The 72089-nt window shown below is 37.3% G+C and overlaps 1 long non-coding RNA gene across 2 annotated transcripts; it reads left to right on the top strand.

The window, feature by feature from the left end:
- Positions 1-17162: 17162 nt before the first annotated feature.
- LOC131403140 (uncharacterized) lies at positions 17163-66353 on the top strand. 2 transcript variants are annotated; one of them, XR_009219230.1, is made up of 5 exons: positions 17163-17239; positions 22110-22269; positions 32790-32871; positions 37766-37929; positions 66057-66353. It is a non-coding gene; the product is annotated as an uncharacterized LOC131403140 (long non-coding RNA). The 2 variants fall into 2 exon arrangements; XR_009219231.1 differs by lacking the exon at positions 32790-32871 and having other exon boundaries at positions 17164-17239.
- The last annotated feature ends 5736 nt before the right edge of the window (positions 66354-72089 follow it).

Here is a 72089-nt window from a genome sequence, read left to right as displayed (position 1 = left end):
CTTTGTTCCATTTCTGTGAAAAATGTTGTTGGAACTTTGATAGGGATTGCATTGAATCTATAGATGGCTTTAGGAAGTATGGACATCTTAATTATGTTAATTCTTCCAATCCAAGAGCACGGAATATCTTTCCATTTCTTTGTGTCTTCTTCAATTTCTTTCAGCAATGTTTTATAGATTTCAGTGTACAGATCTTTCACCTCTTTGGTTATTCCTGTGCTTAGAGGGATTGCTTTCAGTTTTTCACCATTGAGGATAATATTAGCTGTGGGTTTGTCATATATGGCCTTTATTATGTTGAAGTACTTTCCTTCTATACCCATTTTATTCAGAGTTTTTATCATAAATGGATGCTGTATCTTGTCAAATGCTTTCTCTGCATCTATTGAGATGATCATGTGATTTTTATTCTTCATTTTATTAATGTGGTGTATCACGTTGATTGATTTGCAAATGTTGAAGCTTCCCCGCATCCCTGGAATAAATCCCACCTGATCATGGTGTATAATCTTTTAAAAATATTGTTGTATGTGATTTGCTAGTATTTTGTTGAGGATTTTTGCATCGATGTTCATCAGTGATATTGGCCTGTAATTTTCTTTTTTTTTTGTGTTGTCCTTGTCTGGTTTTGGTATCAGGGTAATGTCAGCTTCGTAGAATGAGTTAGGGATCTTCCCTGCCTCCTCAATTTTTTGGAAGAGTTTGAGAAGGATAGGTATTAAGTCTTCTTTGTATGTTTGGTAGAATTCACTGGGAAGCCATCTGGTCCTGGACTTTTATTTTTGGGGAGGTTTTTGATTACACTCTCGATCTCCTTACTGGTGATTGGTCTATTCAAATTCTCTATTTCTTCTTGATCCAGTTTTGGAAGATTGTATGATTCTAAGAATTTATCCATTTCTTCCACATTGTCAAATCTGTTGGCGTATAGCTTTTCATAGTATTCTGTTATATTCTTTTGTATTTCTGAGGTGTCCATTGTAATTTATCTTCTTTCATGTCTGATTTTACTCATTTGTGCCTTCTCTCTTTTTTTCTTGCTGAATCTAGCTAAAGGTTTGTCAATTTTTTTGATCTTTTCAAAGAACCAGCTCTTGGTCTTATTAATTTTTTCTATTTTTTTTTGTCTCTATTTCATTTATTTCTGCTCTGATTTTTATTATTTCCCTTCTTCTACTGATTTTGGCTTTGTTTGTTCTTCTTTTTCCAGTTCCTTTAGGTGCATTGTTAAATTGTTTATTTGAGATTTTTCTTGTTTGTTGAGATAGGCCTGTATTGCTATAAACTTCCCTCTTAGAACCGCTTTTGCTGTATCCCATAAATTCTGGCATGTCGTATTTTCATTTTCGTTTGTCTCCAAGTATTTTTTGATTTATCCATTGATTTCTTCATTGACCCAATCATTTCTCAGTAGCATTTTGTTTAATCTCCACATATTTGTGGCTTTCCTGATTTTCTTCCTATAGTTGATTCTAGTTTCATACCGTTGCGGTCAGAAAAGATGCTTGGTGTTATTTCAATCTTCTTAAATTTATGGAGACTTTTTTGTGGCCTAATATGTGATCAATCCTGGAGAATGTTTCATGTGCATTTGAAAAGAATGTGTATTCTTCAGTTTTTGGATGGAATGTTCTGTATATATCTACTAGGTCCATCTCTTCTAGTGTCATTTAAGGCCAATGTTTCCTTATTGATCTTCTGTTTGGATGATCTATCCGTTGGTGTAAGTGGAGTGTTGAAGTCCCCGACTATTATTGTGTTACTGTCTATTTCTCTTTTTATGTCTGTTAATAATTGCTTTATATATTTAGGTGCTCCTGTGTTGGGTGCATAGATATTTACAAGTGTTATGTCCTCTTGTTGGTTTGTTTCCTTGATCATTATGTAGTGCGCTTCTTTGTCTCTTTTTACAGTTTTTGTTTTAAAGTCTATTTTGTCTGATATGAATATTGCTATCCCAGCTTTCTTTTTATTGCCATTAGCATGGAGTATCTTTTCCCATCCCTTCACTTTCAGTTTGTGAGTGTCTTTAGGTCTGAAGTGTGTCTCTTGTGTGCAGCATATATATGGGTCTTTTTTTTTTATCCAGTCAGCCACCCTATGCCTTTTTATTGGAACATTTAGTCCATTAACATTTAAAGTAGCTATTGATAAGTATGTACTTACTGCCATTTTTAAACTTTTTTTCTTGGTGTTTTAGTAGTTCTCTCTGTTCCTTTCTTTCTTCTTCTCTTGCTCTCTTCCCTTGTGGTTTGATGGCTTTCTTTAGTATTATGTTTGGGTTCCTTCCTCTTAGTTTTTTGTGTATTTATTATAGCCTTCTCGTTTGTGATTACCATGGGGGTCATATATAGTAACATACGTATATAGCAATCTATATTAACTTGATAGTCTCTTTAATTTGACTTCTGCTGAAAGGTCTACTCTTTAACTTCCCTCCTCCCACATTTTATGTTTTTGATATAATATCTAACCTAATTTTTGTGCATTTGTATCCATTACCCCCTCATCATGGAAATAGATAATTTTTTCTATTTGTGGTCTTCTCTTTTCTCCTTAAATAAGTCCCCTTAGCATTTCTTGTAGTACTGGTTTCTCGGTGACAAACTCCTTTAATTTTTGCTTGTCTGGGAAATTTTTTATCTCTCTTTCCATTTTGACTGATAATCTTGCTAGGTAGAGTATTCTTGGCTGTAGGTTTTTTCCTTTTAGCACTTTAAATATATCATGCAACTCTCTTCTAGCCTGTAAGGTTTCTGCTGAGAAGTCAGCTGATAGCCTTATGGAGTTTCCTTTGTATGTAACTTGTCTTTCTCTTGTGGCTTTTAAGGTTCTCTCTTTATCTTTAATTATGGACATTTTAATTATGATGTGTCTTGGTGTGGGCCTCTTTGGGTTTATCTTGTTTGGTGCTCTCTGTGCTTCCGGTACCTGGATGGCTGTTTCCTTCCTTAGGTTAGGGAAGTTTTGAGTTATTATTTCTTCAAACATATTTTCTGCCCCTTTGTCTCGCTCTTCTCTTTCTGGGACACCTATAACATGGATGTTAGTGCACTTGATGTTGTCCCGGAGGTCTCAGACTGTCTTCAGTCTTTTTAATTCTTTTTTCTTTTATCTGCTCAGTTTGGGTGATTTCTTCTAGTCTTTCATCCAGCTTGCAGATCCATTCTTCTGTATCCTCTACTCTGCTTTTGAGTTCTTCTAGTGAATTTTTCATTTCCAGTATTGTATTCTTCATTTCTGGTTGGTTCTTTTTTATATCTTCCCTTTCTTTGTTGACATTCTCACTGAGTTCATCTATTCTTCTCCCCAGATCAGTGAGCATCCTTAACACTCTTTGTTTGAACTTTCTGTCGGTAGCTTGCTCATTTCTGTTGTGCTTAGTTCCTTTTCTGGGGTTTTGTCCTGTTCCCTTGCTTGGAATGTATTACTTTCCCTCCTCATTTTGCCTCTTTTCTGTGCTTGTGTCTATGTATTAGGTAGGTTGGCCACATCTCCGCTCTCGAAGAGGTGACCCTATATAAGTGATGCCTTAGGAGGAGTGGCAGTGTGCTTCCCTCTCCTCTCCAGTTGCAAATGTTCCAGGAGTGACCCCTGTGTGGGCTACGTGTGTCCTTCTGTTGTGGCAGGGTTGTTCTTCCCATAGGTGCCCAGGGAGGCTGAGCTATGCCCCTGGCCAGCTGTTGTAATACTCAGCTGCGTGTAGTTGTTGTGGGCCCTTCTAGTCTCTTTATCGAGTGTGGGGTGTCCCAGCAGAGTTGGCTGCAAGGTCTAATAGCACAATCCTGTTGCTGTATTTCTATTAAGTGAGTAGCCCCCAGCATGGCAGGTTGTTAGGCTCACAGCTTACAATTGCTATAAGCCTCTATCCTTTAGGTCTCTTGTCAGCTCTCTGACGATTGCAGCTGGGTGGGGCTGGCCTCAGGCATGGGAGCTCCCAATTGTTTCAGCTTTGGAAGGTGGGGCCAACCTCCTACGTGGGTCTTTGAGAAGCACAAGTCTTCTGCAGCTGACAAGCCCTGCCGCCCCACAGGCCCACACATACAGTCAACACAGTCTGCCCCGTGCGTGCACCCTGACCTCTTGAGGTGGACCTTGTCTCTCCAAGACAGGAGCCCACACTCTCTACCACTGCCCCACACTCTCCACCCCCTCCTTGCACACACCCTGCCCTACAGAGGTGGACCCAGTCACCAGGCTGCAAAGAATCCAGTCACTAATCTATGCAGGCCCACAAGTTTCCCTGAGGGCTTGTTGTTGGGTGGGGCCAGTCTCTAGGGTGGGCTGCCTGCCCTGGTTGAGCTGGATTAAATCGGTGCTCTAGTGAGTGGGGCAGACCCTGGGCTAACAGGCCCCAGGGAGAACCTCAGTGGCATATGCTGGTGTCTATGTCAGCATGCCCCCACCAGATCACAATAATGACTGCCACCAATGTCCCAGTCCCTGGAGAGGTCTCACCTCTCACCCAGATGCGCTCAGGACCTATCATATGAGTCTCTTTCCCAAAGGGTTGTGCACCTTTCTTTCTAGTGATTTTAGGTGGCTCCTTTGAAATGGGTGAGTTTGTGTGTGGGCCCTTTAAGAGCCGGTTTTAATATCTTTGTGAACCAGCTTTTCTGGGGGTTCTCCGCAATGTTTTAGTAGCAGGCAAAGTCAGATATTCTGCCACTCGTCTTGATTGTGCGGGGTCGACAAAATGCCCATGGCAGGGGCGCTCCCCGGCTGGGGGCCCCACGCCTCCAGGGAGCCTGTGTACCTGTGGGCTGCTCCCCGCAGCCGTGAGGTTGCTGCGGCTTGTGAAGGCGGCGTTTTCTCTCTCCAGAAGGAGTTTCTGCCTCTTCCACCTCAATTAGGATTGTCATTTGTTGCAGGAGTTCCTCTTATCCAGTTTGCAGTTCCGTCTCAGGGGTAATTTTTCCACAGTAGTTGTAAATTGGCCGTGTCAGGGGGAGGAGGTGGGTTCAGAGTCCGCCTCGCTGCCCATAGGGTGACTTCTTCCTCCGAGATATGTTTAATGTAATCTTATTTTGATTCAAACAAAATAAAACCCTTTATTTCTAAACACATAGAAAAGTTCTGAAAGATATTTAATAAAAGTTTAACAAAGGTTGTTTTATTTTTCCTTTGATGAGTGATTATGAGAAGTATTCACTATTTGCAATTATCCATTTTACAATTTTTTTCAAAAGCATATATTATTCTTTATAATTGAAGTATAAAGATATGTATCATAGATTGATTTCCATGAGAAATGATTGAAATAAGAAAAACGACACTTAACATGATTAAAGAAGTGTAGAATCCTCGTTAATACATTAAGATTTTTATAATTCTTAACTGTCCTGACAATGGTATGAAGACGACTCTGGGTATATATTCAAACTATGGGAGAGAGCACACAAGGTGAATGATAGTAGAGAGAATTGTGGTGAGTAATTAAATCAGGATCTCTAATTTGACAGTGGTTCACATATATCTTTCTGTTTTCTATAAGGTTAAATAATTTTTAGAATTATCAATATGAAATTAGTGTGAATTCATTTAAACAGAAAAAGTTATGGGATTTGGAGGCTAAAATCAGCTGGAGACAATGAAGCTTTGGGGGACAAAGTGAAGGGATGATACAGGCAAGACCTTAGAACCAGAGGAAGCTGCAGAAGAGATTCCTATGCTGAAAGTAGATGACTCTAAACTTAAGATTATATGATTCTATACTTAGTATCTAGGCAATTTCCTCTGAATACAGTGCATTGAAATGGGAAAAATTGCCTTTGGTTGGATAGTTTAAGTCAATTGTATTTGACATACATTTATTACTTGTGTATTACCTGCTGGGGACTCGAATAGCTACTATGGCAATACAGAGGTTACCGGGTCATGATACATACCCCTTAGCAGTGCATAGTGCTTAGTCTACTATCTTCATGCAGCCTCACATGTCTCTTTTATTTTCATTAATCAACAAATCAATCAATAGCCATTTAATAAGCATCTACTCCAGAAAAGAAAAAATCCTTATCATTAACTGATAAAGTAAAACTTCGATTTAGCAAATTAGCATTTCACGTTCAGTATTGACAGTGAAAGTTTTCCTTATTGAAGTTACCCTTTATGAAAACAGAAAAATGCTAATAGCGTTCCAAATTTAACCTTGGCATTTGCAAGAGTTTTGATGTTCATTATATATGATGGCTTTGCTTCAGCCTTTCCCCTCCTCATGGGGCGAGGAATCTGCAGGGTCAAGAGACGCTCCCACGTCGAACGCTGCACTCCTCCCAGGACCCCAGAATTCTCTGAGCTAATGGACCCAGCTCACTTCTAAGGTCTTTAGGGGCTTCTTTCCCAAGTATGTTTTTTCAATGACTGGTCAAGTCACCAGTGTGTGCACCCCTCTGCCCAATAATCGGTCAAGAGGTAGCTGTTTGGAGGACAGTGGAAAAAAATTTGGACATGTAGCCTGGGCTGTCCATATATATGTGTGTGAAGCCTGCAAAGGGCATGATGGGTCCGGGGTGGAGGGAGGTGATAGTCAGGAGCCTGCACTGGTGCTCTTCCCTGGACTCTGCAGATATTAAGGGAGGCCTGGTCTTTGTATTCTCTCTCTTGTCCTTTACTTATTCCTGAAATAGGCAATGCTTCTTCACCCCTCAGAGCCTGTTCACACGCTGTTCTCTTTGTCTTGCATGCCGCCTTCTTATCCTCGGCTTCTCTACTCCTCTGGCCAGCAACCTTTCATGCAAACTCCTACTTATCTTTCATTTCTTAGCGTAAGGTTGCCTCCCCAGGGATGCTCTCCTCACCAGCACGTGCTATGTCAGCTCTCTGCAGCAGGCCCTAATGAAACCACAGTGTGGTTTTCTTCACAGCACCTACTCGCAGGACTTGAATTTATATGGTTATTTGTCTCATGCGTGTACCAACCACTAGACTTAAGTTCCAAGGCAGATGAATGATGTCTGTTTCATTTATAGGTATTTCCTTACCACCTGGTATAGTGCCTGGCACATAATAAACATTTACTAGATGGATGAATAAATGAACAAATAAACAGACAAATGAATGAATGGAAATCTCTCCATGAAAAGAGAATTTTTCCTAATTTGTTCTTTATAATCTTTGGAGGCTCAGCATTATGGGAGGCTATTTTAAGTTTTGTGTGCAATGCAGGGTGCTCTTCCTGAGTTTGGAATTTGCAGAGCAGGCCAATTACTGTTGTTTTTGAAGATGTAATTCTGTGGTGTGTGGAATAATGGCTCCTCAAACATGTCCATGCCGTAATCCCCGTAAACTCTGAATGTATTATTCTACATTGCAGATCAAGGTTATGGACCTTGAGATAGCGAGATTATCCAGGTGTGCCCAATCTTAGCATATGAGTTCTTAAAAATCAGAGAACCTTCTGTGGTTGATTAAGAAAGAGATGGCTGTGTGAGAAGGACTTGACACCCCATTGCTGGTTCTGAGATGTAGTGGCTTATATGCAAATACTGGAGAGAGGCCTCCAGGGGCTAATGATGGCCCCAGATGTCGACAGCCAGAAGGACTTGAAGTCTTCAGTCCTACAACCGCATGGAACTGAATTCTGCCAACACCAAAATGAGCAGGAAATGGATTCTCCCCTAGAGCCTACAGAAAGGAAGGCAGGCCTGTGGACACCTTGATTTTAGCACTGTGAGATCCATGTCAGTCTTTTGACTTAGAGAACTATAAGATAATAAATACATGTTGTTTTAAGCCACTAAATTTGTGGTTACCGCAATATAGAAAACTACTACAAACGCCTATCCAGTTCTGAGCTGCAATGGGGTCTTCAGAGTTAAAGTCTTTCCTTTTAATCTGGGGAGAATGCTCTTTACTGTCCTTAGATTTGTGAACATTTACTCCATGTTTGTTTCATGTCATGAATTTCAATCTTACTCTTTTACATATTCTTTTGCAGTCTCATACTACTGATGGAAGAATTTGCAAAAATTATGACATTTGTGAAATTCTCCTTATAACATACTGAAAAAATAAGAATAATAAAAAATATTTAATTTCTGATGGGGGTATACAACATATTTCCTGCTTATCACTTAAGTTTGCCTTTAGTCGAACATACATCCTGCACACTTGAATGATTTAAATCGGCATCTTTTAACAAAAGAAAAATCAACATTTTGTAGTAAAGCCATGTAAATTAGAGCAAGACCTGAAATGATAATGATAATTTCAGTATGCATGCAACTGAAGTGTACTCTCTTGAAATCACAAGATCTTAGAGCTAGAAGTGATTTTAACCTCTTATGTCTGAAAAGGAGGAAACTGATACCAGAAAATGTAATACCTAACTGACTGCACATGTTTATCTTATCTGTTGCGACAGACCCAGAACTAGAATTCTGATATTATGTTTTCCAGTTGAAGTTAGCATCCACTAGGTGTTTCTTTCTTAAGAAAGAGGGTAGAGGAGATATATATATATATATAAATTTTATATACATATAAAATTTAGATTTAAACTGGATCTTATAAACCCAATAGTTTAATGAAAGGGAAGTATATTAAACTCTTGGGTTTATGGGATCCAGTTAAACCCAAATTATAATGAATAATGTAAAATATAGTAGTAGTTTTATTGCTTTGTCGTTCAAAGTTTATTTTCTTTTATAAGAGCATATAACTTTAAAAGATGCTGAGATTGGTAAATGTTAATACTTGTTAAGATAAATAGTAGATAAAATGTGTATTCATTATACTATTTTCTCACATTTGTATATATTTGAAAATTTACATAATTAGAAAAAGAACATGCTGTAGTTCACAAGGTTAAACTCTCAGAAGCACAGCAAATTCCATGGAGTTTGAAATTTTGCAATTATCGGAAGGATATTAAGCTTTGTTTGGTTTTGTCACGTCCTGTTCTTTGACATCCATTGTGTGTGAGTGCGTGGACGTGTGCTCTGCATGTTATTCTGTCAGAGGCACAATGTCAAGAGATCTTTTCTACAAAAACGGTAAAACTCTAGACATTTGAATTAACTGCTGGGGAAGGAACATGGAATATATTCAAACAAGGAAAAGCTAGGGTGAATATCAATTCATTATATAAAATATATGCAGGTCTAGATATTTGCAGATGTAGAGAGGTATGGCTATTTAAATTCTGTTCTCTATTTTAAGTAACTTTCTCCTTTGTGTTTATTTAAAGAAAAACAAACTAGGGCAACTTTGACAAAAACGGCAAGTTTTATGTTTGCATTTTGAAAAGTCTTTAATATTTATTGAGATTGTAAGTTTAAAGATAGCTGAATTACATTCCTGCAAATTTAAGGGAAATTAATAGAATAATGAAAGAGTATGTTGCAATTTAATGGTATCTCCATTAATGACCTCCTTCTCTTCAACCAGATGTATCTGGGGTAGCAGACAGTGGTGCAGACGTGATTTTTATGTTTGCTAACAAGTCAACGGAGAGAACCAACTCCAAACGCTCCTGTCTTTCGGGGCTTCTGTCACATTGTGCTCCAGCTCATTGCACTATCAGAGTCAAGCAGTTTCTCATCTCCTCCTCTGACTTGTCAATTTATAGTCGTTTAAAATGAAGTCCCAGTGGCAACCTTGTTTTAACTAGAATGAGAGACATGCTGTTTAGGGTTACAATTTTATTTCCCCCCCAAATGAAAGAATAATGACTCATTAAAGTGCCTGTATTTTCCCAGATATCCTTTCAATAATATACCCGGACAAAAATTCCAGACTTGTATATCTGACGTTAACAGGAAATACTGATTATCTCTTTTCCTAGCCCCGATGTTCAATGCCATTTTTCTGTATACATCTATTGTAGGAGAGTTCTTGGCCTCTACTTTTATTCCATGGGGCATCTTTAAAAAATCCAGTGACAATAAATAGAGTTAGAATCATGTCTTCTCTTAAAAGATTCTTCCACAACTTAGTAGATCTCAGGATTGAGTTTTTCTTGATCTGTGGAATAGAAATTGGCTGTTTGTGACCCTCTGATTTGGCCTGTTTCCCTGGAATCCTGGAATTATAGCTATGTGGTTTATTTCTGCATGTATGCAAGGTAAAATCTGGCCTTTCTCTGATATTTTTTTCTTATTTTAGGACAAGTTCTCCAATAATTTACTCTTTAAATGCAACTAAAAATAACCATGGTTACATATCATATTTCAAACTACCCCCAGATCATTTAAAAAATATATCATTTAAAAAGATTGTGTTGAAAGGTCCAGTATTTCATAACATTAACAATTTTACTCTTTTAGAAAGTAGCTAACTAAGAATGTGTCTTCTAGGTGCTTTCCTTCTGAAGACCCTTGTTTGTCAAAAAAGATGAACTTCCATGTCCCAAGTTATGTGAATAGATTTACTTTTCTGTTCAAAACAGCAGCCCCTCATTTCTCACTACTGAAAACGCCTCATTGGCTCTTAGTTTGCGTGTCCAATGACTGTACCGTTGACAAGGCCCTCTTTTGTTTTCCTTTATTTAGAAACACCATCAGTTCTGACATGTTTGTTGTATTTTTTAAAGTCAAACTTCCTTTTTAATTCCATAGCCTTTTTTTTTTTCTCTTGATAATTTCTCCAGCAGCATGAATTTGAGCGACCCTAGGACCAGGGTCTCTCCCTCCTCCATGAGGCTACAGGACACAGATAGAGGCAGCATAGTCAGAGGAAAGCATGAGGATTCGGTGGCCAAACAGATCCATCTTGAATCTCAATTTCATCCAATAAGGTTGCTGAGAAGAGTAAATTTAGTAATATGTGCAAAGATTCTGGCACAGTGTTGGTGTTCAACAAACATTATATCCTTTCTCTTTATTTCTGGCCACCATTTCTTTTGTACCACGTGCTTTATTATTTACATTTTTGGTTTTAATTAGCATTTGTAGCATTTTAAAGTATTTGGCAGAGTGTCTGTCATATAACATCACTCAACAAATATTATTCATTATTAAAGTTATTACCCTTATATTTCCACCCCAACATTTCCTGCCTCCATTTCCAATAAAGTTCTTTTTTTTTTTTTGTGAGGAGATCAGCCCTGAGCTAACATCTGCCAATCCTCCTCTTTTTTCGCCGAGGAAGACTGGCCCTGGGTTAACATCCGTGCACATCTTCCTCCACTTTATATGGGACGCCGCCACAGCATGGCTTGCCAAGCAGTGCGTGGGTGCACGCCCGGGATCCGAACTGGCGAACCCCGGGCCACCGCAGCAGAGCGCACGCACTTAACCTCTTGCACCACCGGGCCGGCCCCTCCAATAAAGTTCTTTATGCTTCCAATTGCTCATATATATATTGTTCTCCTCTAAATGTATGCTGAGAATGCTCTTATCTAGGAACTGGCTTTTTTTGATGTCCTTCTCAGGAGGATGAGTTCCTAAAGGTGAAAAGTGAAAAAAGGGTAAAGTGGAAGAAAAACTACATCATTAAATAATAAGGAAAAGTTGGAAAGGAAAAAAAAAAAGAAACTATATTTGTCTTATTTGGATAGTATTTAAGAAAGAAAATTTTTGAAGAGCAAAGTGCATTCAGAAATGAATTGTTATGATATTGATATTTTTAGATTCACTACTTGGCCTTTGAGTGATTCATTGTATTAATAGTGCATACTGGTGTTTGACCAATTTAACAGTAATTGAATGTAACATGATGCATGAAATCTGCTGTGTGATTACCATCAAGATGCAATTTTGTTTCATGAATGATATGAAGTTTTTTGAAATGGGAATTTCAGATTTCACCTTGAGATAAAATTTGTAGTCATGTTTCGATACAGGTGGCTAGATACCTTGTTCAAACGCATTATGAAGAAAATGAAACAAACCATGGCCGCTTGTGTGTTCATTAAATTATATGAGGTTAACAGGTTGGCGCTTTCTTTGAAAATATATCTTATTTGATATCAACATTCTCCTGCTCTAAGTAACACTAGTTATAATAATTTCTTATATCTTCTTATCAATGCTGGCTCTTCCCTTCTCTAATTGTTTCTTTCTATATGAGCTGTTGTCACACAATGACTTTTAGCATTTGATTCCAGTCTACTATAAAATCCTCTCCTTACTAGCAATGCTGTATTAATAATGGAAAGCACATATATGAAGTTATTGACTCTTCTACATATTTTTAATAGTCAGTCAATTTACAACACAAGAATGCTATGGGGGTGCTTTCTCTGGGAGGATCTCATTCCCCCAAGGGCTTCAATTGCAATGTCCCAAAGACTTCTGGGTCTATGCAGTCAACCCAAGACTTTCTCCTGAACTCCATGCCTGCATTCTCAACTGCCTACTGTTCATTGCTACAGGCATTTAAACTACAGTTATGAAGAGCTGAACTCACTGTTTCCTTCACAAATCTTAAAGAAAGTTACCACCACTCATATAGTTGCTTATTTTTTGAGAAAACAGTGTCATCCAAATGCCTCCTTCTCCATAAACAACCTCCATGTCCAGTCAATCACTGCATTTTCTGAATTCTGCCTCCTTAATCTATTTCCTTCTCTCCATCCCCACAGTCCTGCCACTTTTTGGGCCATCAGCATCATTTACCCATTTTACTGCAACAGCATGCTATTTGGTTAGCCTGTTTCTTGTGTAGATAAAAATGCAGGCACAGAATTATTTATATCACCTCACTCCCATGCCTAAAACACGTGGATGGATTTCCCTGCCCTAAAATTAAGGTTAAAACTCCTTAACGTGGGTTACAGTTTCCTTTATGATCCTGTTCCAGCTGTCTTCTCCAGCCTCATCTCTGTGTTCTTCCTCCCAGCATTCCCTGCTACAGCTCCACTGAACCTCTTCGGGTTCCTGGAGTAGCTCATTCACTATCCTGCTTCAGCGATTCTGCCCTACCGTTTTCTTTCCCTGAGACACTTCTCTCTCTACTCCATCTTTATGATTCACTTTTTATCTTAGTTAGGGTTCTCCAGAGAAAGAGAACGAGTAGGATACACACACAGACACACACAGACGTGCGCGCGCGCACACACACACACGCACACACACACACGATTTGTTATAAGGAATTTGCTCACATGATTTTGGATGCTGAGAAGTTCCAAGATCTGTAGTCAGTAAGCTGGAGACCCAGGAGAGCTGATGATGTAAGTTCTAGCTGGAGTCAGGGTCCAAAGGCAGAAGTCCAATGTCCTAGACCAAAGACAGACAGAGAGAGTGAATTCTCCTGTACTCTGCCCTTTTGTTCTATTCAGGCCTTCAATGGACTGGATGAGGCCCACTGACACTGGGAAGAGCAAGCTGCTTTATTCAGTCGACCAATTCAAACATTAATCTCATCCACAAATACCCTCATAGACACACCCAGAATAATGTCTAACCAAAAATCTGGGCACGCTGTGGCACAGTCAAGTCGACAAACAAAATTAGCTGTCACACCCTTCTAGTCTCATTCTGGATACTCTTTTCTCAAGAAAAATTTCCGTGGCCCCCAAGTCCTGATGAGATTGCATTCTTACTCTCTTATCTGCTTCCATAACACCCTGCTTTCCTCCATCGTAGCCCATACCACACTACATGGTCATTCCCTGCTTGCTTACATCCCATACAGGACTCTAAGTCTTGCTCATCTTTACCTCTGTAATTCCTAATTTAGGAGTTAGGAATTACACTTTGGTTCAATAAATATTCGTTGAATGCATGAGCTATTCTATTAACCTTTAAGCTGAATCCTTACTAACATTAAAACTATATACTTATTTTAGCTTGATTGCTTATATAAAACCAACATTTACTGTTGGCCAATTATGGCTGACTATATATGTGTAACAATATTCAACATTCTGGTTTCATTAACTTTCCTCTGGGATTTATACACTAAACCCACTTGATCTGTGGTTTAGATATTTCATGCTGATTAAAACTGTGGCTACCTTAGAATTCTCTTGGTTGCTCACCACCAGGGAAAAGGGCATTCAATTTAGCTGTTTCAAATTAGAAAGCAGCGTATGAAAGGAACAGAGGATTTGGAATAACAAGACCCAGGTTAGAAGACTAGTGCTGGCAGCCTTCATTTTGCCTTAGTTATTGACTTCTGTATACTGAACATCTAGAGAAGTACTTGGCACAAAACAGATTCTAAAAATTGCTAGATGAGCCAACTTTGATAAGTTACAAAAAATATTTTAATCACAGGCTTCTCATTTAGTAAGTGACAGTAATTGTGTTTACTTCACAAAGAGTTTTGAGACTATAAATGAGTTAATATACTCAAATTGAGTACAGAGTGGATGTGAAATGAAAGTCTTGTATTTCTTATTTACATATCATGGGAATATCTGTGAACGTGTTTATAAGTGCAAAATATCTGTTCGATCCTGTAGCCCCCAATTACACATTTTTTCCCCTTTATTTTCAAGCACTTAATATGTGCCAGGCAGTATCCTAAGTGCTTTACATACATCATTTCATTTTATTTTAATAAGGTATTGGTCTTTTTAATTGGCAATGAATATCTTGTCTCATAAAGATTCCATAACTTGCCCAAGTTCACACAGGTTGCAAAGCCTACACTGGCATCTGGGTTTATCTGATACCAAAATTCAATGGTCATAACTGTTCAATTTTCAAACAGCTGGAATAAAGTCTGTATCCATTAAAGTTAATTTCTTTTCCCTTCTTGTCCTACAGGATCAGCGTCCTCCTGTTCTATGTCCTTTGGATTTGCACAAGCACAGAGTGTATGATGTTTGCGGCAACAAGGCAGGGACAATTTAATGGCATTTCCACCAGATTGTGTGAAGACACTCCAACTGCTCTTGGCTCCTTCCCAGTTGCATTGGCCTCCTTGCCCTCCCACAGGTGGGCTTTCATACCCAGGGCAGAGCTGGAACACGGCCATGACTGCTGCAGAAGAGGTCTTTCCTGGACAGACTGGTCAGACGGCACTGGAGCATTTGTAATGGGAGGGTTGTTTGTCTTTCCTTCATCTTTAAGAAGGTCAGAAAAGACCCAGCTCGCTATGTCCGGGTAAAGAGAAATGCAAAGATGAAACTTACCTTACATCTCTATACTCCTCCCTTCCCAATGTTCACCTCGGTATATAAATGGAGTCCCTAACTTTCACTCCTTAATCCCAACACCAGGTGATGTTCTTCCGTCTCTAGGGAACCTTTCCTTTCCTTACTTTTCTCAGATTTACTTCCACAAAAATCATCCTCTCATTCTATAAATGGTGCCTTTTTCTTCATTGTTATTATTGCCCTTATTCTTCATCTCTATCTTTGAGAATATTCTTTTTTCTCTCTATAAAAATAACAACAAATATCCTGATTTGATTCTGATTTTTCTTTTAATTACCATCCTTTCTTTTTCCATTTGATGCAAAACTCTTGGGACATATGGTTATCTTAATTTTTCTCCCATTACCTTCCAAGTTCTACAATTTAAGCTATTTCATTGAGTTAAATATATCATTGAGTTAAAAACCATCAATTGAATTACATTTACGACTCTATAAATTGCCTGAATGATACAAATTGATTTCATTGTTTTTAAAGTGATACTTCATATATTCATAGAAGCATTTCCAATCAACTGTATTATAAATTATCCCTGGAGAATCAGTGTTTCTCTGCAATGAGTAGGGGCCATCTTCCAATATTGCAAACATTTGGCCCATTTACAAATGAGTCTGCTTTTTATTTCAGGGTTTAATAAATTGATTTTTATAGTGAATTTATTCAATTATAATAGGAAGATATCCTATGCATTAATAATTTTAAAATTTAAATATACAAGTACCCAGTTAGTTTTGTTCTTAATTACTGTATATAGACAGACACACACTTTTTTTTGCCTACTGCAATCCATATAAAATTTAATAGTAGTTTGACTAATGTGATAAAAATTATTTTGTTTATAATTACTTCAATTTGTTGGAAGAACTTTAAACACTTGGTTCCTACAAGTGGAAATTAACATTTTAAAGACACAGTGTTGTCAGAGAGTTCAGCAAAGCATTTGAGTACTTTTTAGCCTCAAGAAGTGGGAAAATTGTACTTATTTAAATGTCACTGTTTTGCAAAAACTTTGAGTCTTTTTCTTCTTTGTCTCTTTATCCCTCATTTGCTAGTGCTTACACAATATATGCAGTAAATGTATTTTTTGGAAGTCTAACTATTTTTAACAGATGCAATCCTTAATTTTATTGCTTCATATTTATATTAGAGATTAATATGTTTGCCTGAATGCCAGGCAGATTAACTTCTCTTTGTTTAGCTTTATAATTTTTGCTTTAAGCACTGGAGAAGTTTGTTATTGACAAAGCTGAACTAATGTCAATGATCTTATTTTTCAGAATTTTTTGTGACATTTAAATTTTGGGAAAACATATATGCATATAAATTAGATGATAAAGGTAGAAACCGAGGCTTTAATTACAAGAGATACTCAGTGTACTTTTTATTCTTAAGCCTACTAGATGAGAAAATTCAAGCCATTATTCAATGTTTTTTTAAATAATTTATTGCTGTTTTTAGAACTCTTTACCGTGTTTATTCTAATTCTTTAATTCCTTCAATAAGAAAAATCAACCTAATTAAATAATTGCAGGTTAAAATTAAATTTCATTTCAATATTCTTGACCAGGGAACCCTAAGAGTTTTTAAGTGTTTAAGTAACTCAGTTGTGTAAGCGTTAACAGTCAGAAATATATCCAGGTCATCTAAGTCATACAATTGTCAGATGGTTGCTAGGCAACAGATATCAGGTTTGGCTGATGCTTGTTTCTAGGCAAAGCTTACCATGTGAAAAGAAGAACAAATTACATGACACCTGCATTTTGTTGTTATGCTTTTTGAAAATAAAGTTGTATTTGGAGGGGAAAAAAGCCCTGACATTTATTATGCACATCATCTTTCTTCTAAATGTCAGAACTATATCATTTGATAGTTAAGTGATAAGGTACAATGAATTGAAATGACGGATGACATTTTATTTCTTTTATGGTTTTAGATAAGGGCCTTTTGCCTAATGCTGTTTTTATATCTTGTCATCAAGTTAATTAACTTTCTGAATTCATTATGATAGAAAAGAAGCTGCAAGTCAAAATTAATTGAAATATAATTAATTTAAAATATACATATTTCAATGCTACTGAGAACAAGAAGTGAAAATGACTTATGTTACATGATTCTAGTACAACGTCAAAATATTTCACTGGTGATGGAAGTGATGTTGAGAGAGAGATCACGTTTTAGAAATCTAAGGTGAAACTCTAATTCTTTGCAAATGACTTAAAACTACTATTATTACATATTACTTGATTAATTTTTATTTTCTGTAATATATAATAAATATAATAAGAAATATAAAATGTTCAGCATAATGACAACTTCCTAGTTATAAACTTCAATGATGTTAGTTTTTCTCTCCCCCTTTTTACTTTCCATATTAATAATTGATGTATAAGGAGTAGGTGAGAATTTTGATAGTGGTTAAAGATGGTTCAGTTCAGACCCAAGAGAAAATAACCAAAATTATCTGTTAGCCATCTGGGAAACAAAAACATTGTTTGATCATTAATTTTCAAACATTATATATATATATTTTTGTGTGTGTGTGTGTGTGTGAGGCAGATCAGCCCTATGCTAACATCTGCCAATCCTCCCCTTTTTTTTCCTGCTGAGGAAGACTGACCCTGGGCTAACATCTATGCCCATCTTCCTCCACTTTATATGGGACGCCACCACAGCATGGCCTGCCAAGCTGTGCGTTGGTGAGCGCCCATGATCCAAACCAGCGAACCCCGGGTTGCCACAGTGGAGTGCATGCACTTAACTGCTTGCGCCACCGGGCTGGCCCCAGACATATTATAGTTTTTAAAGTATAAATTTCAGAGACCTGATTTTTATTCCCCAAATGAGGAATTGTGGCAAAAATCATTTAAAAAATTCACTCTTGATTTGTTTAGTTTTTCACTGGGAAAATTTAATTCAAAACTTAGCAAAACCGATGTTTTCGTTTTGTGTAACTGGATGCAGTCTTTCACAAATTAAGAGATTTTCCAGTTCCTGGGATTAGATAAAAGACATAGAATATATATATATATTCAAATTCAATATTTTTACAAAAGAGAATTTTGTCAAATTTCTATCTAGAATTATGATTCTGGTGCCTCTTTCTGATTTCTGGAGTTAGATAACAGAACCTAGGAGAAAACTGAAATAAAGTACGTAAGATAGATGAGTCAGATGGAGGTGTATAATGACAACGATTTAGCAAGTCAACTTAGAAATAATACCATAATTTTTTTTTCTAATTCTAACAGAACTTTTTGTTTATAGAAACCTGAATTCTGTATTCAGTTCACAGAGCAGACACCTACTTAGTTACTACAGACTTAAAAAATTGAGACCAGGATTTGTTTTCTCTCTTAGGAAAATCACTCAAGGAATATCTCTTTATATTTTTCTTATAAAAAGTGAGGATTCCGGACCCCACATGAATTTGTTGCTGATAACATATAACAAATAATAATAATAAAATGGAGATACTTTAAATTATGAAGCATTATTTTATTTATGAATATGTCTAACATAAAGAGAAATTGTGGTTATGCTTATTACCTATTCTCTATACAGCAGCTTTTAAAATGCATGACCTTGTTCAAGAGCAAACTGCCTAACACTTTCTAAAATAAAGACTATGTAGACTTGAATAAATATTGTTACCAGGCTTTAGAAATGTTTCAACATCTTATGAAATAAGCACATTTAGAAAATCCGAGTTGTTACAAATTGAGGAGTAGATTGCTCAAAAGATGATGCTGCTTTCAAAGTTATGTCTCTTAAAACTATTATGTTCAATTTTCTTTTTCTTTTTGACATCCAGACACAGAGGCATGTCTGGATGAAAAGAGTTTTATTTAAAAGGCAAGAAACAAACTTTAAAGAATTAGTATTGATGCTTGAGGCTTTAATATGAATTTCTGGGGATATTTTGGGAATTCGTTGTGGTTAATTCACTTTTGTTCATTTCTTCTGTATGTCTTCCACGTTGAGGGACATGTGAAATCAATGCAACCAGGTGTACAGAAGAGAATCAAGCTTTTTCAATCCCACTTTCCTTAAATTACTAACTACAGTTATCGTTATTTTAATGAGACTTTTATTAGTATTTGAAATGCTTCTTGTCTTACAACTTCCATTGAGTTGTTAAATATCTATCTTTTTTTCCTCATCTTATTTCTTTAATAGGTTATCTGTATAGAATTTCATGGACACTCTAAGAAATGATGATAGATTCTTTAGTCCTGAACTGAGGATGAGTAAAATAGTAACTTTTGTTAGGTCAATCAAATCATGATGTCCATTTCAGTTATTTCATACAGCACATTTTGGTGGAGCCATAATAAGATCTTCCTTTTGAGACACACTTTATTTTCCCTCAACCCATGGGCATAATCTGCTAGAAAGTGACAGCACACCTACATTGTATAGCAAACAGTCCGATTTATACAGAAGAGATTCCACATTTCCACACCTGACTTGGAATATTTGAATGTGAATCGTAGAATCACTGAGCGAGATTGTCCAAACAGGTGGCCTGCTCAGCTATAAATAGGAGAATAGAAGAGAATATGAATAAGACGAAAAAAATTAAAAACTTCATGATGTCATTAGTTTGGCTTATATTGTAATTGAAATTAATTTGATTACATTACAATTACATTAGCAAATAAGTGTGAAATAGGATCACATATTATATGTTAGAAAAGCCATTGTCAGGAGACCAAGCCAGTCGTCTCAGGATGCTGACTGTACTTAGAAAAGGAACAACATCTAGGGATTGGAGAAGGAAAAGAAATAGAGAAGAGGAATGGAACCAACATTTATTAAAGGCCTGACACTTGAAAGACACTATTCTAAGCGCATGTTGTCCCATTTAACATTTATAACTCAATAAGGCAGAGTGTCATCTCCAAAAAATAGATGAGGAAACAAAAAACTTCAAAGAGTTATGTAACTTGCAAAAAGTTTTAAACTGGCAGCCAACAGAGAAGGCATTGGAACTCTGGCATGTCTGCCTGCCGGCCCGGGTTTATGTGGTTGCTGAACCTGAAATTAGCAGGGGTAGCAGCACCTGTAGCAAAAGATCCATCCTTATGTTCCTCATTTTATGGCTTTATGATAGGTGCTGAAAAAAGAAACCCTCAGTGATGAGGGCCCAACTTTAGAAAATAATCTATTATTTAATGGAGGTTATGTTTTGACACATTATTTAATGGAGGTTAAGTCTTAGCATACTTTACTTCCTAAATTTTATGTAAGACAAACACTTCTGCTGCAGATATGTACAGATAACAGCCTGAGTGTGTTCATTTTACTAAAAGGCAAACGCTGGTGTTATAAAAAGAAATAAATGATGAACATCACTTAGAAGAGTGGTTTTCAAACTTGTGCTTTTAAACTTATTTTTGAATGTGAATCAGTGAGAAAAATATACTCTCTTTCATCACCAACACACACACACAAATTTCTAAAATAGTACTTTACCTTAACTGCATGTAATGCGTTATGTATCCATCCTATCCATCCCACCCCTCCCAATTCACACCATAGCGTAACACTTTTTGAAAAATACTGGTTATAGATACACTGAGTTGATTCCATAACACACTGTGGGCCATGATGTATGGTTTGGAATTTACTAATTGAAAGATATCAGGTAAAGCTTCCTGGAGAATGTAAACTTTAAACTATAAACTTAGACTAAGAAAATAAGTAGAACGTAGTTAGGCAAAAAGTAGGGGATGGGTGGCAGTGTATGGTTGTATTCTAGGCAGAGAAAACAGAGGTGCAGAAGCCCAGAATTGGAAAGGAATTTGGTGAGATCAGGAAACCGAGAGAAGGGACGGTATAGCTGGAATATATTGGCAGAGTGGGAGAGTGATGAGTGAATCGATATGCATATAAACCAAAGCTATATAGACCATATTAATAATGAATTTTTTGAAAGATGCTAATGGAGGAGGGAGAGGTGTGGACTGGATCACATTGGTTTCACGAACAGGTCAACCTGGAGGCCGGATGGGGAAGAATCTGAGGAGGGGCAAGAGTGGTCATCAGAAGAGCAGTTAGGGGGCTGTTATAGTGGGCTGGGTGAGAGACATAGCAGTTTAGAGTAGGCCAGTGCAGAAGGCTTGGAGGAAAGTAGATGAGATAAAGGTATGTTTATGAAATAAAACAAGAAGATTTGGTGATGCATTGGCTGTGAAGAGACAGTGAAGAAGAATGAGGGGTTAATGACAATAGTTAAAATAATTACTAACATTTGACAATAGTTACTGTGTGTCAGACACTTTCCTAAGCACTTTATATGTTAAATTTGGCCTTCAAACATTTTTCTGAATGCAACTCAAGTTAAGAAATCTATTTTATGTTCTCAGATACACACATGTATTCATAAAACAGTACCTCAGATTTCTGGCTTAACAGTTAGGTAAAGGCTAGTGCTATAACTGAAATAAAGAATAATGGAGAAGTCTGTTTTTGGAGGGGGAAGGGGGGAATGATGAGTTTGATTTTGCATATCGTGAATTTTAGATGTCTGTGTGTGGATCTGAGCTCAGAAAAATAATTTGGGCTATAGATAAAACATTTGGGAATAATCAATGCATAGATAAAAATTAAAGCCTGTGGACGGAGTGAGACAATCTGGGCACAGAACACAGAGTGAGAAGAAAACGAGGTTTACTTTAGAGCCGTGTACAAATCAAATATTAATAGTCAAATTGAGGAGGAAGAGCTGAGAAAGGAGCCTGAAAAGAGTGGCTTAGGACAGAGGAGAATGTCAGGGGAGGGTGTGGTCACATGGTCACAGAATTGAGGTGTTTTGTTTGCTTGTAAAATGACGAGTATATAAGAACGCGTAATGAACTGTGTCAAATACCTCTGTAAAGTCAAGTCAAGTAATAATAATAAAAGTTCCTTCTGGATTTAGAACACGCTTGTTGGTGGTGACCCTAGTGAGAGGTGATCTCTGTGGTGCAATGTGTAAGCGTTGTAAACGTGTGACTTAAACGAATTGTATTTAATCTATGACTAGGTAAAATTCACAAGTTAACATGTTTTTCAGGTAATATTCCCATTTTTGGATAGTTAAAGACCTAGTCAAAATTATAGCTTGGCCCACAAAGTCTGATGTTGGAACTCTGCCAAGTGTGAAGACGTATTCTTCCATCACGGTAAGGATATGTGGATGAGAAGAACCACAACACAATGAAGACAACAGTCAAGTAAGAAAGTTCTTGTATCAGCACAAAGGAAATTTTGCAGGAGTTGGGGAATGAGGAGAAGTTGGAGGCATGGAGAGGGGAGGTGTGGGGAGAGAAGCAGCTGTCATTGTACAAGATGTGTGTACACTCGGCATTCTTGCTGTGCTCTTCAACTTGTAAGGTTTCCCGTGGATGGTTATGGCAGCTGTATGAGAACAAAACGGAAGTTGATACTTTTCTCAGTTGCCTTATACCTGGTCCCTGAAGTTCTAGAGCACAGGGAGGTTGTCAACTGTGTGATGGGACAGATTTTCAGATTAGAGAAGATAGGAGAGAAAGGAAAGGAGAGCACTGAAGACTATTAAGAATAAAAAACTCCTTAAAGAGGATTGCCTACGAAGAGAAGGAGAAGCTAGGTTAGTATTCGGGAGTTTTCTTTGAAATCGAAATATTTCTTTTCTTGGAGAATGGAGATACCTGTTGGTTCACAACCTCAGGAGATCCCCAGATGAAACTCAAAACTGGCCGCCATATGCAGAGGGCAGGGAGAGCCTGAAGAAAGAGGCAGACTACTCCAGATTGGTAGGTGGCAGTTTTAATAAGCAAGGAATCTTACATATGAGGCTTGTCTTGGGAGGCCCCAAGACAAGTAGATACCTGCAACTGCCCACCAGAATCTTAAAAGTTTATATAGAAGCCTTAACAGGGTTCAGTCGTGTATACTGTCCAGATGGTCTCAGCAACATATTACTCTCTCAAGGCTGTGTCCTTGAAATGACTCCTAGTGTGGGAACGGTGGGCAGAACACACATCCCAAGGGCAGAGGAGGGGGTAAGGAGCCTCCGATTGCTGGTCCAGCTGATGGGTCAACCAGTTGTTCACATCCGCTTGATGACCTCCTCCCACGATACCTCATCTATTGTAATGGGAGAGAAAGTGGAAAAGAAGAGAGCAATTTCAGGTAGGCTTATGGGTATGGTGGTGCAAAGTTGGGTTATCTTCTGAAGGCTTCTATAGTCTCTGTGAAATATATAGATAAATGTAGGCAGTGAGATAACCTCTTGGGAGAGAGAGAAATGACAGGAGGTGAGAGAGCGTCGACAAGAGAAGCCTAGCAGGATTCCTGGGCAGGACTGAAGTCCCAATCAGTTTGCAATGGTTTTAATCTCAGATGTGTGAACTTTCCCATCAGCCCCCACAGCTTGCACGGGAGAGACAGATGGTTGGCTGCGTCCTGGATTCGGGTGTTGGGAGAGGTGTAACTAAAGGACAACAGGGAAATTGTGTTCAGAGTATTAGTAAAAGAATGACTAAACTAATGACAACAGACTGTAATTGGTAGGCTGGAATTACACACAATGACTTCAAAGTGAAAAAGTGTATCTGAATTTTTCAGTCCTGAACTCATCTTGAGCTGGACCTCCCATTTCCACTAAGGATAGTAAAATAAATTTGCTGATTAAAGATAACTGAATCTTGTACTTTAAAATAGTCTCTTTGGGAACACATATCCCATGAATTCAAAGTTCAGAATTCTTTTTGTGAATGTTTCTCTTCATCTCAAGGAGTCTTGCCTTCATCTTTCTCAGATGGCTTGTTGATAGAGGAGTTCAATACCAATTGGTTGGGGGAAAAGGACAGTTAAATCCACCTTTTGTCTTTATTCTTCTCATTCTCTCTCTCTCCTTGGTTACTTCTCTCAACAGCTGGAGATGCTTACCTCAGTGTCTTGTCTGAATAGGAACTATTGCCATATCACATTACCTTCTTTATTCAGGAACAATATTATGAAACAGGGAACTGATATACAGGAAGAAAGAGAGGGGTTGGTGGATTAATAGTCCCAGTGTGTTAGGAGAACAGATGTAGCAGAAATGGTTCAGGAAACGAGACAGAAGGATAGGCAGATGTGTTCAGGGAGGATATTTGAATTTAGTATTGCAAAGCTGGGAAAGTTTTGTAGATGACAGTGTCCAGAGGGCGCCCAGAGGAGTCAACAGATGAGGTAAAGTGGAGATCTTGGAGACAGCAAGGTGGTGATGCAAGACTGCTGTGTAATTTGGGTCAGCGACATTGCCTTGGAATCATCTAAGACAAACATAAGAGTTGGAATGGAGATTGAGACCATGATCCAGAATCTTCAGTTAATGAGGCATGCATTCCAGATGGCAGTGGCATGAATTTTAAATATCATTTTCAGTAGAGACTTTCTGATCACTGTAGAATAATAAATTGAAAGGAGAGAGTATAGTATAGAGGCTTTTTAGAGCTAGCATTCAACAGGAAATTTATAACTATAAAGTGATCAAAGAGAGCAATGTTAGAACTTTCATGCCAAGACTTGCAAAAGAAGATATAATTTCTGATGTATTCTGGAAGTTTTGTCTTTGGTCCCCAAATGTTACATGGCATTGAGTAAATGTTTTCTTCACTTCCAAATAGATAAGAGGTAGGAAAAGTATAGATGAGCAGTTGGATGAAAGGTACCAAGGTGCCCTTCTCTCCTCTGCCCCTTTGCCTCTAATCTGGTAAGGTAGCAAGATTTGGAGTCACCATTGTTACTGCCAACAGCCAAGTCTGCACATATTTACATAACAGAATATGAAAGTGAGTTATGAATAGCAGTCAGTGTCATTTTCTTGTATTTTGATCAAAAAGATTTATAGAAATATCCTTGGACTAATGGACCTTGCTGGAAGTGGTTTCCAGATATCTCACCCTGCTGACTTGGACGTGAAATGCAGGAAAGCAGTGGGGGGTTGTGAGGGGACTGAAGAGACATAGGCAATTCCTGGCTCAATGTCAACTTCGAGAGGCTTTGAAATTTACTGTTTAATTGTAATTAACTAGTTAAGCACTTGATTTAATTACTAGTTGCTTCAATTAGAGGAGAATTTGGTGGGTAATTTTTTTAATTTCCAAGGCTTCATTTAGTGGGTAGATTCTATCTATTATAAAATGCATTTGCATGTAAGACTGATTTCTTCAATTGCTTTTTCATAAAGAATTCTAGAATTGACACTTTGAATAAAGTTCCATATTATGCAAAACAATCTTTTTAAAAAATATATAAACCGAACTGTTCTGATGAATTCACGGAGTTATCATGTGGTCTCTTTATTTACAGTCATTAGAATTTATGCTGTTCTCAGAAATTATACCTTATTACATGGCTTATATTTTTAATGCTAAAGGTGTTGTCTAATTACACCATAATTAAATGTAATTTATCAAATAGAAATAAAGACAAAACCAGTAATCAGAGACTTTTCCTCCATTCATAGATATTTAGTTGAGGTGTATCGTGTAATTAGTTTACCACTGTTTACTCTAGAACAAGTAGAATAAAATTGTCATCATTTTTCCTTTCATCATCTGACAGCACACTTGGAATTCATTTGCATAGGTTTACAATGGAAGTCATTACTCCCATCACAGATCTACTGTTGTATAACCAGCAAGGAAAAAGTGAAGTTTATGAAATGGTAGAGATAAGAAGATGGATTTATTGTTGAATAAAAGAGTTCAAGTTTTCTTTTCTTTTTTGGGGAGCAACTGATGTTCACATAGAACTCTTGTGATCTCAGGTTTGGCCAAATCTCCAAGAAGACAGATCCTATTTACTCCCACACACACAACAAGGTAGGAAAGACAACTGAGACATGACTTACAAAGGAGATGGCCTGAATCTGGTGCTCGAAACTTATTCCCTCACCCATCCAAAGCAATAAAGTGATTACAGTCAGAGAGGCTAAGCAGTATGAGATTGAAGATTTCTTCAGAATTGGTATGCTCAGTGTTCTTCTCCCTCCCCAAGGTAGAGAAGTGTGTGCGTGTGTTGGGGTGGTGGATTGTTTTCTTCTCATCTCAAATCTATTTAGAGGCACTGCATGAAAACCTCATGGAGACCCATCGATGTGTATCTGTGATTTGGATAATATAGAAGCTGAGGCAGGAGCTGCCTACCAAACAACTAAATAAAAAGAAGGATGCATTTCGGAAGTAAGTACACTCACACCAGTTACTGTCAAAGGTGTATATGTCCAGTCGTACTCTTTCAACAAGATGGGGTTACATTCATCTGTACCATATACATTTAATATAAAAGATTTAGCTTCCCAATGAGCAACTATATAACTGGTTTGAGTTCAGGATAAGGAAGCATCACTACCCCACCTCTCTACCTCGCCACCTCAATCCTTTCTTCACTCTTGGCTTTCTGGAGTAATGGTCTCTCTTAATCCATTTCTAATGGTTAACAGAATGGATGTTGGGGTTGGACACACCTGGAGTAGAATTTTGACTCTATTGCTTACTGATACATGAGAGCTTCTTGCAGTTTACTGAACTTCTTAGGCTTCTATTTTGCCATCTGTTAAATGGAGAAGATTATAGTGCCTACCCCATGGAGTTACTGTGAAAAATCAGTACCTGTAAAGTACTTAGCTCAGTGCCTGGCACATGGTGCTAAATAGATGTTAGCTATTATATAAAATATATATTAAAAATGGTTGTCCACTCTAGAGTAGCCTAGTGTCCCCAATCCTATCCCAAAATACAGATTCAGGAGTTTCTCCTCTGAATTCAGTTGGCAGTCTTGTGATCTCTGTTGGTGTTAAAAAGTCTCGAGTGTTGCTGGGAGATGTCGCACTGAGCAGCTGAATGATATAGAAGGGGAAGTCTCATATCCGTCCTATGGTTAATGGGCAGAAGAGGCTTCTGCATAAAGTCAGGAAAATATTTCTGTTGGTGAATTGAGTTGGCAGAAATATCTGTATGTAGCTACCAAGTGTTCTCACTTAAATGGTTCATGAAATGACCAGCTGCGTCAGTTCCCTGGCACCCCTATGGGTCCGAGGCATTTGAATGTGTCTCTTAAAAAAGTCTTCCTCCAGAATCTTTCACCGCGAAATTTTCCAAAGATTATACTCTGGAAACTGTTTTGGGAGTGACACTCCAGGGGTTTGAATCCTGGTATCCTTTTAACTTCCCTTTCTTAACCCCATCTGAGCCAAAGCTCAATTTCTCCTATTTTTTCCACAACAGGACTTAGTGAGACATTGAGAAAGACCAGATGTTAGCAACAAAAAATATGTTTACATTCCTAGAGGATAAAAAGAGAGTTGGGGAGGCTGTTGCTTTTCAAACCACAGCTCGTGTATAGTTTAAGAGAAAAAGGTGGTACTTTCCCACGATACTTTCTCTTTATGCATCAGATAGTTTCACTTGTTGCAGAAAAAAAGGAAGTGAGGAAGAGATGAAGTGAGGAGGAGAAAGAGAAAGGAAGGTAAAGAGAATCTTTTTATTGCTTGTTACATATATGCACACATACACATTTATAAATAGCTAGGCAGCCGTCACTCACTGTGTGCTAGGCTCTGTGCTAGGAGCTTTTTTTCCTAATCTGAATCTTTCCTTTGATCCTAAAAAAATGGGATCATAATCTCTGGTACATACTAGGAAATTATGGTTCAGAGGAGTTAAATACCTTGCCTGAGTTTACATGGCTAAGTAAGGGGCGGAAACTTACACTGTCTCACTCCAAAGGCCATGCTCTTTGCGTTATACCATGATATCTCTGATTACTCGTTTAGTTAATTTTTATTCCTTATGTAGAGATGACCAAAAAATGGGTATTCATTTGGAAAAAGTAACATAATGATTTGGACATTGGACAAATATCTATCATATCCATCTTGATCCTTTAAAATTTAAACTTCCTTAAGATATCACTATCTGTATTATATTTTGAAAATATTTTTATTTATTTCTCATCTTCATTAAAATGTACCATAATTATTATTTCACTGTTTAACACAAATAAGAAAGAACATAAAAGAAAAAAAGCCTAGTATTTTATTTTATTTTTTTTTGTGAGGAGGACTAACCCTGAGCTAACATCTGATGCCAATCCTCCCCTTTTTTCTTGAGGAAGATGGGTCCTGAGCTAACAACCGTGGCCATCTTCCTCCACTTTATATGGGACTCCGCCACAGCATGGCTTAACAAGCAATACGTCGATGCACGCCGGGGATCCGAACCTGCGAACCCCAGGCCGCCGCAGCAGAGCGCACGCACTTAACAGCTTGTGCCACCAGGCCGGCCCCAAAAGCCTAATGTTTTTATTGGCGTCAGTATGTGCTTATCTCCAGTGGAATTCATGTATCTTGATGTACATCTTGTTGTTTTTGCTATTACTAAATATCTAAACAATTTTCTATACTTTGCACTTAATTTTATATTTCTTTTTTCCTATTTGTTGCTGACCGGAGCAGCACAGGGACAGATGATGATGGGGCATTATGAGTGTAGTGGAATTCCGGGTTAGGGCCACCGCTATTACATCAGCCATTGACGAGTCACATTTCCATGTGAATATTTTCTAGAATTTTGGGAGGATATAGAAACACTGCTATGGAGAGAAGATAATTTCTACCTTTAAAGTTGCTTAAAACTAGTGTTTTACTTAGGAGTCTTTTCCTTTACATATTTAGGTTAATGTGTCTACATTTAAGAGTTCTTTCCTTTTCAATATTCATGTTTTGGTTTTAGCACCTTTTCCGCGTAAAAAGCAGAAGGAAATTGCTGCCGTCCATTTTCAATTTCCCTTAGGATTCAGAAATTCTGTACGCCAGAAACTTAAATCTCAAAATATTACGGATCCACTTGAGCACTGTCCGAGTGAGGAGGCTGAGGCAGCGGGGTGAAAGTAATGGATGAATGCTTATTTCCTTCTCTCTTTCTAGACCACAAAATCTAGAAGCAGGGTCTTCTGCTTTTTCTCTTGGTGTGGACGACAACTTGGGGCTCCCCCCTTCTCAAAGTGAGCGCTCCAGCAGACAGACAAGAGAAAACCAGTAGGTGAAAGTTATGTCACATCGTGAGTTATTTCTTTTTTGAAAATTATTTTTATTTTCATTTTTATTTGTTTATCGTCCCGCTTGCTCTCAGAGCACACACAACTCAAAAGTAACATAATTGGTTGGAAAGAGCATTGGAAACTTATCTCCCTCCCCATGGATTCCTGTCTCCCAAATTGGAGTCAAGGTTAAAATAACCCGGTGCTGATCGTCATATCATCTAATGCTGTCTAGACACGGTGAAATGTTCTCATGCGCAGTTTTGCAGACAGGAAAAACACAGGTTTGCATAAATTGCTGGCTCAACCCTTCTGGGATATGATTACAAAAGGAGAACTCTGATTTTATTTCTTATATATTTTACAGCAAGGAAAATGAGGGAGTGAAAGCCATTTTGTGGACTCTGTTCCATGGGGCAGGAGCCTTGCTCCGTAGAGTCCTCAATGTCCAGGATGAGGGTAGAAAAAAAAATTCTATACATGCTCAATTTTAACTGTAGTGTCCAGGCTCACTCTTTCCTCCAGCTCATATTTCGTCTATTTTTTTTGTCATCATATTCCTTGCTGGGCCCCTTCTGCTTAGAGCTCTTTTTAAATAAAGACACTTACAAATTTATTTTTTTTGAGTGATTGGGAAAATCCTTTGTCTCCATTTTCACCTGCTCTATAGCAAAACTTTTGTCATTTGCTTTTTTATTTCTGTTCCTTTCCTTCTATGTACTAGTGGTTTTTGACATAGGTCCTATGCTGGATCCTTTTTCATTATGATTCATCTTGAAAAGACATGAGATCTTCCCAGGTCAGAAGTCTATAGGAGGGGTGTGTGTGTGTGTGTGTGTGTGAGCACACAAGCGTGCATTTGATTCAGGCTAAAGGGACTGTCTCTGTTCCTAGGTCATGTGTGTGAGTTAAGCGATCCTTCCTTGTGCTTCAGCTGATATATCTGGGGGTGTGGGGCCTCACTTGCTCTCCACCCCCAGCAGAGAGCCTGTGCAATATCTCATTCAGGCCATTTTCTGATCCAGGTCCTACCATATGACATTCATTGGCTAATATTGGTTGTTATTGTTATTACAAAGTTATCATGTGTTTTTGTATTATTAGGATAGTGAAATGTTCTGATTATGTCACTGAGAATTGCTTACATTTAGAATGCCGTGGTTGTCATTTTGTGTAGGGCCTCTATGGCAAAAATCAGATCCCCAAATATTCAGAAATAGTGTTTTCCTGAATAAAAGTATTCAAGTATAACAGAAGTCTATACTTTTAGAAATGAAAAAGACCAATGATTGTTTTTTAAAAGATAGCTCATAGGTTCCCGTGTGGAAAGTTCTGTAGCTAATAAATAGCAGAAAATAAGTGACTTATGCTGTTACAAATTTAAATTATTTTCTCAAATCATATATATACGTAGTAACCAATCAAGCAGATCAGAAGGGCTTGTGATGCAAAGTAAAAATCACTACCCTCTTCTCTCCTACCCCCTGACCCACGGCCCAGAGGAAGTCTTTTACAATTGTTGTTCTGTTTATGATATTCTTAACTAGAAAATGTGATCATGCCTCTATTTTCTGCTTTACCAACTTAATAAAATATCTATTGATTGTTTACTATAAAGAGTCGTTCTCATTTTACCTGTCATTTTTCAGACATTATTTTGAGAGTATAAATTTGAGATTGGGGCAAAAATTAGATCGGTTGAGACAGAACGGGCATGAAGGAGTCAGAGACAACAAAAATTGTCAATTCTGTGGAGTTTTGCTCTAAAGGGGATTGGAAAATGGGTCTATAGTTGGAGAGAGATGTGCAGTCACGAAAGGTTTTTGTTTTCATTTGTTTCGTTGGGACTAGAGAGCTTACATGTTTGTAAGTCAACGGAAATGATCCAGGAAAGATGGAAAAAGTGTTTTATTTGTGCAGAAACTATTCTTAGCACCCTAGCTCTGTCTGTGTCTATGTCTGTCTATAGCTATATATCATATCTACACGGATATATTCATTGAATCCTTACAGCAGCCCTGTGAGATAATATTATTATACCCATTCTACAGGTAGCAAACTTGGGGACTGACAAGTGACATTCTCAAGATCACAAGCTAGTAAGTGGCCATGGATTCAAAGTAGAATGTCTAGATTAAAAACCAGAGACATTGGTCGACTGCCTCTGATACCAGTTCATTTTTAATATTTCTGTTAAGTAGCGTTTACTTCTCCCACTGGAAGACTTTAGTATCTTCTCTTTGTAATTGGCATTCTGAAGTTTTGCACTATTTTATCCAGTTGTAGTTCTTTTTTGTTGAACACCAGAAAGGCCATTTCAATCTAAAAACCATGGCCGGTTCAAATCTGTGGGATTCCCTTTCATAGTCATCATCAGCACTCATCATTATCATCATTTCCTCCTCATTAGTTTTCTGTTGCTATGTAACAAATTACGACAGACTAATGCCTATTTACAATTTCTCAGTTCTTTACGTCAGAAGTTCAGGTGGGTTCAGCTGGGTTCTTGGATTAGGGTCTCACACAGCTGAAATCAAGGCGTTAGTAGGGCTATGTTCCTTTTAGGCTGGAGGGGAGAATCTGTTTCCTTGCTCATTCTGGTTGATGGCAGAATTCATTGTCGTGTGACTGTAGAACTGAGTCTCCTGTTACCTTGCTGACTCTCATCCGGGGACCACTCTCAGCTCCTAAAAGTAGCCCGTATTCCTCGGCACATGGCCCCACTCCATCTTAAAAGCCAGCAATGACATGTTGAATTCCCTTTATGCTTCAAATCTCGACTTTTTCTTCTGCTACCAGCCAGAGAAAATCCTATGCTTTTAGAAGGCTCATATGGTTAGATTAAGCCCACCCAGATTAACTTAAACTCTCCTGATTGACAACCTTACTTACGTCTGTAAAATCCCTTTTGCCATGGAACGTAACATAGTCACAGGTGTGACATCTCATTATATCTTGTCGTATTTACCATTTTCGGGGTCAAATTTGGAATTCTGGGGCTACCATGTCCACTCTCCCTTAATTTTTCTCTGTTCCCTTCCACTGTCGCATGTTGGATTTTGTAGAATGCTCTTCCGTACTGTTTATGTTTTCTTTCATATTTCCCATCTTTTTGTCTTTTTCTTCTATATTTTAGGAGATTTTGTTTTCTTTTCAATTTCATTCTCTTTTGGAGAAATTTAATTTTTTTTTCTAAGAGGTTTTTCTTGTTTAATTTTTAAGCAATGGTATTCTGATATTGTTTTATGGTGTAATATATTCTTGAACTCACTATTACATAATTAAAGATTTTTAAAAGTTGGTTTCTGTGTTCTGAATTACCTGTTTTCTCTGGTGGTCACTTTTACTATGTTTATTTTGAATTTTAGCTTTTATGTTTCTGGAATTATATATAGTGATTCTTCGTTATATGTTCATATTGAGGACAGTGTTATTGAGAGAATGTAGTGGGTTTCCTTTGACTCTTTTTAAATAGGTCTGTTTCTTTAGGTGGTTGAGAATTTCAACTTGGGGCAAGGTATGGGACTAGATGGGGCATTTTACTGATAGACCTTGAGGAGCACAGGTAGAGAGCTATCTGATCAACTGTGGGCCAAAATGTAAGAATAAGAATTTTTGGAGGGTACTCACTTCAGAGTCATACTTCGACTTTCTCTAAACAGATGATTTCAATTTTTTTTAGAGTATGTTATCAAGTGTCATGCCTGGGGGAAAGCCTGGCTGTCTATGCAGAGGCTCTGGAAGAGAAATTAGGTTGCTGACTGGTAAATTTATTTTATATAATATTTTTAATGAATTTTCCTGTTTTCAGTGTTATTTCTCACTTTGGTTCTTTGTTGCATCAGTTGACTTTGAGCCCAAATCCTCCCCAGGTTGCTTTCAAGTGAATATTTTCACAACTACTCAGCAGTATTTTTATGGTATATTATGGCCTGTAGTTTTTTCACCTCTGTTTCATCTGTCAATCTGCTCACATATACCTTCATCTTTGAAAAGTTTGTTCTAATCTCTTGTATTCTCTGATGCACCTCTCATTCTTTTCTTTGGTAGGAAATTATTTATTTTGTATTTCAAAATCTTCCAAGAGTAGTTGTAGGGGTGGATAAAAGGCAAATACATGTTTCCAGCCTTCCATCTTAGATTGGATGTGAAAGTATGACTTTTTTTTAACAAATAGATGGATTGGTTAAGTATATTCTGAATTAGCTCATTTTAGCATAGTGATTAAGACCACAAGTTTAAAAAGACTTCAGTTTAAAACCAGCTGTACCACTTGCTAGCTGTACCCCCTTTAACTGAATATTTAACCACAGTTACCTCAAGAGGACAATGGTTGAAACTATTAGTTGAGATAACACAGGATTGACATTTAGAACAGAGTATATCCCGTGTTAAGTGCTCAATGAATAGTAATTACTATAATAGCAAGATAATGACAGAGAAATAACTGTGTGATCAAAGTAATATGGGTTATTTGGTTTATACCATTGGTACGATCATTATCATTATCAAATATTGATTGAAACCTATGATGTCATAAGCAATGAGAACACAAAGATATAATGGTAAAAAATTGTTTTTCTCTAAAGATAATTAAAAATAGTTATTGTGTGTAATACTTATGTATTATTTTTATAATGGTATAAGATCTTCCTTTGAGGAAATAGTTCCAATTTTATAATGCTTATGTATATTAAAATATTTCATTAACAGAAATTATTTCAATTAGGTTCTGTGTTTCTTTTCGATGGGTAAACAAATATATTTCTTATTTATATAATTTTTTAAAGGAAACACTTGAATATAATATATATCTGAAATACGAAAGTAGCTTACAACTTACATAATTATTTTAGTATATATAATAAAATAATTCTAATATATATAAATATAGTCTAATAAGTATTATATTTTATATATAATAATAAATACATATATCCTAGGCAAAGGGCCATGTTATTCACTATATCTCTGCTCCCTTGGTCAGACAAAAATTAATTCTAGTTAATGGGATGCTGGATGATTATTAGCTTTGAGAGTAGAAGAATATTGCTTCACTTTGAAGTTCTAAGTCATTTATCACTATGTGCTTGGGAATAATTCTGAGACTTCGTACACTAAATAAAAAGATCAGCAATACAAACTAGATGTATTCTGTTTAGAAATACATTAGGAAAAAAAGGATGTGTAAGTATACAAACAGTGGCCAGTTCACCCTTGGAATTTCATTTTTGCTATTCAAAACATGCTAGGTTATTATCTTAGCTTATGGGAGCTGTGACTTACTACAACATATTACCATGTCTATGGTAGCACTGAAAACATTTTGTCTTTCATGCTACTGAATTTTAGAATTTTTAAATTTCATCTGGAAAGCATGAATATTGTTACATAATTTATCTATTGCTACAGAAAATATATGAATTTACAAACTGGAAATCTTCCATTATTCATACCTTACACGATCTCTTTAGCATTTGTCACATTTGACAACATTTTGTTTAGAACTTCTTTTTGAACTCTCAATTTTGGTTCTTTTCCCACTTTTTTATTGTCTGTATTGCTAGATCTTCTTATACCTTTGATTATCTTCTTACTGTATATCCTTTTTTGAGGAAAACTTATCCACAACAATCATTCAGCTATCATCACAAAACACTAACATTTATCACGCCTGTGAATCCTGCCCAGTCTATTTTCTAAACTGTAATTCTCTGTCTCCTATCATCTATCGTCTATCTTTCTATCTACCTACCTACCTACCTGTCTATTACCAGCTTTTTTACAGCTATTTTACTGGAGATGTCTGCCTGAATGTCCTGGGAGGTATCTAAAACTCACCAGGTTACAAACCAAGAGAAGGCTTATTTATAGCATTCTCTATTCAAAAACGTTCCCCGTTTACTCCGTACAACATGTCCACTGCATCCAACAACAATCTCTGAATCTGCTACTTCTGACATGTTATTAGCAATATCATCAAACCAGTTTCTCAACTAGTAAATTCAGGGTCTTGTCAATGTCTCAATTTTCTTTTTTTTTTTGACTTCAACTTTTACTTTTTTAAAAAAAATTCAAAAATGATCACAACTTACTTTCTTCAGATTTATGACCAAACCATATTATTTTGTATTGAAGATATTTTTTAAATGTCTTCTTATTCCATTCCATTCTGACCTCCACTTTTCAAGTCTTTATTACTTTTTGCATCCTTTATTGTGTTTCTTTTTACCTATTTATATATTCTTAAAATCATTACAGAGAACCTATTATGAGCTAGTCACTGTGCCAGGGACTTACTTCAGATAGTAGTCAAGGAAGCCCTCTCACATGGTGACATTTATGCCAATGATAATGGGAAGATGATCAGAAGCCAAACTATTCTCACATCTCCTCTCCCTTCCAACGCTACTTCCTATCATTCATTCTCCACAGTGACTTCAGATTATTTTTTTCTAACACAGGTCTTTAAACACAAATATTGCTAAAGTGCTCAAATTTATTTAAGGACTCCAATTACTTATGATGTGAAATCCAAATTCCTTTAAGGCAGACCTCTGCCTTCTGTGCCAGCATGGATTCTTTCCTACTCTTTTTTTTGTACTAGGACAAAGATTTGTATTCTCCAACAAAATGTGAACAAAACAACACAACATAAAAATAAAAACTGTATGTTATACATTGTTCTTTGCACGTGCCTGAAATGCCCACCTACTCTTGTATGCCTACCTCATCCTTCAAGACTCATCTCAAGCATAACATCTTCAATGAGGCTTCCCTGAGAGAATTAGATTCTTCTCTATGCTCCCACATGCCCTCAGCTTCTAGAAAATACCTCTATTATAGCACCTCTCACATTAAAATTCAATCATCTTTTACATGTTTGTTTATTCAACTAGATTGAGCTTATTCAAGTCGGGGACTGAGCTATTCATTTCTGCTATTTCTGGCATTGCGCACAAAGCCCGGCCTATTCGATATTTATTACAAGTTTGATGAATGGTTAGATGGACGGATGGAGAGATAAATGACAAAAATTTGTTTTTTTCCAAAAATAATTGCTTTGAATATATCATTAGTCTTGCTCTCGGGATTTCAATGCCAACAGTTTCAAGAGATTTCAATGACATGACTTTTCTGACCCTAGAAATAAATTTCTATATTTTACAACTCCAACACAAAGAGCTTATAAAAACTTCTCAAGTTGTGCATTAGATTCTTTTATATTTTTAAGATTTGAGGCATGGAGGGAGGGATTAATGGAAATTCAAAGTGGGTTTGAAGGACATAGTAGTTACTTGTAAATAAGAACATTCTGTTTATCTTCTTCTAGTTCACTAAGAAAAAAAATGACAACAACACTGGGGAAAAATAGCTCGTGCATTTTAAATCACAACAAACAAAACTAATAAACAGCAAACCACAGAGACCTGTCAGCTGAAAGGAAGATACAGCATTCATTTTATAAACAATTCACTGGCATGTCAACAGACAATCTGGCAGGGAAAGAAAGTGAACAATATTTTTCAAGAAATATCTATTTTGCTGAATAAATCTTGAGCAAAATATTGTGTGAACTGTATGGATATGGAGTAAGGGCCGTGCAAAGTGAAGAGTTCATATTTCCAACATGAAGTATTTTTTTGTTGTTGAGATACATTTCCTTTGAAATTTGAAAATTATTCCAGTGTCATTAATAGTAACCCCTTTTCTACAATAGAACATTTAAATAGATGTTACAAAAGATTCTTCTCTTTCTAATAATGATGAGTCAGGTATGGTGATAGAAATAGTAAGATACAGGCAATTATCTTCATATTAGCAGTATGATTCAGGGGATAACAGAAGGAAGCCATAACATTGAAAACAGTTTAGAATTATTAACATGGAGACCAACTGATGTGATTATCCCCTCAACTTATCAAGAATTACAAAGATGATCAGATTGAACATTTAAAGTAATAGGATCCTTGTCATAGATTGAGTTCTCCCAAAAGAAGATTCTTAGATTTTGATTTAGGCACAGAGTATTTATTTGGGTGGTGATCTCAGAATGCTGGAGTGAAACAGTGGGGGGAGTGAGACAGGGATGGAGGGAAACCCAATCAAAAGTGGGTTCTTGAACTGGTTATAACTCTAGGCAACTGGGCTCAGTCTTACTGGGGACCCTTTGGGGAACTATGTAGAATGAATCTCAGAACAGTCCCTCCAATGAATATGAGGCTGGGACATCCCCCTACTGACACCCATCTTTCACTGACTGAAGGTTGCTCCTGGAGATGTATATTTACCGCACTTATGGACTGTGCCTTTAGAGTAGGACACTTTGGGAGCTTGAGGAGGGGAGCCTACAGTATGTGCAAGAACTGTCCATCACAGCTATAGCTGAAGGTAGAGCTGGTCCTACAGTGTGTGGTGTGGGGCACCAACAGTATCCAATGTATATGTGCATTTGCACTTAAATTTATAATTTCTCAAGCAGCTACTTTAAATATAAGGATGTATATTTCTGTAATTTAATTGCTCTGAGATCAAAAATAACCCAGTACTTAAAAATTTGCAAAATTTGAAACAAATTTGGAAAAGTCATAATGTGCCACTCATGACACATATGTGGTAAGTACATTCTAACATCTTGTTGTTGCTATTAACTAACAGGCTGGAGATAATTTGCTCTATGTAATTCTGAAGACATCATTTCAGTGAAGATCTCTTCTTGTAATTCTTCAAGACGTTTTTCTTTGAGGGGATCATGCTAACAAAATGGAAAAATGCTTCTGACATCTAAAAGAGTATCTTTGCCATCCATCCTTTTGTTGTAGGTAGAGCAGAGCTCCTCTTGGGCATTGGAACAGTAACTAATTTTTCTTTTCTTTTTGCTACTAAGCTATGTCTTAGATCCTCTATAAATATTATGTCATCAAACTTTTAACTTACAATAGTCATAAAATTTTCAACAAATACGTATTTCATTGTGAATAAGTCTTGAGCAAAATATATGTGAACAGAAGTTGGTTACCCTGTTTCAGGCGCTGTTCTAAGGAAAGTATCTGTATTAACATATTTAACCTTAATTAAAATACTGTGAGGTAAGAAGCATTATTTTCCTTATTATGTAGGTAATGAAACTGAGGCACAGTAAGGTTAAGTAGCTTCCTAAAGGTCATAGAGTTGCTAAGTATCTGAACTAAATTTCAGACCCGACTGTCTGATGCTGGAGTCTGTGCTTGTTAACAAAGCTACTAAGTGGCAATATCAGGATTTAAATCAGAGGGTAATTTAAACCTGGATTGATCTGATTCCAAAACCTATATGTTAATGGTTATTCTGCATCACGTTGCTTCAAAATCACCACTTCAATCCTCCTCTGTTTGTCCAACAGACTGAGTTTTCGAAGTGCAAATGGTGTCGCATCTCACCTCATCATTTGTCTGTTTGAAACCCTTCAAGCCTCCCCATTACTTGAAGGATCAGGCTCAGTTCCCTTTTAGGTAGTTCCTTTTTACCTGCTGGCTTCACATGCTGCCAATCTTTGAATGCCACATTCTAGTCACATTGATTTTCTTGCAACTACTCGTTTCACACTTCCCTACCTCCATGATTTACACATGGTACACATTTACACATCTTTGGAATCCTTCTCTGACTTCACTTGGTTTCACCCCATTTTTCTTTATAACATTAACTAAGGTATAACCACTTTATGAATATTGATTTTCATCTGAGGCAGGAAACGTTTTAAAGTGAAATGAGACACTATTAAAAAGCTATGTCAAGACAAGTGTAAACCAGCACTGCTCAGGACAATATGGGACTCATGGTCACCCCATTGATGAAGGTCTTCCTGTCTCCTCATCTCTCCTAATTTGAGTTAGGTACTCCTTTCTGTCCTTGTATCTTATCAATGTTATATGCTTTTAACGCGCTACTGAAATTAACCCTTTTTGAGAGTCTGTTTCACTAGAATGGAAAATTATTGAGGATAGGAGTTTTATTTTGCTCACCTTTGTACTACTTTCCAAGCTCAATTGATTGTAGGTACTCCATGAGTATTTGTGTAATGAATGGACTCAACGTACATTTCCAAAAGCTAACTACAGCAGGAGAGGACAGGTTTATAGGACTTTGGTTTAGTATACAGAAGTGGTAGCACTGGGTACTGGTGGGACTGATGTAAAAGGGATGGCCAAATTAGTGGAGGTTAAATCGGATTAATTTTTTGGCAGGGCTAAGGATTAGGGTTTGATCTCAGATGGAGAATTATCTGGTTTGAGGTGAGATTATATACTTTTGTCAAAACTGGATTAGTGGGAAGGACTGAGGTTACAGTGAGGGACGAAGGTAAGAATAAGAAATGCACGCAGCCTAGAAGTTTTGGCAGGGTCGGAGCTAGTATCAGCTTTCTCTCATAGTGAATTTAAACATGTCAAAATAATAGTATCTTAAAGTAATAATCATTTCCTTCTCTGTGTTCTGATTATATGTGCATATAATAGATATATGTACAAATGATTATTATGTATTTCTACTGCTACATCATATTGTATATGTGTGTGTTGGTATCTATTTGATTACATACTTGTTTCCCCCATTAAGCCATATGCTTCTTGAAGGACTAGGGACTATGTTTTACACATACTCTTTTTCTCTTTCCACCAGATCCATTGATGTGCCTGACATATAGTAGACATTTAACTAATCCTTTTAAATAAATGAAAAGTTTTCTCTATTTAACTCAGTCCACTTTCTATGTTTGATCCATCAAACTGCTGATTGTATCTTCACTAAATATGTGTTCAATTAACAATAGAATGTAATCTTATATTTGTTTTTGGCTAACTGATGAATTTATATTTTTCCATTACTCTACTGTAAGCATCATGAGGGCAAAAGTTATGTCTGTTGTGAATATTTGTATCCCTTCTGGTGAATATAGTGATTGGTACATAATAAAATTATTTTTAAAAATGTTGCATGAATGAAAAGTTGAAATGTGCAGATTTATCTTTGAAGAGGATAGGGTCTTTGGTGGGCTGACTTGGGTTTTCTAAGTGGAGTCCTCTCTCACATTTTTCATCCAGGATCTTCTCTATTCTTTGGACAGTTCTAGTGGCTGAGAAGTCAGTTCTTGCCTATGATAGTGAAAAATGTCGTATTTTCCTTGGTACCATTCTCATGACTTTTTCCCCCCCTGAGGTTATGTGTGTGGAAGCTTCAAGTTCAGAGTTAATTCATACATTTTGCAAGTATTTATGAAGTGGGTTAGTTATTTCTAGCATTCTGCCATCTTCCCTTCCTGGTCTGTTTTTTTCTGTCACTGACATCCTTACTCTAAGATCTTAGGTCAAGTGACTAGCTCCTCTCTCCCTCCTGCCCCTGACCCACTCTTTTTGAGAAATACTTCATGTGTTGGAATTATGACACCTTGAGTCTCGCCTTAAGTGAGAGGGTGGGAAGTGAGATGCAAACTACAAGCTTGAACTTAAGCTCTTACCAAATTTCCACTCTTATCTTTTAATAGATGTTTATTGAATAAAGGAATGAACCAATGGAGACTGAAGCAAAGATAATTGATAACTAAGATCTTAGGCAGCATTTATTAAGTAGCATTCAGGGGTGAAAGCCATGCTTTACTGAAGTTTTATATTTCCCATTTTTTGTTGTTATTGTTTGGTTTCTGATAGGTAATGCTTTTTATTTTTTAAGAGGCTAGTTTCTCCTCTGAATATTAAAAAAATATAGAATTAATTTAAAAATTACATATTACTTTCCTTTCAAATGATCCTTAGATAAAAGAATCTAGACAGTCATCTATGCTTCAGTCTAACCCAAGGCAGGAGCAATTGTCCTCTCTTGCCACTTTCCATTATTTCTGAGTCATTATGCACATAGTTCCACAGTCATATCACAGTTTGAAGAGAGAAGATAATACACCAACTCATCCAGAAAAAACCTCATATTTAATACTCATATACTTAGCGCACGTTATAACAGTTTTATTCTGTAGTATACAAAATATAGCATATTATTCAATTCGATCATTCATTCAACAAGCATTCCCTGAGTGCACATTGCGTGTCAGGTACTATGCCAGAGTTTGGGATGTAGAGGAGGATACAAGGTTGACCTACAGTCCTCGAGGAACTTTGGTGGAGAAGACAGGTACAATGCAACTGGATTAAAGGAGTAGGGAAAGAGGATGATATTTTTTTCTTCTTGAGAAGATCATAGACAGTGATCTTTAAAACACACACAAAGTAAAAGAATAGATATTTGTTTGAGAAAGCAGAGCTGAGCGGCTGGAGAATAAAGGAGAGGCCAGTGGGGAGCAGAGTGACTTGATTTGGGGGTTTTAAACATCGTGTTGCGGAGACAAAATGATGAAGGCTGGCCTGCCGGGTGGAGAGACCGAAGTAGGTTGATGCCTGTAATACGCTAACCAGGACGTGACGAGCGTCTGAAGCAAAGCTCTGGCGATGTGATCGAGAGGAGGGGGAAGTAGGGGGCTTGCTTAAGAGCAAAAACCCATTTCACGTGTGTGGTGAAGGCGACTGAGGGTTTCAGGAAGGCCCCGCCAGTGCTGGCTTCTTGCTGCTCGAGCGTCACGATCTTCTCTTGACCTAACGTTCCCAGGCAATCTTTCTCCAGGTTGCCACAGTACTTTTTTCCTGAAAGCGTATATCTTACAAGAATATATGGCGCCGTTAGAATATTACCTCGGAATGGTCACACCTAAGGGAAAGTGTGATAATTTTACCCATATTGGTAATGATAGTGAAATACTCACCCTGGAGAAGAGACATTTCCTTCATGTATTAAGTAAAAGTCACTAATAGGCAATGACGTTTTATGTCCGTGTCTTTGCCACAATAACTGGAAAACAAAAGTGTGTATGTTTTTAGAAATCTTAACATAAATTCTATTCACATCGCAACACAGTTCTCATTGCTATGGTAGTGTGTATATATATATGTACTTACTTCGGTAGGTAGGTAGTTACTTAGAGCCTGTAGTATCTACAAAAAAGCAGTTAATGAGGAGTCAGGATCTGAATTCTTGTCCTGCTTCTGCTAAAAATGTTTATAAAAACTTGAACAATTTATCTATGTAGCCTAAGTTGTAGATAATCTACTTTAAAATATACAAGTACCCTAGAGAAGGAAGAGGTAAGGATGTGAGGTTTAAGTAAAAGGACTAAATAAAAATATAAATAAAAAGATCTTGAGATAAAGAATCGTGGGTTATGTTTTTAGAGTTGTCAATGATTCGTTGCCTAGAGTAACCAGTTTATCTGAACACTATGAAGAAACTGTTGAAATATGTGAACTCTAAAATTATATGATTCCAGAACATTTTATTCATTTAAATAACTCTATTTAATAATAGTCAAAATATAATAACTAATGTTTATTGAGTATTTCTTATGGCCTAGGCAATGTGTATATTGATTATCTCACGTGCTTCCCCAACAACTCACGGCGAATCATGACTATTCTGTTTTAGAGAGAATGAAATGCGTTTCAAGGAGACATAACAAGTCTCAAGTCATAAATGGTGGCGCTGAGGATCATATATGTCTTGAGATCATGTACCCACACGCATACATACACACACAGTATGTTTGCAGAACTAAAATGAGGCAGAATATTGTAAAATTGTCTGATGAATTTTAAATGTCTTGATAATTATTTGAATAAATATTTGCCTGTTGTTGGGTAGTGGTCATATTTATTGATTTTCATATCTCCAGCAACAATTAAATTGTCTGGCACATAGCTGCTCAAATAATGTTAGTTAAAATGAGTTAAAAGATCTGAATATTGGTAAACAGTATTGTTCTTGGAATTGTTGGATATATGTCTGGGACTCTTGATAGACAGAGTAGATTTGGTTATTCTATGGGACAAAATCAGCTTTCCTGGCCCAGGATGATGGTGGAGGGAACCGTAAAGAATTGAAGGAAAAGAGAAAATAAAACAATCCATCCACAGAACTAGCACTGAGATGTTGGAATAATATTTATATAATACTTTGGGGTTTTTTCTATCAACTGTGTTGTTGCCAGACCAAATATATTTTTATTCTGAGCCTTTAAGTTTTGTTCTTTTCATAAGACATCGCCAATCATCTTTTATTCGTTCATTTTTTAGTACACTAAAATTCAAAGTTGAGAGCACAATTAGGTCTATTTGAATAACTAAGAGTTGAGGTAAAAGTAGCCCCAGTGGGAAAAAGTCATGGAGTCGCAGTTATAATTCACCTCCCTATTCCCTGCTGCTACCCTTGATACAATGTTCCTCTTTTAAATGTTATACCAAAACCTTTTTTAAAAATGTCACTAAGATATGTATCCCCAGGTGATATAAGGAAACATGATATTCTTCTTTCTACTACTCATTCTCTTGGGAAAAAGAATAATCTAGCAATTTATTTTGTGAGAACCTCTGTCACGGCTTTCAATCCAGCTTTCTTAGACCTCTTGTTAGCTAAGGAGTTATGTAACTTTTACATGCTCTTTTGAAGCAAAACTGAAGTCACATCTGTCTTTACATGTTGCTTCCTACTGTTAGTAACTTTTATTTTCAAGTTTTTCTTCTTTTTAAGGATTTGTCTTATTAGATTTCATTTTTTCAGACATTTTTCAGGAAGCTGCTAGAATGTTTATCCTCTTTTCAATGGCTTCCTGCTGTTTTGGTACTAGAAATAGTTCCACTGGTGCCATCATAAGTTTTTCACAAATTTATTCCCATATCATTATTAGTCAAATAATCATAAAGCAAGGAACCTTGGCTTGGTGGCCGGCCAGTTTTTGTTCAAATATGTTTTCTTTTAATTTGTCCTTAGTTTGTCTTGGAAACAAAAATGCGCATAAAAAGTAGCCATGAAAAACTGCATGTCATTAATCATATGGTGGATTAAATACATTGTGTGGTTCCGGAAGGGAAAACTAGAACCAATGGGTACATGTTATATAGAGAAAGAGTAATTTATTATGGGAATTAACTCTATAGGGTTGCAGTTGTCAGAATTTTGAATGATAACCAATTCTATATCTTTGAGGATATTTAAGAAGAGATTTAATGATCTCTTGCCTGAAATGTGATAGAGGAAGTTATATACACACAATATAAGTAGAGTTGAATTAAATGATTTAGGATTTTTTTGACTATAAATATGTAAATGCACTCATGATTACGTACTTACTTGTATGTACACACGTATTTCTCTAGATTATGTGTCTGTGCGTGTGTGATAGAAAGGGTTGGACATAAAATGTTGAATAGAGAGAATTTATGGCATTTTAATTAAAAAAGGAAACTCCAACTGTTTGAGAGATATAGGCAAATTGGTGGATGCTGAGGGGAGCCATTATACCACCACTGACACGTGGTAACCATTGCTGAGACCAAGCTGGTGACCTATGTGCTGGTAAAGAGTCAGCCAGGCAGGCAGCAGATTCATTGTGATTTGTGGATTCCTAGAATGTGAGAAGTGATGATAAGGCAACCCAGATACTGAGAAGTCAGGGTCAGAAAATGTGATTGTTTTCAACTGGGACATTTCCAGTGACGTTTTCTGATGGCTTCTAAGACTTGATGAGTGTGAAGTTTAGACTGAGAAGAAAGTGATTTACTTCACTTAGGGAAGTTTCTTCCAGAACAGTTTTGGGAAAGGAGGGAAGTTACTGCACGTCCAGAAAACTGGGAGATCAGACACAAATCTTGTATGCCTAGACAGTGATGATACCGGGAACTGCCTGGAATGAGCTGGGTTTGTGCTTTAAATCTATTACAAGGGAAATGTGACACTGGACAAGGGATACAGTCCAACATGTTCCACAAAGGAACAGAATTTTGGTGTTTTTGAGAGTATTGCCTGTGTGTGGTTGTGGGACAAAAGCTGGGAGGTGTTACAGCTTCAGAATATGTAAATTTCCTTTAAAAAAATGTGTGAATGCTAGTCTCAAAGACAGAACTCTTGAATTAACAGGGATAAGATGGGGAGCCCTCTTGAAGTACAAAGATGCTTCTGGTTTAACCACATAGCGATCCATAAAAGAGCTCAGCCTGCAAAACTGTTCACATACAATTGTCACTTAGCATGCTCATATAGTACACTAATTTATTTTTTAATTATTTTTACCGTGCTAAAATTTACCATGCCTAAATTGGTAAATACCAAGATTAAATGTTTCTTTCTCTATCAAAACAATATTTACTTGCCTTATCCATTTCTATCTCCTCCAGTTGATGATTGGTTGATGGGATTAATAATGTGTACTAGAATAAAAGAGATAAAGGTGGCTAAATCAGGTGGGTGTGGCAAAAACATCTATTCCCACGTGAAGAGTATACAGACTGAACAAGTGACCAAATAACTAATTTTAAAAGCAGCAACAACTGAATTGGTTAATATTTTTGGTTTAGTTAAAGCTGCACTACTGACTTCGGTGCTGGATTCACCGTGGCAAAACTAACGCAGATGCTCAGACTCTTGCATTCACAGTCTTCATCTTCTGCTCTGAAAGGATTACTACTACATAATGACACACATTAAAAAGTTCTATGCTATATATAAAGAACTCACACAATTGAACAACAAAAAAACAAACAACCCGATCAAAAAATGGGCAGAGGAAATGAACAGACACTTCTCCAAGGAAGATATACAGATGGCCAACAGGAACATGAAAAGATGCTCAACATCACTAATCATCAGGGAAATGCAAATCAAAACAACACTAAGATACCACCTCACGCCCGTTAGAATGGCTATCATCACCAAGACAAAAAACAACAAATGTTGGAGAGGATGTGGAGAAACAGGAACCCTCATACACAGCTGGTGGGAATGCAAATTGGTGCAGCCTCTATGGAAAACGGTATGGAGATTCCTCAAAGAATTAAAAATAGAGATGCCCTATGATCCAGCCATCCCACTACTGGGAATCTATCCAACGCACCTGAAATCAACAATCCAAAGAGGCTTATGCACCCCTATGTTCATTGCAGCATTATTCACCATAGCCAAGAAGTGGAAGCAACCTAAGTGTCCCTCGACTGACTATTGGATTAAGAAAATGTGGTATATATATATACAATGGAATACTACTCAGCCATAAAAAAAGACAAAATCGTCCCATTTGCAACAACATGGATGGGCCTGGAGCGTATTATGTTAAGTGAAATAAGGCAGAAAGAGAAAGACAAACACTGCATGATCTCACTCATATGTGGAATATAAACCAACACATGGACAGAGAAAACTGGACTGTGGTTACGAGGGCAGTGGGGGTGGGGGGTGGGCACAAGGGGTGAAGGGAGTCATATATGTGGTGATGGACAAACAAAAATGTACAACCCAAAATTTCACAATGTTAGAAACCATTAAAACATTAATAAAAAAAAAAAAAGTTCTATGCTAAGAAGCATTGGTTATGAGAAGCAGCTGGTCCTGGTATTTTATGGCAATACTGGGTGGGGCAAGATTAGTTTTACCTAAGAATGGGGGTGGTCATGAGAATGGCTCTGTTCATTTTCTGTGTAGGGTAGCAATCTGTGCTGCTCCTCATGATGTGCTAGTTTGGGCAGAACAGGCGTCAAATAATGCTGAACTGATAATCCTTTGAAATGTTTCATTTCTGATACTCCAGCGACCCTGAAATTCCATGACCAGCCAGAGAGGGGTTTTAGTCCTTACAATACCACTTTCTTAGTCCAGAATCTCATCATTTGTAACTTTGATCTATACAACCTCTTTTTGCCACAAGATCCAAAGGAAATATGGAAAATAAAGGTAAGTAAAAAAGATGAACAATTTTTTCGTGATTAACCCCACTCTAAAAAAAAGAAAAAAAAAAACCCATAATAATCAAGAACTGAAATTCTAGACCAACCGATCTAGTAGTTTTGAGAGGAGGGGATTGAGAGAGATAGACCAGAAGCAGGTGAGAGCAGGCTACGGTTCTGCATTTTGAATTATATCCCTAATGGTGTCTGTCTGCGTGTGTGCGCGTGTGTGTGTGTATTACATTGCTTGTGACTCCTGTATGATTTTCTACTTTATATATCTATCATCTTTGACTTTCCCGTTTCCCAAGTGAAGTTCACCTTAGTTGCTTCAGCTCCCATTTACCTTAAACAGTGCAGAGAGGAACAGCCTCATACCTGTACCCTAATGAATCTGTTTATAGTTTCTCTGACTCATATACTCAGGGGGGGCTTATTGACTCATTGTGCGCATGCCTACATACTTTCCCTGAAATGCTTCACAGTGCTCTTCAGATGGCTCACCAGTTTGGCCTCCTCTCAACAGAGCATGAAGGATTCTGCTTTCCCACATCTGATAATCTTTGGAATTACTTAACAATAATATTCTCGCCAAACTTAAGGGTGAAAGTGCTATGCCATTGTTTCAATTATTCTCTAATTATCTGTGAGGCCGAGTACATCTTTTCCTGTTTTTAAGTCATTTGAATTTCCTTTTATTGTTTGTTGGCTATTTATGGCCTTTGCTCATTTTTCTGTTAGATTTTCGGTTTGTTGTATATTACCAGCAGAACCTTTTATGTTCCTGATATTAATTAATTGTTGGGCATAGACATTCGAAATGCCATTTCCTGTCTGGAACGGTTAACTTTGTATATGGCATTCTTTATTGAACTGAAATGTTAATTTCAATATAGTCAAAATTTTTGTGGTGGTTTTGAATGCTTGGAAAACATGCATTGTTTATATGCATGTTTATATCTATTAACTCATAATTCTTGATTTAGTTAAGTCTTTTCTGTCTTTCCCTATTTTGGGTTCAGCTTCATCTGTTTCTGAAAATAATGTGACAAATTCTCTAACTATAACTGTGTAATTCAAAGTCTCCTTGTTTGCTGTTTGTGGTTCTATTGTAACATTTTTGCTTCAGTTTTTTGGTGGGGGGGGGACTGCAGGTACACAAATCATGGCACATCAGCCTCAACAGTGTACGCAACTTGGTTCTTGTTTTATTTATTTTTGTGTATTTTTTTCCTCTTCATTCTGCATTCCCATTCTTACACCGACCCCTCCCTCCACCATGGGCAGCCAGTCTAATGTATTTAACATATAGTCACAGATATGCATCTATGCTTTAAAGATCTATATTTTTGTTCTCCTTATTGATGAATGCCTCTTAAATTTACTTAATATGAATAACTATATCACCATGATAAGAGATTCCATAGTATTTCCTCCTGGATTCTTTTGACTTTTTTCGTGAAAACCATTTTTAAATTGGGTCTAGTGTGTCTGAAGACCCACTTTATCTTGTTTTCGCATCTAAAGAAAGTTTAAATGGACGTTAGAATTTTAGGTTCAAATATTTTTTCCTTCAGCACTTTGAGAATATCGCCCCATTGTCATCTTGTATCCAGAGTCAATTTGTGTTCCTTTATAGATAATTTGTTTCTTTTGATTTCTTTTGCTGTCTCTTTGCTTCTGATCTTAAAAAACTGTATTTTTTTTTCCCTTATCTATCCTATTTGTTTTGTGAGGAAAACTTTCATTCCGTAGGCTTACATCATCTTTTTCCTTTTTTAATTCTAGGGGAGTCTTAATCATGATTTCCTCTCCTCTTCTTTTATTTTTTTCTTTCCATGTGAGCTGCCAGATACGTGATAACACTTCTTCATCTATCTTCTTTACATCGTAATTTTAATATTTTCTTTTTCCTTGAGAATTTTCCTGTTTGTGCTCCTCAGATAGCTCCTTATTTTTCCCTTTGTGCATATTTCCTAGAAGTGTCAGCTAATACATATCTAGAGGAAAAGAAAACTTTCCAACCCAGCCTAGTTTGTGTCCTTCCTAGTGAGTTTTAAGAGATAAAGAAAACCTGTGTTGAAAAAAAAAACCTCAGATAATCCAATAGAAAAATGGGCAAGATACTGAAACATGCAATTAACAGAAGAAAAAAAAGCAGAGGAGACAATGGAAGAAAAGATACTCAACCACATTACCAATCAGGGAACGCCAGTTAGAGCGATAACGAGATATTATTACACACCCCCCAAATTAGCAACGTTAAAAAATCTGTGACACAATCAAATGCTGGTGAAAATGTGGAGCAACAGAAACTCTCATTCACTGCTGGTGGGAATAGAAATTGGTACATCCACGTCAGTAAGCAATCTGCCAACACAGAAGATGTACACACATCTAAAAATTCAACTCCTATGAATATCCACTTAGGAAATGCATGCACATATGCTGGAGGATATATGTGTAAAAAATTTTTCATAGCAACCTTTTTTTTGAAATACTCTACAACTCTCGACATCAAAATATTCATGTGCAATATAAAAAATAAATGTTTTTATATAATTGTACATTGGACTATTATACAGCCACGAAACTGGATGAACTACACCTCCACCAGCAACAGAATTCTTACAATCACAATGTTGAGCTTTATATAAAGTTCAAAAACCAGTGAAAAATATTTATATTGTCTAGGAAATGAATAGAAAGTGGGCAAGAACAAATCTCTTAAGGTGTTGGATAAACATTAAAAGCACGTTTTACAAACATAGCAGAGGAGAAGGCAAAAAAATGTGGAAAATTCTGAAGACCAAAAAGAGATCAGAACAAATCCTGGTGGGTAAGTGAACACAGAAGCCTCTCGATATCTGTTCGCCCAGAGCTTCATTTCAAATGGGTCTTTATTCTGCGAGGAACAGAAGACAAAGCCTAGGGCTCAAACACAATAAGCCATTAGATTGGAAACTTCTGCATAAAGTCAACTTAATGAAATAGAAAAGCTAAACAAATATTCATATATAAATAAACAAATAAAAAATTTCACGCTGTTGTTAGAAAAGAAATAACAGGCCCAAAATGGAGTAATTTGCCTCCAGGACAGCAAACCAAGATATAATTTCAGTTTTAAACATCTCCCAAGAATGTGATTTTAAGTAGTCAATCTGAAATTTTCTGATCAGCACTAGTGAGGTAATCTGTGTGATAAAACTCCCACTGTTCCCTTCCTCTCAAAAGATGTCCTGGCCTGAAACAATCCTTTCTTTTCTTTTGCTAATAACTTCCTTACCTCACCCTCCCTTTGCCTATAAAAACCTTCCATTTTGTACAACTCCTTGCAGCACACTTTTACTTGCTAGATGGGACAGTGCTTGTTCCATGAATCATTTAGTAAAGCCAATTAGAGCTTCAAATTTACTCGGTTAAATTTTGTTTTTTAACACCGTCAGTGAAACATGCCATTTACAACCATTGGTTGTAGGTGGAGGGGGGAATATTTTTCCCTAAGCAGATCTAAATGTAAGCTGTCCCTAATGTGCCTATAGATCTGGATTTCAAAAAAAGTGGATGGCTGAATACCCCAAACTTCAGAATTTATTGTAAAGTAGCCCTGGCTTTTTAGTTGACAGAGGCGAATGAAAATCCTCTCTGGAAGATTGGACCTTATTGCAGGACTCAAAAAATTCCGGTAGATAAAGTTCCAGGAAAATAAACTCATAACAAGGGTATCATAGAAATAATAGGAGGAAGCTTCGCAATGAGGAAGAGTAAGAAGAAATAAACAACGGATTCAGATTTGACAAGAATACAGTCGTTAAGAAATTCACTAAGTTAAGGTAATAAAGAAAACCATATGTAAGAAGCATTTTGTAAAATTTAACAATTATTCCTGATAAAACCCTTAGCAAGCTAAAAAGAGAAGTGAGTTTTCTTCATTTAATAAAATGCATGTTTACTTAGAGCTAGGTTCAGCTACATATGACAGCAAACTCAAGACAACGCTGTCCTAGACAAGTTGTTTTCTCTTTTAAATACAGTCATGTGCTAATTAACAACTGGGATATGTTCTGAGAAGTGCGTCATTAGGCGATTTCGTTGTGCAAACATCGTAGAGTGTACTTACACAACCCTAGATGGTGTAGCCTACTACACACCTAGGCTATGTGGTACTCATCTTATGGGACCGCCATCGTGTATGTCCCTCATTGACTGAAACGTCGTTATGCTGTGCATGAACGTAGGTGGAGTCCATAAACGAGTTCAGGGGTGCTGTGGTTGCTCAGTGAAGCCTTGGTTATGCATTCTATTCTTCGTTTCAGTAAAATGCCCCAATTTTTTCCAACATTTTTTTTTGCTTAGTTTAGACAGAGTTGATCTCTCTCTCTTTTACTCAAAGATCCTTAACCAGTTCTGGAAGCAGCAGCTTATTCTGTTTAAAAATAGCTTTGAGATGTAATTTGTATACTATCCAATTCACCCGTGTAAAGTGTGTAATTAAATGTGTTTTTTTTTTCTTTTCTTTTTGGTGAGGAAGATTAGCCCTGAGCTAACATCTGTTGCCAATCTTCCTCTTTTTATTGAGGAAGATTTGTCCTGAGCTAGCATCTGTGCCCATCTTCCTCTATTTTGTATGTGGGACGCCGCTGCAGCATGGCTTGCTGAGCAGTGTGTAAGTGCATGCCCGGGATCTGAACCCGCACACCCCAGGCCGTCACAGCGGAGTGCGCGAACTTAACCACGACACCACCAGGCCGGCCCCCTCACTGTTTTTTAATCACAGGATTCTGACTAAACCACAACTAATTTTAAAATATTTTTGTCTCCCCTAAAAGAAACTCCCTTAGTAATTAATTTTTTATGCTGCCCATACCTCAAGCCCTAAGCAACCACTACTCTTTTGTCTCCTCAGATTTGCATATTCTGAACATTTCATATATGTGGAGTCATACAATGTTTGGTCTTTTGTGATTGACTTCTTTCACTTAGCCTAATGTTTTCAAGGTTCATCCATGTTGTAACATGTGTCAGTCTTTCATTGCTTCTTATCATTGAATAATATTCCATTACGTGTATATAACATCTTTTTTTAATCTATTCATCATGATGGACATTTGGGTTGTTTTCAGACTTTGGCTGTTATGAATAACGCTATTGTGAAAATTCATGAACAGGTTTTTGGGTGGACATATGTCTTCATTTCTCTTGGGTATACATCTAGGAGTGGAATAGCTGGGTCATTTGGTAACTCTATGGTTAACTTTTTAAGAAACCACCAACTGTTTTCCGCAGTAGGGGTACCATTTTACATTCTCACCCAACAATGCATGAGGGTTTCAATTTCTCCACTTCCTCATCAACATTTGTTATTGTCAGTCTTTTATATTACATCCATCCTAGTCAGCATGAAGTAATATCTCATTGTGGTTTTGATTTGTATTTCTCTGACCATTAATAACATTTATGATCTTTTCATATGTGTGTTAGCCATTTGTATACTTTTTTAGATGTCTATTCAAATTCTTTACCCATTTTTAATTGTATTATTTGTCTTTTTATTATTGAATTGTATAAACTTTATATATTCTGTATGTAAGTCTCTTATCAGATATATGATTTGCAAATATTTTCTCCCATTCTGTGGGATATCTTTTTATTTCTTGATGGTATCATTTGCAGCAAAGAAGTTTAGATTTTAATTTTGATGTGGTTTTATTTATCTATTTTTGCCATCTGTGCTTCAGGTGTTATATCTAAGAAAGCTTGCTTGACCCAAGCTCATGAAGATTTACTCTAGTGTCTTCTTCTGAGAGTTTTTAGATTTTGCTTTCTTTTGCATTGAGGTCTATGATCCAGTTGGAGTAACTTTGTATATGGTGTGAGGTAGAGGTCTGTCAACTTTAAAATAAGTTAGCAAGTTATTTTACCAGCAAAAAGAGTTTATTCAGGAATAGCAGAGGAATTGCAGTTCAGGAAATGCAAACTATGGTGAACCATAAGCAAGTCCAGAGAACAAAGCAGGAGAGCTTGCCTTTATAGATTAAAGGTGGGAGGTGGGAGGGGCTGTTCTAAATGAAAGTTCATTGAAGGAAGGTAAGAGTTCAGGGTGGTGATGGCTTCTCATTGGCTGGGCTGTTCCTGGGCAGGGAGAAAATCTTCCCTCTTCCTTCTGGAGTAGTAAAGTGGTTGCACTTCCTGCCCCAAATTGTAAAGTAAGCTGCAATGGAAGGTGTGTGTGTGAGAACTCCCCCTACAGGGCTTCCTGATTCCATTTTAAATGAAGTTTCCCTTTATTAATTTTAATAGGTTCAATTTCACTCTTTTGCATGTGACTATCATGTTGTTCCAGTACCATTTGTTGAAAAGACTATTCTTTCCCCATTGAATTGTCTTCATACCCGTTTCAAAAATTAATTGATGATAAATTCAAGGGTTTATTTCTGGACTCAATTCTATTCCAGATCTATACATCCGTCTTTATGCCCAGACCACACTGTATTGATTAATGTAGCTTTGCCATAAGTTCTGATATTGGAAAGTCTAAGTCTTTCAACTTTATGATTATTTTTCTGTATTGTTTTGTCTGTACTGGGTCCTTTTCTTTTCCAAATAAATTTGCAAAGACATCAGCTGGGATTTTAATAGGGATTGCTTTGAATCAGTAGATTAATTTGGGGAGTATGGCCATCATAACAATAACAAGTTTTCTCATCCATAAACATGGGATGTCTTTCCATTTATTTAGATATTCTTAATTTTTCTCACCAATGTTTTGTAGTTTTCAGTATACAGGTTTTGTACTTATTTTGTTAGATTTATACCTAAATATTTTATTCTTTTTTGTTGCTATTTTAAATGAATTGTTTACTTAAATTTTATTTTAGGAATGCTCTTTGTTAGTGTAGAGAAATACAATTAAATTTTGTATATTGATCTTGTATCCTGCAATCTTGATGAATTTGTTCAATAGTTCTAGTAGTTTTTTTGTTGTTGTGACTTTTTTTTTAAAGCCTACTTTATTTTTTTTTTAATTTTTTGTTGATGTCATAATAGTTTATAACATTGTGAGATTCCAGTTGCACATTATTATTTGTCAGTCACCATATAAAGGCACCCCTTCACCCTTTGTGCCCACCCGCCAACTCCTTTTCCCCTGGTAACCACCAAACTGTTCTCTCTGTCCGTGTGTTATCATATTCCACATATGTGACAGGTCATACAGTGTTTGTCTTTCTCTGTCTGGCTTATTTCACTTAACATAATACCCTCTAGGTCCATCCATGTTGTTGCAAATGGGATGATTTTGTCTTTTTTTATGGCTGAGTAGTATTCCATGGTATATATATATACCACATCTTCTTTATTCAGTCATTACTCAAGGGACACTTGGGGTGCATCCACGTCTTGGCTATAATGCTGCAATGAACATAGGGGTGCATAAGTCTTTTTGGATTGTTGATTTCAAGTTTTTTGGATAAATACTCAGACGTGGGATAGCTGGATCATAAGGTATTTCTCTTTTTAATTTTTTGATGAATCTCCATACTGTTTTCCATAGAGGCCGCACCACTTTGCATTCCCACCAGCAGTGAATGAGGGTTCCCTTTTTTCCACATGCTCTCCAACATTTGTTATTTTTTGTCTTGATGATTATAGCCATTCTCATGGGTGTAAGGTGATGTCTTAGTGTAGTTTGCATTTTCCTGATGATTAGTGATGTTGAACATCTTTTCATATGCCTATTGGCCATCTGTATATCTTCCTTGGAAAAATGTCTGTTCATATCCTCTGCCTATTTTTTGATCAGGTTATTTGTTTTTTTGTTGTTCAGATGTGTGAGTTCTTTACATATTATGGAGATTAACCCCTTATCGGATATATGGTTTGCAAATATTTTCTCCCAGTTGGTATGTTGTCTTTTCATTTTGATTCTGGTTTTGTTTGCCTTGCAGAAGCTCTTTAGTCTGATGAAGTCCCACTTGTTTTATTTTTTCTTTTGTTTCCCTTGTCCGAGTAGACGCGGAATTCAAGAAGATCCCTTTATGACCAATGATGAATAGTGTACTGCCTACAGTTTCTTCCAAGAGTTTTATAGTTTCAGGTCTCACTTTCAGGTCTTTGATCCATTTTGAGTTAATTTTTGTGTATGGCGAAAGCAGACGGTCTACTTTCATTCTTTTGCAAGTGGCTGTCCAGTTTTCCCAGCATCATTTATTGAAGAGAATTTCTTTTCTCCATTGTACGTTCTTTGCTATTTTGTCAAAGATTAGCTGCCATAGATGTGAATTTTATTTCTGGGGTTTCAATTCTGTTCCATTGATATGTGTGTCTGTTTTTGTACCAGTACCATGCTGTTTTGATTACTATCGCTTTGTAGTATGTTTTGAAGTCAGGGATTGTGATGCCTCCAGCTTTGTTCTTTTTTCTCAGATTTGCTTTAGCTATTCGGGGTCTTTTCTTGCCCCATACGAATTTTAGGATTCTTTGTACTATTTCTATGAAGAATGTCATTGAGATTCTGATTAGGATTGCATTGAATCTGTAGATTGCTTTAGGTAGTATGGACATTTTAACTATGTTTATTCTTCCAATCCATGTGCATGGAATATCTTTCCATTTCTTTATGTCACCATTGATTTCTTTCAATAATGACTATAAAGTTTTATAGACATTATTTATAAAACTATTTTATAATTTTATATAATAGTTTTATAAAATTATTTATAAAACTATAAAGTTTTCATTGTATAGGTCTTTCACCTCCTTGGTTAAATTTATTCCTAGATATTTTATCCTTTTTGTTGCGATTGTAAATGGGATTGTATTCTTGAGTTCTCTTTCTGTTAGTTCATCATTAGAGTATAGAAATGCAACTGATTTTTGTAAGTTGATTTTGTACCCTGCGACTTTGCTGTAGTTGTTGATTATTTCTAATAGTTTTCTAATGGATTCTTTAGGGTTTTCTCTATATAAAATCATGTCATCTGCAAACAGTGAGAGTTTCACTTCTTCATCGCCTATTTGGATTCCTTTTATTCCTTTTTCTTGCCTAATTGCTCTGGCCAGAACTTCCAACACTATGTTGAATAACAGTGGCGAGAGTGGGCACTCTTATCTTTTTCCTGTTCTCAGAGAGATGGCTTTCAGTTTTTCCCCATTGTGTATGATGTTGGCTGTGGGTTTTTCACATATGGCCTTTATCATGTTGAGGTACTTTCTATACCCATTTTGTTGAGAGTTTGTATCGTAAATGGATGTTGGATCTTTTCAAATGCTTTTTTTGCATCTATTGAGATGATCATGTGGTTTTTATTCCTCATTTTGTTAATGTGGTATATCACATTGATTGATTTGCAGATGTTGAACCATCCCTGTGTCCCTGGTACAAATCCCACTTGATCGTGGTGTATGATCTTTCTAATGTATTGCTGTATTCGGTTTGCCAATATTTTGTGGAGTATTTTTGCATCTATGTTCATCAGTGGTATTGGCCTGTAATTTGCCTTCTGTGTATTGTCCTTGTCTGGCTTTGGTATCAGGGTGATGTTGGCCTTGTAGAATGTGTTAGGAAATGTTCCATCTTCCTCTATTTTTTGGAATAGTTTGAGAAGGATAGGTATTAAATCTTCTTTGAATACTTGGTAAAATTCTCCAAAGAAGCCATCTGGTCCTGGACTTTTATTTTTTGGGAGATTTTTGATCACTGTTTCAATCTCTTTACTTGCGATTGGTCTATTCAGGTTCTCTATCTCTTCTTGATTCAGTTTTGGGAGGCTATATGAGTCTAAGAATTTATCCATTTCTTCTAGATTGTCCACTTTGTTGGAATATAGTTTTTCTATAGTTTTTCATAGTATTCTCTTATAATCCTTTGTATTTCTGTGGTGATTGTGATTTCTTCTCTTTCATTTCTAATTTTATTTATTTGAGCCTTCTCTCTTTTTTTCTTGGTGAGTCTAGCTAAGGGTTTGTCAATTTTGTTTATCTTCTCAAAGAACCAGCTCTTAGTTTCATTGATCCTTTCTCCTGTTTTTTTTGGTTTCAATTTTGTTTATTTCTGCTCTAATTTTTATTATTTCCCTCCTTCTGCTGACTATGGGCTTTGTTTGTTCTTCTTTTCCTAATTCTGTTAGGTGTAGTTGGGGATTGCTTTTTTGGGATTTTTCTTGTTTGCTAAGGTGGGCCTGTATTGCTATGAATTTCCCTCTCAGGACCACTTTTGCTGCATTCCATATGAATTGGTATGGTGTATTTTCATTTTCATTTGTCACCAGATATTCTTTGATTTCTCCTTTAATTTCTTCAATGATCCATTGGTTGTTCAGTAGCATGTTGTTTAGTCTCCACATCTCTGTCACTTTCCCAGCTTTTTTCTTATAGTTGATTTATAGTTTCATAGCATTATGGTCAGGAAAGATGCCTGTTATGATTTCAATCTTCTTAAATTTATAGAGGTTTGACTTGTTTCCCAAGATATGGTCTATCCTTGAGAATGTTCCATGTGCTTGAGAAGAATATGTAATCTGTTCTTTTTGGATGGAGTGCTCTATATATATCTGTTAAGTCCATCTGGTTTAGTTTTTCATTTAAGTCCACTATTTCCTTATTGACTTTCCATCTGGATGATCTATACATTGATGTATGTGGGTGTTAAGGTCCGCTACTATTATTGTGTTGTTGTTGATATTTACTTTTAGGTTTGTTAATAGCTGCTTTGTGTACTTTGGTGTTCCTGTGTTGGGTGCATATATATTTACAAGTGTTATGTCTTCTTGGTGGAGTGTTCCTTTTATCATTATATACTTCCCTTCTTTGTCTCTCATTACCTTTTTTATCTTGAAGTCTACTTTGTCTGTTATAAGTATGGCCACACCTGCTTTCTTTTGTTTGCCATTAGCTTGGAGTATCATCTTCCATTCCTTTACTCTGAGCCTGTATTTGTCTTTAGAGCTGAGATGTGTTTCCTGGAGGCAGCAAATTGTTGGGTCTGGTTTTTCAATCCATCCAGCCACTGTGTCTTTTGATAGGGGAATTCAATCCATTTACATTTAGAGTGATTATTGATATATGAGGGCTTAATGCTGCCATTTTATCTCTTGTTTTTCAGTTGTTATGTATTTTCCTTGTTTCTCATCCCATGAATTTTGGACTGCTAATTGAGTTTGGTGGCTGTCTATGATGGTTTTCTCTTTATTTATCATTTGTGTCTTTGTTCTGATTTTTTGTTTAGTGGTTACCATACAGTTTGTGTAAAAGATCTCGTAGATGAGATAGTCCATTCCCTGATAGCCTCTTGTTTCCTTAGTCTAAGTAGGTTTCGTCCCTTTCCTCTTCCCTTTCTAAGTTGTTGTTGTCACAACTTATTCCATTATGTGTTGTGAATTTGTGGTTAAAATGAAGTGATAATATTTATTTTTGATGTTTTGTTTTCCTTTATCTTTAGAGTTATAATTAAGTGTTTGCTAATCTGTTCTGATAGAGAGTTGCAATTTTGGATTTTGTCTGCCTATTTATCTGCTTGCTCAAGGCTTTGTAAACCCTTTCTTCTTTTCTTTTCAGGTACGAGGGCTTTCTTGATCAAACTTGTGGGGTGGGGCGGGTCTTGTGGCAATGAACTCCCTCAGCTTTTGTTTATCTGGCAAAGTTTTTATTTCTCCATCATATCTGAAGGATATTTTCACTGGATATAGTATTCTTGGCTGAAAGTTTTTGTCTTTCAAAATTTTGAATATATCATTCCACTTTCTCCTCGCCTGCAAGCTTTCTGTTGAAAAATCTGCTGAAAGCCTCATAGGGCTTCCTTTATAGGTTATTCTCTTCTGCCTTGCTGCCCTTAATATTTTTTCTTTATTGTTGACTTTTGCCAGCTTTACTAACATATGTCTTGGAGAAGGTCTTTTTACATTGGTGTACTTAGGAGTCCTGTTGGCTTCTTTTACGTGTAATTCCAGCTCCGTCTCCAGGTTTGGGAAGTTCTCAGTTGTTATTTCTTTGAACAAGCTCTCTGCTCCTTTTTCCCTCTCTTCTCCCTCTCGAATACCTATAATCCTTATGTTGCATTTCCTAATTGAGTCAAATATTTCTTGGAGAATGTCTTCATTTCTTTTTAGTCTATGTTCTCTCCTCCTCCATCTGAAGCATTTCTGTCTTCCTAGCCTCCAGATTGCTAATTCTGTCCTCCATATTATCAGCCCCATTGTTTAAGGACTCCAGACTTTTCTTTATCTCATCCATTTTGTTTTTCATCTCTAACAGTTCTGTTTGGTTTTTCTCTATAGTTTTAATCTCTTTTGTGAAGAATTCCCTCTCTTCAGTAATTTGGTTCCTGATTTCATTGAACTGTCTTTCAGAATTGTCTTGTAGCTCGTTGAGTTATCTTAGGATGGCTGTCTTGAATTCTTTGTCATTTAGATCATAGATTTCCATGCCCTCAGGGTGGGATTTCTGGGTGTTTGTCTTTTTCCTTCTGGTCAGGAGTATTGATATATTTCTTTAAACCATTTGATGGAGTGGATTTGTGCTGATGCATAGTGATAGTTTCTGGATGCAGGTTCCACCTGCTGCCACTTGAGGGGGTGCAGGAGCTGTGTAGTCTGAGCCCACTGCTGCGATCCCTGTCAGGTGTGGCTGTCTGAGCCTGGGTCACTCCTTGGGATCACAGTGGCCCTGTGGGATCTCCCACCAAATGGAGAAGTAGTCACATGGGGGGCTCAGGGCTTCTGCCGCTTGCTCCCATAGACTCACAGAGCTGTGCTCCCTGCTTCAGGGCCACAGCGGTACTATGGGTGTTCACAGCAGCTGGGAGCTTGTTTGCCCAGATTGGGATCTCAGCCTCCCTCGCCCTCTGCTCCTAGGTCACACCAGCCATTGTGCTTGGTGGGCGAGACTTCCCCTCCACGACTGAGCCAAGGCCACTCCCTGGGACCAGGTGGGATTGTAGATTCTTCCACCAGATGAGAGAGTGATCACATGGGGGCTCAGGGCTACTGCCGCCAGCTCCAACAGTCACATCGAGACACGCTTCCCCCTTTGGGGCTGCAGCAGTACCATGGGTGTTCACGGCAGCTGGGAGTTTGTTCACCCGGACTGGGATCTCAGCCACCCTCTACACCTAGGTGGCACCAACCATTGTGCTTCGTGGGTGGGACCTCCCCTCTGGGACCGAGCCGAAGCCCCTCCCTGGGACCATGGTGGGGTTGTGGTTTTTCTCACTAGATGAACGAGTGATCACACTGGGCTCAGGGCCATTGCCACTTGTTCTCACAATCCTGCTGAGACACTTTTCCCCCCTTTGGAACTGCAGCAATACTAGGGGTGTTCATGGCAACTGGGAGCTTGTTCTCCTCAGTAGCAGCTCAGCCGCCCTCTGCTCCTGGTAGCACTGGTCTTTGTGCTTGGTGGGTGGGGCTTCCCCACTGGGTGCAAGCCTGTGCTGCTCTCTGTGGACTGCATGGCCCTGAGGGCTCCCCCTCTACATGAGGAAGTGATCACATGGGGGGCCCAGGGCTGCCATCACCTGTTTCCACAGTCATGCTGAGGCATGCTCCCACCCTTGGGGCCACAGCAGTGCTATGATTGCTCCAGCCAGGAAAGTAGTCACACACGTGCACTGGGCTGCCTGGAGTCCAGAGGGTGCTCACCTATCTTCATCACCTCCTGGGGGGATAGTCCATCCACCTTCAGATGTACAGCTGCTTGGGTCTCTCAGGCACCCTGGTGTGCTGTGTGGGTATCCTCCAATGGTTGATGAATGTCCTTTTAGTTGTAGTTCAAAGGGGAGAGACACAGGGAACAGCTGACTCCACCATGTTCCTGACGTCCTCTCTAGTAGTTTTTTAATGGACTCTTTAGAATATATATATAATTTGAAAATAGAGGTAGCTGTAATTCTTCCAGTCCAATATGGATGAGCTTTATTTATTTTTCTTGCTTAATTTCTCTTTCTAAAACTTACAGGACAATTTTTAATAGAAGTAGCAAGAGCAGACAACTTGGTTTTGTTCCTGACCTTAGGGAAAAAGTATTGAGACTTTCACCATTAAGTATGATGTTAACTGTGAGTTTCATATAGATGCCCTTTTTTAGATTGAAGAAGTTCTCTTCTATTCTTAGTTTGTTGAGTGTGTGTATCATGAAAAGGTGTTGGATTTTGTCAAATGTTCTTTCTACTTCAATTGACATGATCATGTGGCTTTTCCCTTTTTCCTATTAATGTGAATGATTTTATGTTGAACCACCCTTGCATTCCTGACAAGTCGCACTTGGTCATAGTGTATAATATAATTTTTATATGTTGCAGAATTTGGTTTGCTAGTATTTTCTTGAGGACTTTTCCATCTGTATTCATAAGAGATATTGGTCTGTAGTTACATTTTCTTGTGATATTTTTGTCTCATTTTGGTATCAGGGTAATACTGGCTCATAGAATGAATTGCGAAGTGTTGCCTTTACTTGATTTTTTGGAAGAGTTTGAGAAGGACTTATATGAATTTTCTTTGGATGTTTGAAAGAATACATGAATGAAGCTGAGTCTAGTTTCACTCAGTCTAACTGAGTTCTACCTGAGTCTTTTCTTTTCGGGTAGTTTAAAAATTACTAGCTAGATTTCACCACTTGTAATGGTTATCTGTTGCTGTCATAACTTATTACCATGAACTTAGTGGCTTAAAACAAAATAAATTTTTATCTCACAGTTCTTTATGTAAGAAGTTTGAGACATGTCTCATTGATCTAAAATCAAGCCATAGGCAGGGCAGTGTTCCTTTCTGTAGGCTTTAGGTCAGAATAAGTTGCCTTGCCTTTTCCAGATCCTAGAGAATGCCCACATTTTCTCATGGTTCCCTTCCTCCATCTTTGAAAGCAGCGTTAGCATACAGAGGCATAAAAAATATTTAAAACAATGAATTTTTGAGATATATGAATGCCCAGTGGTTCTCTTTAGGGCTAGAAGTAAATATTTTCTTCTTAGACTTTCGCATTTTTTTTTTTTTTTTACATCGCATTCCTTAGACTTTCTTTCCACATTCCTTCTAATGGACCTCAACTGGGAAAGGGTCTCTACTTTTAAGGGCTCATATAATTAGGCTGGGCCCATTGGATAATCCAGGATAATCTTCCTGTCTCCAAATCCTTCATCTTAATCACACTTGCAAAATCCCTTTCTCCAGGTCAGGTAACATATTCACAGGTTTTAGGGATCATGATGTGGACATCTTGGGAAAGGGGACGTTATTCTTCGAACGACATGTTTAAAAGTCTATTCAATTTTATATGCATCGATTTATGAGACTTCTTAAATTAGTCTAAAGGACAAAGGTGAAGAAATATACAATTACATTGTCTTTTGTAATTACCTACATAATTACCTTTACTGACACATTTTTTTTTTAATGTGTGTTGATTCAAATTACTGTCTTGTGCCAATTTCTTTCAGCTTGAAGAACTTCATTTAGTATTTCTTGTAAAGAAGATGTCCTAGAAACAGATTCTCTCAGTTTTTGTTTACTTGGGAATACCTTTATTTCACCCTCATTTTTTAATGATAATTTTACTGGATATAAGATTCTTGGTTGACACTTCCTGCACTTTGAAAATGTGATCCTATTGCCTTCGGTTCTCCACTGTTTCTGATGAGAAGCCAGATATTAACCTTATTGGGATTCCTTTGTACGAGATGAGTCATTTTCCTCTTGTTGCTTTCCAGATTTTCTCTTTATCTTTCAACACTTCAACCATGGATCTCTTTGAATTTATCCAGTTGGAATTAATTTTGTTTTTTTGAATGTGTAAAGCAACGTTTTCCATCAAATTAGGGAAGTTTTCAGCCATTATTTCTTCAAATTTTATTTCTGTCCCTTTCTTTCTCTCCTCTTTTTTTTTTTTTGGTATTCCCATTAGATATATGTTAGTGTATTTAATTGTATCCCACATGTCTCTGAAGCTGTGTTAATTTTTCTTCATTGTTTTTACTCTCTGTTCTTCAGATTGTATAATCTCTATTGATCTCTCTTCAAGTTTGTTGTTTCTTCCACCAGTTCAAATCTGCTTTTGAGCCCCTTTAATAGTTTTCATTTCAGTTACTGTACTTTTCAACTCCAGAATTTTTTTGTTTTTTAAAATAATTTTTGTCTCTTCATTGATATTCTCTATATGATGATACATTATCATTATATATCTTTTTCATTCTTTAAGCATGGTTTCCCTAAACTCTCTCTATATATTTATAATAGGTCATTTAAAATCTTTGTCTGCTAAGTCTACCATCTGGACTTCTTCAAAGGCAATTTCTATTGCCTGCTTTTTTTCCCCTGAGTATGGGTCACACTTTCCTGTTTCCTTGCATATCTTGTCAGATTTTATTGAAAACTAGACATTTCAGATAGTATATTGCAGTAATTCTGGATACTGACCTTCCCAAGGAGTTATTGCTTTTGCTTGGTCATTTGTTTATATGCTGAGTGACTTGACCTAAATTCTGTAATGTCTTTTTCCCTTGCCATGTGCAACCTCTGACATCCCTGCTAAGACTATTCTTTTGCTTTTTGTTTTTCTCTTATCCGAGCTACCTAGGAGAACCCTCTGGTTTGGCATAACAATTAACTGATTAAAGTTTTGCTTAAGCTTCCTTATTTAGTTAGATTTTTATCCTTTACTGTTGGTATACATGTGTGCTTGAAGGCTGCTATATCAGTTCAGGGAGTTTCTATGTCTTTTCTGTCCCCTCTTCAGCCTGGTACTATTCTCTGATTTCTCTGAGCTTTAGTCTCTGATTTCTCACAGGAAAGCACAGCCTGGGCGTCACACAATCTTCCAGACTTCCAGGATGACTGTGATATTATTTTAAATCCTGGCTTCTTAGGTGTCAACCCTGGATGAGAGTATTGTTCACTCCGTGTTTAGTCAGAAGTTGTGTTTAAGCACCACCATAAAGGTATCCAGATTTAGGTAAGGAGAGACTTTATTGAAGAGATTATTGCAAAGTGGAGGAAAGGGACTATTGTAACAGGGAGGATGCAACAACTTTAGCAACAAGCATTAGGCAAAAGGAGTTTTTCTTTTACAGGGAGGAGTAAACAAGGCTAGAAAGAACTTGATGTGGGTAAGGGGAATGAAAGGGTGGAGTGATGGGATAGCGGATCAACGAATATTTTATCTTGATGTCAGCCTATTTTCAGGAGGGGCTGTTTAGGAGAAGTTGTATGCTGGCTCAGAATGAGGGTAGGTCAAAGTTCAGGGGTCTGCAGGAAGGAGAGAAACTTAACCAAAGTTTGGTTAACAAGTACTTTGTTCAGATTGATCAGTGGGGACAAGCAGTTCAGCAAATATTTAAGAGGCAAAGAATGGGAATTTGGTCTGGTCTTGTCATAGGTCAATGAGGGGGACATATGTGAGTCTTATCTAAGTCATATGGGAAAGGGTGTTCCTTTGCAGTAACTTATTTCCAGAACACAAGGAGTGGGGGATTTCTTTAACCATGACGGTTTTCCAGGATGAGAGGGTTCCAGTAAAATTCAAACTTGTCAGCCTCTGTTGCCATTCAGACTTTCGCCCTGTGTTGATGGGTCTGTGTATCATTTGGGAATGCTGTCAAGCTTGCCCCACATCCTGCTGTGTTTGCCCCTGAGTGGGTGCAGCCTGGTGCACGCAGAAAGTCTTTCTGACACTTAGAGTTCTCTATTTCCTGTTACAAATAACGTTATTCTCCTCAGGCAGGGCTGAGAACCTCTTCACCCTTATGACCTGCCTTTCTCCCTGGACAGAATTCCTGTGCTACCATACCGGAGCTGGGGGCAGAAATCTGCTTTTCCCAAAGTGACATCTGTAATCCACTATAGGCACCGGAGTGTGTGTGTGTGGTAGCTCTTGGTCTTCCTGGCTTGCCTTTCTGGGCATTGAATCTCCACTCTAACAGGTGCTGGGGCAGAGGTGATGGGCCCCAGTATCCACCACCTCCTCCGCCTGGGGCAGAGTGGGGATGAGATGGGGGAAGAGGGACCAGGGTCTCCTTTACCACACCTGCTTGGAATAGAGGTTCTGTGGGGGCTGGGGGAGGGAGGAGTTGAGGGAGGGATGAGAAATGCCAGCAGTTGCCGCTCCTGGGATGATATCATAGACCCTAGGATCTGGGGGAGAGGGAGCCCTGTCTTCTTGGCTGCCCATCCCTAGGGTAGAGCTTTTATAATGTGGAGCTGGAGAGTGGAGGTAGGTAATGAAATGAGGTTGGCTCAAATTCCACAGACTCTCAGTGTTCTTACCAATATTGAGTAGCTTTTGTTGAATGAATTTTTATGCATTTTCTATATACTCTTGTGACAATTTCCAGAGACTTTAAGTGATTGTTTTTTATAATTTTCACCAGTGGAATTGATATTTTTCTGGGGAGAAGGTCAACCAAGCTCCTTACCCCATTCTTTTAGAAGTATCACAGCAGTTTATTCCTACTCTGGCTTCTTCCACTTTTTCCCTTCTAACTTCTCTAGTTTTATTTGAGTAGCTCCAAGTTTTTACCTCTTTCAAACTCTTCCCAAATTACATAGAGATCTGCCAGCTGCCCTCTGCCAGGTCAGACCATAGTTTTCCCACAACTTCTTTTCTGTGTTAACTATTGATGGATATTCATAGACAATCAGTCTTCTAACTTTTCAGAATTCCATATGAAAATATTTACTTCTAGCCCTAAAGAGAACCACTGGGCATCCATATATCTCAAAAATTCATTGTTTTAAATATTTTTTATGCCTCTGTGTTTTTTGCACTCATATGCCTGCCTCAATGCACTCTAGTTAGAATATAAGTTCTTAGGTGACAAAAACCAGACCTACATCTTTCTCTCTGTGCAAAGCCTTGCACAGTGTCATTAAAATAAAATCAGTGTTAAATGCCTGAGTTAGATTTTGACTGTGTTTAAGCATGGGGTAGTAAAAAGAATCTTTCACACCAAGTCAAAAAAATTGGTCTCAAGATGAAATAGGTCCATTACATAACAGTCAGCCCCCTCATCAAACATGGGGTAAGAGTTCACTCATTCACAATCATTCATTCAACATAGATTTACTGAACACACATCATGGGAACAATACTTGCTTTCCCTTCCTCATAATATTATGATGATTTTCCAAATGAAACAATGATGATTGTGAAAGATTTTTTTTGTTTTTTTTTTACAGCTATTAAAATGTGTAGATGCAAAATTCTGACTCCAATTACAATGTGTGTGGAGGGTTTCCACACCACTAAGCAATTCTTGGACACCAGCTGGGTGTCATATACTTCAACTCAATTCTGACACTATCTACCTGGAGATGGTGTCAGATCCCACAGGTTAAGGGTTCAGTGATACAAGACTGCACCCCGCCCCTTTCAGATGCCAACTGCAAGTCCAGGTTGTCACCTGTGCTTCTGACGGACTGGCTATAGATCGGAGGTTCCAGTGACCGCTCCTTGGGTTTGATTACTTCACTAGAATGCTCACAGAACTCAGAGAAACATTTACTTATTAGACTATTAGTTTATAACAACCAGATGGCAGAGGTGCATAGACCACGGTATGGGGAAAGGACGTGGAGCTTCCACACTCTTCACTCTTGCCAAACAGTCACGTGGTCACCAACCTGGAAGCTCTCGGAACCCCCTCCTTTTGGTTTTTATGGAGGCTTTATTACATAGGCATGGTTGATTAAATCACTGGCCATTAGTGATTGAACTCAATCTCCAGCCCCTCTCCCCTCTCCGGAAGTCTGGGGGTGGGACTGACAGTTCCAACCCTCTAATCACATGGTTGGTTCCCCTAGCAACCAGCCTCCATCTTTAGGTGCAGTCCAAAAGTCACCTCATTAACATTTGACAGACCAAACTCAGGTGTGGTTGAAAGGGGCTTATTATAAATATCAAGACACTTTTATTGCTTTTATCACTTAGGAAATTCCGAGGGTTTTAGGAGCTCTGTACCAGAAATGGGGATGAAGACTAAATACATATCTCTATTAAAAAATCACAATATCACATGACGTAAGGTTATGTGATTCATTACAATTGTTTTCAACGATATATAGTTCTCATAACAACAATCAAAATTAACATTTGTCTGCTGCAACCCATTTGTTACCACCTTTACATACAATTTGAGATTACAAAGAAAGTCAAATTATTAGAAACTATCTATACAACAAAACTCACAACATACCAAATGTTCGAGGCACGTTATGAAATATCTCGGTCCATTATTGATCAGATACTATTTTATTAAGAAAATTTATAATAATAATGTGTTAGAAAAGACAGTCACTGGCAGAGGAGACCCAAGTCAGACTTTAACTCACTTTGTGGCCTTGAGTAAGTCAATTTAAGTTTCAATCACATTCTCTGGTCGTATTATAGTACCTGTCCAGTCTAATTTGCAGGATGGTTCTGAGGATCAAATGAAATTCATGTGAAAACATATTGAAAAGTCAAAAGCATTATGCAAGTCATAGGTGTTAGTCACAGACTATATTCAGTTGAGTTATGAAATTTTCAGAGAAAAGCTACAAACTAGATATAAACTGTATTAGAGACCCATAAAAGTATTCCCTCATTCTTGAATGGATAAACTCTTGGCTTCTGGGTGATAATAAATAGAGTAAGGCGAACATCAATTGGAGGACACTTCTAATAAAACAATTGCAGGCATGATACAGGAGCCAGAGGCACAGCACTTAGGACCAGAGGCATTGCTCTGTCCCTCTGGGAACACATGCAGTCCACAGTGGCGCAGGATTTTGACAGAGAATAAGGAGATTGCTTGTGTATAGAGTCCTGCTGCATATGTGACATTTCTGTTCATTACTCACTCACTGGCTAGGTTTGATTACTGCTGTGGCCAGATAGTCTGGGAAAGAAAAAGGAAATAGATGGGCCAAAGACCTTTGATATATTAGAGTACAATAAATGACAGCAGAAAGTAAACAGCCATCTGAGGGGGCTGGGATAAGAAGTGGTTAGCACACGCCCTGACAAGCTCTGTGGCTGCTTGATGAATTTCACAGTGGCCTTTTCAGAAAGGCAGAGAGTTCATTTCCTGGAGGAATAAAATATTTTCACACAGTTTTCTCCACAGAACAGTTAGATAATTAGGAGGGATGATACAGGTCAATCATATATAAATACTAATGATAGCCATTAATTAATAGTAGCTCAGGACTTCATGTTTATTTTTATTTAATCATTACAACAATCCATATAGGTATCATAATCTTCATTTTAGAGCTGAGAGAGTTTAAATACCTAGACTAGGGTTGCACAGCGTGTAGGTGGTGGATTAGAATTCAGATCTAGATGATTCTAATTCTAGATGTCATGTTCTTTGCCTGCATCTCTGATTCCCAAACACCAATCCTTGATCAGTGTTTCTTCATGTCAAAATTTTCCTTGGTTTACTGAACATCTTTCAGAGAAATGCATGACTCTATGTTTGATAAATCTTTGTGACAAAATTGCAAGTTGGATATTCTATGTCTGTTCTTTCTTATTATATTGTAAATTTCTGCTTCATGAAATTCAAACATTTTTACACCATACTGACACCATGAGTAAACAAATAAACAAAACTTAAATGCTTATAAAAATTGAATCTCTGAAAAATATTACTTCTAGGGGCCACGTTATTCTTTTATACACAAATGTTTAAGTCACTCATACTCTTAAATGTACTAAAACGATAAATATGCCAAGAGGACATGAGAAAAACTCAGCGTTAAGCGTTAAGCTTCCTTTAAAACTATTGATGTTTACAGCATTTGCTGTTACAGTAAAACGCTCGTTAATTGTGATGCCTAGAACGCACCTGCAACACGTAGACATCCTTTGAGGAGGCACTTTCCCTTCCCCTTTGTCTGAGCGTGCACATGGCATTTCCTAGGGTTCTTTCCGTGAATTCTCCTTTGTGTGCTGTCACTGAGGCTTTCATCCAATTCGTGGCTGAAAATATTAAAGTGGTTGCTTAGAAACGCTGAAGTGGGAAATTTATGAGTTTTCAGAAGGTTGCATTGACGTGTAGGGGTAGCATATGGTGATCTGACAGGTTTTATTCCCTAGCCAAGGAGAGGAGTAGCCTTCTGTGGTCTCTCTAATTATTTCATGGCACTTTAAGATGCCAAGCTGAATTTAGAAAACAGCAAGGCATTAGGGCTAAGGAAAAATAGAGCGTAATTTTTGTTTCCGGCACTTATGACGGAAGTATTTGTTGTTCATTTTTTAAAATTGATTGGAATGTTTTTAGAAATCTAAAAGCAGAGGATAAATTTTATCCAAAGGATAGAATCAAAAGCTCATTATTTTGGCTGAAATAGAAACAAAGCAAGAATGTTAATGTGGAAAGAAAAAAAGACAACAACGAAATGCAGATATTTCATAAGGAAGAGTTATGGTCTTAGAAAATTTTAACATATCAAAATCCATTTAATAATATATACTGGGAGAGAATTCAAATTTTTTTTCCAACAACTCAAGAGGAGTTGGATATTAGGAGACAGAATCAAGGAAGACAAATACAAATAAGAAATTAATATATGATTAAGGAATTGAAACCCTAGTAATGCATAGGTGTTAATTTGTGTTATGGCACCAACTTGGTCTTGGGGGAAACATCATGAAAATTTTGGATGAACGAAATGAAATGAATAATTCATTCATTTTCTCATTCTAAAAATGTTCACCACAAGCCAACTATTTCAGGAAAGATGTTAGGCTCTAGGGATAAAAAGAAGAGAAAGACATGGACTTTCCCCTCATAAAACTTCTAGTTTCTGAGACACAGGCATATAAGTCAATGTGGAACCCTATATGGAATGTATAATAATACAAATGTGCCATGGGGCTTTGTGAACATAGGGGGCCACAATATGGTCATGGAAAATTAGGAAGACATAAGGGTGGGCTAATTACCATAATAATTCTAAACTATTGTGGTTTAACACAGTAGGACTTTCTCTAGCTCGTGTATTTCTATATATTTGATATACTTGGTGGGGCCCCTCTCACTTGGTGTTTTAAATGCTCCCATCCTATGGCTCTGGCATCTCCTAGGGCCTCAGAGTCCACTGCTGGATCCTGTGCATCAGGCAGGAAACAGGGGACAAGAAGGCCTGTAGGTCTTTTTTTTTTTTTTTATAGGCTAGGCCTGGAAGTGGGACATAGTCTAGTGACCACAGCTTAGTCACATGGCCGCATCTAACCTCAAGGGAAGCTGTGAATTAGGAGGAATAAAAACAAGTTTGTTGACTAATTGCTTATGACAGCTTATTGGAGAGGATTTCATCTCAACTGAACTTTAAAGATGTGAATCTGGCATTCAGATGAAGAAGATTGGGTAAGAACATTCCAGAAAGAGGGAAAAACATGATAAAAGACATAGATGTAAAAAACTTAAGGGACATTTTAAAGACCAGTGTTGTTGGAGTATAAGTTGCAGGTCCTGATTAATGAGAGATGAAGCTCCACTGCTGATGTTTTTTCCTGTTACACTTTCAATGTATATCCAGTTGCCTACCTGACATTTATCCTCTGATGACTCAAAGGCTTATCAAATTCAACCTGTACTAAACCAACTCCAGGATCTTCTACTCTACTTCTTGGTCTTTGCCCTGGCCCCCTTCAAACCTTCTCCTCCCTCATCCTATCACAGAAATAAAAAATTGGGATAGACTGATGGTTGCCTGAGATAGGGGGTAGGAGGTGGGCTAAATGAGTGAAGGGGGTCCAAATGTACAATTTCCAGTTATAAAATGAATAAGCCATGGGGATGTATTGTACAGGGTGGTGACTATAGTTAATAATACTGTATTGCGTATTTGAAAGTAGCTAGGAGAGTGGATCTTGAAAGTTATCACGAGAAAAGAAATTTTGTAACTATGTATGGTGATGGACGTTAACTGGGCTTATTGTGGTGATCATTTTGCAATATTGAATCATTACGTTGTATACTTGAAACTAATAATGTTATGTCAATTATACCTCAATAAAAATAAATTTTAAAACATTGGAAATGATCCTTGACATCTCCCTTCCCTAATTCCACAAAACTAATCTATCACTAAATCTTACATATGTTAAATTCAAATTTTTCTTGAATATGTTCATTTTTCTCTATTTCCACTCTACCACTCAGCTCCAAACTAACATCATCCATTGCTAGATCTATCACAATAGGGACCTAACTCATCTCTACTCTTGCCATCCATTTTTTCCTCTGTTCAGTCTGTTATACACAGTGATACATTAGAAACCAGGCCCATTACCAGCAAAATGACTTGCATTTATTTGGTGCTCACAAAGTACTAGGCATTGTTCTACATATATTGCATTGATAGTCTTATTTAGTCCCCACGTAGTTACATATAGTAGCGTCTATTCCCATTTCATTTTATAAATGTAAAAACTGGGGTTTGGAAGGTTTAGGTCATTTGCCCAAGTTCATGCACCTATTAGGTCTGATTAACTTTAAAATTTAGGTGGTCTGTTTCCCGACCCTATGTCCTAAATCACCATGCTAAATTTTCTCTCAGTGCAGACATTTAAAAGATTTATTTATTGAGTAAATGAATAAGTGAAGAAAAAGTGGCAGATTGACAAGTGCCACATATAATGGAGGATCATGTTAACACATTTTATCTTGTCCATGTGGTGGAAAGGAATGGTTACATTTTTTTAAGAAAGCAATGATATAGATCTAGAGATTTGAAAGGTGTGTTCATTACATGCATGGAAAATGGAATGGAAGGGGGAAGGTTTCAAGGCAGAGAGTAATTTCATTAGAGTATGAAAGAAATGGGCAAGGGGAATAAGGACAAAATTATATCAGAAAAGGTTAGAGATTCTTTCAAGTTCTTGATGGCATATTCCCTCTTTGTCTCCTTCGTAGTCTCTTTCCTTCCCCAATATACCACCTGGTCCAAATGCAACATTAATTGTATCTTTCAAAAACAAGTTCAGTGTCGACAGACTTTCTAATGGTGAAATGAGGCATCGTATGTAGAGTGACGACCCAACACAGTTCTTCAAGAAAATGAAATTCTTTCCTTCACCTTCTTCACATTCCCCCCTCAAATGACCTGGATACGAGAGAGAAATGAGTGTAAAGTTACCACAGACTTGAGTTTAGAAGAATAAGCAGTCACAAAAGTATTAGAAGATAAGGATAAAGTGTCCAAGCTTGGAGAACGTTA

This window comes from Diceros bicornis, unplaced genomic scaffold (genome assembly GCF_020826845.1).
Source record: "Diceros bicornis minor isolate mBicDic1 unplaced genomic scaffold, mDicBic1.mat.cur scaffold_55_ctg1, whole genome shotgun sequence".
NCBI lineage: Eukaryota > Metazoa > Chordata > Mammalia > Perissodactyla > Rhinocerotidae > Diceros > Diceros bicornis.
This window is presented reverse-complemented; position numbering and strand designations above follow the sequence as displayed.